This window comes from Cupressus sempervirens, chromosome 9, assembly GCF_028749045.1.
Source record: "Cupressus sempervirens isolate cs-2001-9-10 chromosome 9, ASM2874904v1, whole genome shotgun sequence".
In the NCBI taxonomy this organism is placed as follows: domain Eukaryota; kingdom Viridiplantae; phylum Streptophyta; class Pinopsida; order Cupressales; family Cupressaceae; genus Cupressus; species Cupressus sempervirens.
In genome coordinates, this window is record NC_143126.1 from 562351439 (window position 1) to 562423527 (window position 72089).

Sequence of the window (72089 nt, forward strand, 5' to 3'; positions counted from 1 at the left end):
ACATTCATAATGTTTTGTTGGTACTAATTTTTTTTGAAGGGAGTGTATGATAACAAGTCATAATGGATTCATACCCCCTTTTGTTTATCTAACAATTGGTATTAAAGTTGAGTTCATGGGAAAATAAGTTTAAAGGAACTTGAGCTAAAGATAAAATATATATAAGAGAGAGGTATCAAAGTTAAACAAGGAGATATTTTCATCATGGCAAGACCAAATGAAACTACATCTATCTAGAATTAGAGGTAATATCACACACTGGTTGGAGAATAAATATACTACACCTTTTGGTCCCTTGATTATGGAGAAAATGAACAAGAAGAGGAACCACAATAATTCAATGATTGAGATTGTATCTTTTCTCAATGATTCCAAGTTTAATGATAAAAAAAATAGTGCTAATGCTAAAAAAAAGTGTGATATACTGAAACTAGTACATGGAGGAGATGATAATGTAAGAAGAACCAAAGTTGAAAGCTTGAGAGTTAAGTATGATTATATGAGAATGAAAGAAGGTGAGAAAAATACACAATATGTGAATCAAATCAAGGATGTTGTAAGTGAAATAAGAGCTTCTGGTGAGACTATCATTGATTCTAAAATTATAAGTAAAGTTCTTATTAATCTTTATTCTATTTATGCTATTAAAATTAAATTGTAATTCAAGAAGTAAGAGCTATGTCTAGAAATGATTTGACACTTAATGATCTAGTTGGTCGGTTGACTGTATTTGAGTTGAGAAATTGTGATAACAATATGGTTGCTACGAGAAATGTATTAAAATATTCACTAACCATAAAAAATTCAAAGAAAGAGAAGACAAGTAAAGAAGAAAGTGATTTTGAAATTGAAGATGATTTGGACAAGCTTGAAGCATTGCTTGCACAAAGGTTATGAAGAGGTAAAGGTAAATATAAAGGTAAAGTACCCTTGCTCTATTTCAAATGTAATGAGGTTGATCAATTTGCTTCTAAATATCCTAATAGAAGCAAGTTTGGTAAAAATAGTATAAATTAAAAGAAAAATTTCAAGTATAGGAAGAACAAGGATTAGAAAGACAAAGGAAAGGAGTCAAGCTACATTATAGAGGAAGAGCATATTGAGTCTAGTTTTGATGATGATAAGGAAGTACTTGAAATGGTTTGTGTTGTAATTAAAGAAGATCCAAATGGTGAAATTTAAGAATGTTAAACTACCCTTATCTCACATTTTAGTAAGAATGATTCATGGATTATTGATAGTGGCTACTCATATCACATGACTGGTGATCTAAATAAGTTTGATAAAATTGAAGAAATTGATGATGGTGAAATTGTTAAGATAGGTAATGATGTTACATGCTTAGTGAAAGGTAAAAGATCTCTAATGTTGAATGATAAGATCATATGTGATGATGCATATTGGGTTCAAGGACTTAAATATAATCTTTTGAGTATTGCAAATTTGAATAACTTAGATCACAAGCTAGAATTTGAGAAAATGAAGGTCAAGATTTTTGATAACGAGAGTAATATGATTAGAAAATGAATACAAACCAAAGGTATTTTATTATATCTTGATCCTATACTTGCGACATGATTATTTTCTAGATTGTGGATGTGTGGTTATGACATAAAGGGTTTTTTCATGTAAACTTTGAGAACATGGTCAAAATCACTAGAAAGAAAAGAGTAGAGGCTTACTAAATTTGTAAAAACCTAAAAATGCTACATGCAAAGAATGTCATCTAGGTAAGATGACCAAGTCTAATTTTTCTAGCAAGGAACACACTTAAAATGATATTCTAGAATTGGTGCATAGTGATCTATGTGGACCAATTAGAATTGATAGTTATTATGGTGATAGATATTTCATTCTATTTGTGGATGATTATTCAAGGATGATGATTCTAATGTTCATGAAGGTGAAACAAAAAACTTTTGATATGTTCAAGTGGTACAAAGATAGAGTTGAAAAGCAAACTAGTAAATCTTAGAAATGTCTAAGATCTGATAGAGATGGAGAATTTATGTCTATTGAATTCACTAACTTTTGTGTTGAGAATGATATTAAAAGATAATTATCTGCATTGAGGACACCAAAATAGAATGGTATCATTGAGAGAAATATATCAATCATTGATTGTGCAAGGATAATTACGATTTAGAAGTAAGTTTCACATATGTTCTATAAAGAATTTATTAGTACTACTATTTATACTCTCAATCAAGTTCAATTGAAGAAAGGAACAAAAAAGGTACTCTGTGAACTATGGTACAATCATACACCGAATGTAAGTTATTTGCTTATATTTGGAAGTATATGTTATATTTACAAGGATTCTAAGAATGGTAAAATTTATGTTAAAGGAGATGAAGGTATATTCCTTGGCTATTCTTCTAAGTGTAAATCTTACAAATGTTTGAAAAAAATTGCTAACAAGATGATTGAAAGTGAAAATGTAAGTTTTGATGAGTTTGTCTAGAGAAATAATGTGGAAAGAAAGAAGAAACCTAAAGATTTAAACAAGTTTTCATATGTCTATAGAGAGGCACCTGATACTCTACCCGAGTTACAATATAAAGATATTGAGAACCAAATAGTTACAATTGAGTCACAAACCACTATACTTGAGCACTAGATAGTTCAACCTAAGTAGGATGCTAAACTTGTATTGAGTGAAGGAAATGTCAGAAATCAAAGAACTGAATATGTATTGGCCACACATGTGAGGAAGAATCATCCACCTAAATATATAATTGGAGAAAAAAGTGTTGGAGTACAAATAAGAAGCAAGATAAAAGAAGACACATGCTTGATAGCTGATTGTGAAGCATGAACAATAAAAATTGTATTAGATGATGAGTGTTGGGTTAATGCTATGAATAAAGATATTAACTAGATTGAGAAGAACAATAACTAGACACTAGTACCTAGACCTAGTAACAAAAATGTGATTGAAACAAAATGGATTTTTAGAAATGTGCTGAATGAGAATAGAGAAGTGGTAATAAATAATGCAAGATTAGTTTACAAAGGATATGAACAAGAAGAAGGAATTGATTATGGTGAAAATTTTTCTGCTATGAGAATATTGGAAGGAGTTAGAACAATATTGGGTTATTCTACATACAATAAGTTTAAAGTATATCAAATAGATGTAAAATTAGCATTTATGAATGGAATACTTGAAGAGGAAGTTTATATTGAATAACCTAAAGGATTCATTGAACTTGAAAAGGAGGAAATGGTCTGCAAGTTGAACAAAGCATTGTGTAAACTTTAACAAGCCTGAAGAGCATGGTATCGAATATTACACTCTTATCTTACTAAGATTGGATTTTCTAGAACAATGGAAAATAGTAATCTATATTTGAATAATGAATTTGAAGATATGGGGTTGATTTTTGAAATATATTTTGATGATATAATATTTGGTAGAAGTGAAATTTTAAGTAAGACATTTGCTGAACAATTGAATACTAAATTTGAAATGTCAATATTTGGTGAGATAAAAAATTTCATTGGATTGCAAGTCTATCAAATAAAGAAAGGTATCTATGCTAGAAAGTAAAGCTCACCAAGAAAACTAAGAGGCGGGGGGGGGGGTGTGTGTGAATAAATTCTTCAATTATTAAAATATTTATAAAAATCATTAATCCTTAATCATATGAACAATATAACCAATAACCATAAGAAGAGACACATACACACTAACACTAGATATGTTAACTAGGGAAACCCTTGATCATAGGGAAAACCCTGGTGGGAATGATACTCACAAAATGATGTACCAAGATGAAAATTCTTTGTAAGAGGATGGACTCTATTAGGAGCCAATGAAATGCATTTAGTACATATCAATCCCTATCAGGAGACTGTGAATCCTTATTAGGAGATTCCAACCCTATTAGGAGTTTTGTCAACCTTGTTACAAGTTGTAGAAGGTAGATGGACCCACTGTCCAAACACATTTAGGGGAAAAATCATCAAACTTATAGTCCAACTAATCTTTGTATTATTCCTTGTATAATAATAAAAATTAATTATATCTTGAACTCCTTATCTCTATCCTCTTGATTGGACCAATCCTCTTCCCATGATCTCAATACTAGATCACAAACTTCACATCCAATAATCCCTTGTATCACTTACACACATTTACCAAATAATCATTTCATGCTCTCTTGATCTCAACCTGAATCCACTTCCTTGATACTCTTACAAATAAGGAAAATAAGCTTCTTTTATATCATGTACTCAAAAACATTTCTTGAGTCAGCCTTGTGCCTTTCCCAATTAATTATAATAGGACCTCATTAAGATATTACAATTATTTTACAATCATACAATGCTATCAGCTCACAATATTTACAAATTCTCACACACGTGACCACTAACCTTATGTACTCACATTATGTCATTATCAAGATATCTTCTATCACTTTCTAACTTCACTCATCATTATTCTATCCCTGTTAAGAAATATAATCCAAACAATAGAAACTACTTATCAGGTACTCTATCTGTATACTATCCTTTGTAATTCATGAATAACTCTCATATGTATTTAGATTTATATATGCACACTTGTATAATACATCACGAAATAATGTAAAACATATCCTCAATTGTGCTTGATCTTCTCATCAATACAAAATCTATATGACCCCATTCTTTATCTGCTACTCTACTAGTCTTCACAGAAACAATACTACGTTGACAACAATGACAAACACATTCATGAATACAACATGTCTATCATGATTATACATCTATCAATTCTTAGGATACTCCCCCCAAAAAATACCATCAACAGTCATTCTAACAATCTCCCCCTTTGGCATTGATGATAACATAGATCAAAAATATCTAAATTCCAAAAAATACCAAATCAAACTCTGCTACTATTGCTGCTATTCTTCTTATTTTTCAAATCTTCTTCATGAATCAAATTTTAAACTTATAGAAACACTATACTATGTATGCTTCCTCATTATTTAAATGAATGGAAATTGAATTTTCACAATTTCTTAGATCAACAAATCTCCCCCATTTTTACATATTTTCTCCATAAGTCAACACTTCTCCCCATACATATATCTCTCACATATTATCAAAAGATGTCTTCATGTACTCTCTCTTACCCATTGTGATTGAGGATATTTTTCATGTACACTACTCTCCCCCATTGACATTAATGACAAAGGCTTCATTACATCAATAATATGCTCCAAGTCTTCAACTATCTTAACTGTTCAAAGACACTATTCTATATCAACTACCAAGAGTCCTTGATGACTCTTCTCATCATATATACTCCCCCATACAAGAAGCATCAACATTCAATCTAGATAAATAATAGTACTTTGTACCACTAGATTGATGCATTTTCTACATCATCTACTCAAAAGTAGGTAGCGGTATATCCCCAAGCATACCTCACAAATATTAAAATGTATCTTTAGGAAAAGACTCTGTAAAGATATCTGCAATCTGCTCTTTTGTACTCACACATTCTAATATGATTTCTTTCTCTACAACTTTCTCTCTCAAAACATGATTCTTAATAAATAAATGCTTAGTCTTAGAATGCAACACAAGATTCTTGTACATACTCACTATACTTGTGTTATCAAAATGTATGAAAACAGGTTTTTTACCAATGTCCTTTAGTATTAGCTTCATCCACATGATTTGATTACAATTTTTTTCTACAGCTACATACTATGCTTCTGCTATACTCTGTGAAAAATAGATTTGTTTTTTTCTTATCCAAGAAACCAATATTCTTCCAAGGAAAAATGCTCCACCATTGGTGTTCTTTCTATCATCCATACTTCCTTCCTAATCCACATCAGTATATGCACATAAAGTAAAATCACTTGTTCTTTCATACCATAAATGAAAATTAGGTGTACCCTTCAAATATTTGAATATTCTCGTTACTGCTTCATAATGTGCTTCCCTAGGATCTACTTGAAATATTTCTACTATCCTAACTACATTTTCTATATTTGATCTAGTGTGAGTCAGGTTTTGCAAATCTCCAAACATAGATATAAACTTCTTCTACTCAACTATAGGGGTCTCATGTTTTTTAGATAACCTGTGACCATTTATCATGGGTGTACAAAAAAAATTACAACTTTCCAAGCCAAATATTTTCAAATACTTAGTTTGTGATAGGAAAATACCATCACTATTATGTACAATTTGTAGACCCATGAAAAATTTCATCTCACCAATCATACTCATCTCAAATTCATTCTTCATTTCATCAAATTTTTTTTCACTCACTTCATCATTACCTCCAAAGATTATGTCATCCACAAATATCACAATAATTAACAATCCATTCTCAATTTATTTTAAATACAAATGTCTATTTGTCATACTTTTAAAAAATCCCAATTTTGCCAAATACTTGTCCAACCTTGCATACAAGGTTCTAGATGCTTGCTTTAGACCATACAATGCTTTATTCAATCTGCATACTATGTTTTTTTCTTTTGTCAAAGGAAATCCTTCAAGATGCTCAATATAGACTTCTTCTTCAAGTTCTCCATTTAGAAAATGATGAATTTACATCCATCTGATATACTTTAAACTTCTTACTTTCTACATAAGCCAATAACATTCTTAATGCTTCAATTTTGGCAACATGGGCAATCGTCTCTTCATAATCTATGCTTTAATATCCTTTGCATACAAATCTTTCATTATTCCTTAGAACCTCACCTTGTTCATTCATCTTATTTCTAAATACCCATTTAGTTCTTATAACATTCTTTTCTTTAGGTCTAGGAACCAATTCCCATGTCTCATTTTTCACAATATGATCTAGTTCTTCTTTCATTGCTTTAATCTAATGATCATCTTTGCATGCCTCATCTGTACTCTTTGGTGTAACTTGAGAAATCAAACACAATTATTCATGTATTTTATTTTTGGTTAGATTTCCTTTGTCTTTTCTTCCAATTATTTGATCAACAAGGTGATTCTTTATCAAATTTCTACTCGATGTAGGTGTTGTTACAAGTCTTACTTCTTCTCTTCTCTAGGTTCAAATATCTATTCTTCTCTTTGTTCAAAAATTTGAACATCATTATAAAAATCAATGTTAGTGTCAAAGAGAACTTCAATGTTTTCTTTGATAGGTTTAGGATTATCTTCTTCTTCATCATAATTATAATCCAACATTCTTTCTTTAACTCTAATCTTTTCATCTACTTTTACATTTGCGCATTTAACAATAGTTTTAGTTCTCTGATTAAAACATCTATACACCTTTATTTTTAATAAATAACCAAGGAACATACCTACATCACTTCTTGCATCAAACTTACCAATTTCATCATCGCTCTTTATATAACACTCACTTCCAAATATTTTGAAATACTTTACTATGGGTACATATCCAAACCATAAATCATAGGGAGTCTTATTTGTACCTTTTTTGATCTGCACTCTATTTATGGTGTATACTACTGTATTGACTGATTCTCTCCAATTTTTTTTGGATAAATCATTCTCAAACATCATGACTCTTGCTTCTTTTATTACAAACCTATTCCTTCTTTCAACAATCCCATTTTACTCAGGAGTTTTGGATGCTAATAACTATCTTTTAATGCCATTTACTTCATAAAAGGTGTTAAAATATCTCAAGGTAAACTCTCCACCTCTATCTGATCTCAAACATTTTTTCTTTACTCAAGATTCATTCTTACTTTATTCTTGAACAACTTAAACTTTTCAAATGACTCAATTTTTTTGTTGAGAAAAGATACCCACATCATTCTAGTGATATCATCAACAAAGATCATAAAGTAAGTTTCACCATAGAATCCTCTTGTTCTTGTGGGACCATTCAAATATATATTAAATATCTCCAATTTTACTATGGTAGAAAACTTTTTGTTAGTAAAATAAACTTTTTTTTGTTTACCTATAACACATTCTTTGTACAAAACATTAGTAGGATTCACAATTCTAGGTAGAAATCTGACAACAAATGCACTACCAACTTTCACAATATTTTCAAAGTTTATTTGACAAAATATTCTATGTCATAACCAACTATTATCTACCTTTGCAACCAAACAAGTCATCTCTATAGGATTCAATTGAAACACATTACCTCTAGATCTTGTACCGATGCTAATAAACTTACTATCTTTATCCTTGATAATACATGCATTCTCTATGAATTGCAACTAATAACCTTTATCTACCAACTATCCAACACTCAATAGGTTATGCTTTAATCCATCAAAGAAATAAACATCATCAATGTTAGTCTTTCCATCAAGAGTAATATATCCTATTCACTTGATATGACAAGTTGCATTATTGCCAACTCCGAAAATTACTCCATCATGATTACTAAACTGCACAAATTTATTAATGTCTCTAGTCATATGATGCAAACATCCACTATCTATAATCCAATTAGCTTTATTTCCAAATTGCAAAACTAGGCCTTTTTCTTCTCTAACTTCTTTTTAAGGATTTTCTTCTTTTATAGCTACAAATATGAGTTCATCATCACTTTCAATTTGAACTCTTTCTTTAGACTCATCATCTTTATTTGCATACAAGAAATATCTAGTCCTTCTAGACTTGAAATTATTATTACACATTTTCTCTCTTTTAGGATACTTAGAAGTATAACGACCAAATTAATTACAAGTTCAACATTTAAAAATTCTCTTACCATTTGGTTCTCTTCTTACAAGTAGGGGAATTCCTTCTTCAATTCTTCTATACTCAGAGCTGAATCTTCTACTACTAGCATAGTCTCCACTAGTACTTGGACTTCTTGATAAGGAAGGATGAACACTTAATGCACTAAAAGCTATTTCCACTCTAGAAAATTCTCTAGATTTCTTTAAGCTCACTTCTATCACTTCTAATCTTCCAAGTAGAGTCTCTCTGGTAAACTTCTCAGTACAAGATATCACTTTCTCAATCATCTGTGCTATCTATTTTAATGGCGGTGTCAAAGTTTTCAAGACCTTCCATATAATATCATATTCATCTTTAGATACACTACAATATTTAATTCTCACAAAAATTTATGATATTATACTAATATAGCTTCTTACAGATTCATCTTCCATCATTTCAACATCTTGAAACAAACATATTTAATTCCATAGTTTGATTTTCTTTAGCATGCTTATCACCTTCAAAATTAGGTTATAAGGCTTCCCAAATTGTATGAGATGTCTCTAAGGATTTTACTTGATTGTATTCATTCTCAAGAAGAGTTGATAATAATGCTTCTATGGAAAGAGTATTCCACATGAACAAATCTCTTTCAAGTTTACTGCATTCGTCAAGTTTCCTTTCTTCCACAATACTCTTTCCATTCTTTTTCATCAACCAATACCTTGGACCCATACATAGAAAATGGGTCTTCATCTTCTCCTTCCATCTGTCATAGTTAAATCCATCAAATTTAGTACTTTCTTTTCTAAAGTGACCCACCATTGATCTCCTTAACCAATTAAGCTTTTTCTTCAAGGACCTAATGCTCCGATACCAATTGTTAGAAAGTAAAGTCTACCAAGATAAATGAGGGGGTGGGGGTGATTTAGTTATCCAATTATTAAAATATTTATCAATCATATTAATCCTTAACCATGTGAACATTATAACCAACAACCATAAGAAGATACAAATATATAATAAAACCATATATGTTAACTAGGGAAACCCTTGATCAAAGGGAAAACACCAGTGGGGATGGTACCCATAAAACACCATACTAATATGAAAGTTCCTTTAAGAGGATGGACTCTATTAGGAGCCAATGAAATACATTAAGTGTATATTAGCTCCTATTAGGAGACTTTGAATCCCTGTTGGGAGATTCCAATCATGTTGGAGTTGTACCAACTATTTTAGGATATGTAGAAGGTAGATGGACCCACTATTCAAACAACTTTAGGGAAAAAATCACCAAACTCACTGTCCAATTGATCTCTGTATTATTCCTTACAAAATATTAGAAATGAACTTTATCTTGAACTCCTTATCTTTTTCCTCTTGGCTAGACCAATCCTCTTCTCCTGATCTCAATACTAGATCACAAAATTTGCATCTAATAATCCCTTGGATCACTTTTACCAAATACTCTACTCTTGCTCACTTGATCTCAACCTCAATTCACTTCCTTGATACTCTTCAAAATAATAAAAATAATATTCCTTTATATCACGCCCTCAAAACAATTCCTTGAGTTTGCCTTGAGGATTTCCCAATTAATTATAATAGGACTTCACTAAGATATTGCAATTATTTTATAACTACGCAACAATGTCATCTCATAGTTTTTACAACTTCTTACATGTGTAACTACTAACCTTGCACACTCACTGACCTTGTCTTATCCTTGTTAGAGGAATAGGACTTGTTATAAGCCTCAACCATATTATGAGTTTTTATTAATAATAAATAAAGTATTCAAGATGATCCCACTATGAAAATGTGAAATATACAATGAAATTCAATATACAAAGAGTAGATACAAAAACCTCTACATAATCTACTGATATCTTCAATATCATATATTTTCCTTTACTGCTCTTTAAAAAACTTGACCACAAATTTTCACTTCTTTGGTCTTACATAATAATTTTCATCACATCCATATCACATACATATCACAAAAACTACACCTAACTTCATATTCAACACTTTTATTTTATACCTTATTTCTTTAAGCTGTTGACCTTCATTACTTAACACGCTTTCCACAAAACAAAATTAATTCTTGCTAACTTAAGCTTAACATATATGATGTTGTCCTTAATTAGTTAAGTAATTATTTTGATAAACAAAATAATTCCTTAACCCAAAATATTTATTTCCTTAAGTCTGCCCTGTTCTGTATTTCTTAATGCAGTCACTGTAAAACTAGGATATCTCTGACCGTACTGTCCTGCGCTCATGCACACATCATTGTGATATTTTTTGATTTTCTTTAGGTAATTTTACACATTTCATAAACACCTCTATTAATTGCATAGGCCAAAAAAGTTCTTGTGTTGACATATAAACTCTATGATTCTTAGAGAATTTTCTAAGTCTTTAACTCAAAACTTCATCTCCAAAATCTATTGACTGAATCTTGACTATAATTTTCCATAAATATAAACATAATATCCTATAACCTAGACAAATTTTCAACAAATCTCACTTTAGAAGAGTGAAATTTTTTGGGTTCCTAGTTCCAGGTGGTTTTTCCTTTAACAAGGTTTTCACGTTAAAATACTTATGTCAAATGTCTGAATTTTATTTGTGTCACAAGTTATTTTACAAGTTTTTAAGTTTCTTGTAACTTAGTAATAATTAAGTAATCAATAGATAATATCTGTAAAGTGTACTATTACTCAGTAATACATGGAATATTTAGTTAATAGTTTGCAAAGAAGTGAATGAAAGAGTTAAGTTGAATGATTACATTGAGTGATTGTTGATAACGTTCATAATGTTTTGTTGGTACTAATTTTTTTTGAAGGGACTATATGATAATTGGTCATGATGGATTCACCCCCCCTTAGTTAACTAACAATTGGTATCAAACATGAGTTCTTTGGAAAACAAGTTTAAAGGAACTTGAGCTAAAGATCATATATATATATATATATATATATATATATATATATATATATATATATATATATATATATATATATATATATATATATATATATATATATATATATATATATTTTCATCATGGCAAGACCAAATGAAGATACATCTATCTACCATTAGAAATAATGTCACACACTAGTTGGAGAATGAATATACTACACCCGTTGGTTCCTTGATTATGGAGAAAATAGTCTGATGATTGAGATTGTATCTTCTATCAATGATGCCAAGTTTGATCATATAAAAAATTTTGCTAACTATAAATAAATGTGGGATAGACTGTAACTAGCACATGGAGGAGATGATAAAGTAAGAAGAGCCAAAGATAAATCTTGAGAGTTAAGCGTGATGATATTAGAATGAAAGAAGGTGAGAATGCTGCACAATATGTGAATTGAATCAAGGATGTTGTAAGTGAAATAAGAGCTACTAGAGGAACTAACATTCATTCTAAAATTGTAAGTAAAGTTCTTAAAACTCTTCAATCTATTTATGCTATTAATATTTTTGCAATTCAAGAAGTAAGAGATATGTCCATAAATGATTTGACACTTGATGATCTAGTTGGTCAATTGACTATATTTGAGTTGAGAAATTATGATAAAAATATGGTTACAATGGGAAATACATTTAAGTATTCACTAACCATCAACATTTCAAAGAAAGAGAAGACAAGTAAAGAAGAAAGTAAGTCTAAAATTAAAGATGATTTGGATGAGCTTGAAGCATTGCTTGTGCAAAGGTTATCAAGAGGTAAAGGTAAAATGCCCTTGTTTTGTTTAAAATGTAATGAGGTTGATCACTTTGTTGCTAAATGTCCTAATAGAAGAAAATTTGATAGAACTGATAGAAATTAAAAGAAAGATTTCAAGTACGGGAAGAACAGGGATTACGAAGTCAAAGGAAAGAAGTCATGCTACATTTTACAGGAAGAGAATATTGAGTCTAGTTCTGATGATGATAAGGAAGTACTTGAAATGGTTTATTTTGCAATTAAAGAAGATCAAATGATGAAAAGTAAGAAAGTGAAATTGCCCTTATTTCATATTTTAGTAATAATGATTCATGGATTATTGATAGTGGCTGCTCACATTACATGACTAATGATCTAAGTATGTTTGATAAATTTGAAGAAATTAATGATGGTGAAACTATTAAGATATGTAATGATGTTCATGCATAGTGAAAGGTAAAGGCTCACTATTGTTGAATGATAAGAATAGATGTGATGATGCATATTGGGTTCAAGGAGTTAAATATAATCTTTTGAGTATTGCACATTTGAATAACTCAGGTCACAAGCTAGAATTTGAGAAAAGGAAGGTTAAGATTTTCGATAATGAGAGTAATCTGATTAGAAAAAGAGTGCAAGCAAAAGATATTTTATTCTATTCTAATCCTATACTTGAGACATGCTTATTTGCTAGAGCTGTGGATGAGTGGGTATGGCATAAAAGGTTTTGTCATGTAAACTTTGAGAACATGGTCAGTTTCAGTAGAAAGAAAAGACTAAGAGGATTACTAAATTTGCAAAAATATAAAAATTCTATATGCAAAGAACATAAGCTTTGTAAGATGACTATATCTATTTTTTCTTGCAAGATACACACTTCAAAAGAGATTATAGAATTTGTGTATATTGATCCATGTGGACCATTAGAATTGACAATTATTATGGTGATAGTTATTTCATTTTGTTTATGGATGATTATTCAAGGATGTTGACTGTAATGTTCATGAAGGTGAAATCACATCTTTTGATATGTTCAAGAGGTACAAAGATAGAGTTGAAAAGTAAACTAGAAATTTTTTGAAATGTCTAATATCTAATAGAGGTGGTGATTTTATGTCTTTTAAATTCACTAAATTTTGTGCCAAGAATGGTATTAAAAGAGAATTATCTGCACTAAGGACACCATAATAAAATTGTATAGTTGCAAGAAGAAATATATCAATCATAGATTGTGAAAATATATCAATGATTGAGTAGGAGGTTTCACAAATATTTTAGAGAGAATCTATTAGTATTGCTATTTATACTCTCTACCAAGATTAATTGAAGAAAGGAACAAATAAGACACCCTATGAACTATTGTATGGTCATACACCAAATGTAAGTTATTTCAAAATATTTGGAGGTAGATGTTATATTCACAATGATGCTAAGAATGGTAAACTTGATGTTAAAGGAGATGAAGGTATATTCCTGGCTATTCTTCTAAGTGTAAAGCTTACAATTTTTTTTTTAAAATCTACTAACAAAATGATTGAAATTGAAAATGTAACATTTGATGAGTTTATAGAGAGAAACGATGTGGAAAGTATGAATAAACCTGATGCTTACACAAATTTTTCACATGTCTATGGGGAGCCACATGATACTCTACCAAAGTTACAATATAGAGATATTGAGAACTAGATAGTTACAACCAAGTCACAAAACACTATACTTGAGCACAAACCTGACCAAGAAGTTGAACTTCTACTAAGTGAAGGAAATGTTGAAAATCAAAGAATTGAACATGTATTTTCCAAATATGTGAGGAAGAATCATTCACTTGAATATATAATTGGAGACAAAAGTGTTTTAGTAAGAAGAAATATAAGAGAAGGTACATGCTTGATGGATGATTGTAAAGAAAAACCAATAAAACTTGCATTAGATGATGAATGTTGGGTTAATGCTATGACTGAAGAGATTGATCAAATTGAGAAGAACAATACCTAGACACTAGTACCTAGACTTGTTGAAAAAAATGTGATTGGAACAAAATGGTTTTTTAGAAACATGTTAAATGAGCATGGAGAAGTGGTAAGAAATAATGCAAGCTTAGTTTGCAAAGGATATGCACAATAAGAAGGAATTAATTATGGTAATTTTTTTCATCTACAAGGAGTTAGAACACTATTGGATTACGATACATACAAGGAATTTAAAGTATATCAAATGGATGTAAAATCTACATTTCTAAATGGAATACTTGAAGAGGAAGTCTATATTGAATAACATAAAGGATTTATTGAACCTGAAAAGAAGGACATGGTCTATAAGTTGAACAAAGAATTGTGTGAACTAAAACAAGCCCCAAAAGCATGGTATGAAAGATTACACTCTTATCTTATTAAGATTAGATTTTCTAGAATAAGTGAAAATAGTAATCTATATTTCAAGATATGGTGTTGATTGATGAAATATTTGTTGATGACAATATATTTGGTGGAAGTGACATGTTGAGTAAGACATTTTCTGAACAAATGAGTACTAGATTTAAAATGTCAATGTTTGGTGAGATAAAGAATTTCATTACATTGCAAGTACACTAAATAAAGAAAGGTATCTATGAGATTTAGTCCAAGTATGTGAAATAAATTTTGAAGCCATTTGGGATGGATGAGTTTAAGCTAGTTGATACACCTATGGTGATTGGAGTGAAATTATCAAAAGAAGACACTACTGGTGGGGTAGATATGATTGGGAAATTTCAATAGCACTTGCTTTAAAAATTGTTTCAAGATTTTCATCTAATTCAAAGGAGACAAATATGACCATTGTGAAAAGGATATTAAGATACCTATGGTATAAAATATTAGAAAATTTAGAAAAATTGAGAGTGGGGGGTGAATCAGTTATTCAAGGTCAATTATGTGCCAATTGAACAAACAAACTCTTTGACAGTTTACCATCTTCCTTATCTTGCTACTTGGTCTCTACTATAATCTCAATAGAAATATTAACTAGTAGTTCACTGTCCTAATATAATAGACCTGTATAATATAAACATGAAAATGTAAAACACCTTAATAACACTCAACACAAGTTTGACACTAGGATTTAACATGGAAACCCAATTTGGAAAAAACCACCAGCAACATGTCACCACATTTTCACTCTTCTAAAGTGAGCCTTGTTAGGAGCCAACCTTGTTAAAGATCAAACTACAAACCGTTAAATATGACCTAGTTAAAGGATTTAATCACCCTATTAGGAGTGGCCTTGTTAGAGGACTTTAGAACATTCCATTAGAATGTCACCTAGTTAAAGGATTTACATAGACTCTTAGGTCCTTATGACTATTAGGTCAACCTTGATTAAAGGGTTTCAATATATACTATTTATAATGATTATAAAGAAGCAATGGGGTCTCATCTACATGCATACAACTCACTTTGTAGTTTCAAATTTTTGTTCTGTCCATGTGCTGATTCCTTGATAATCCTTCATTGTCATCTTTATCCTCGATTCACTTGAAATCCCTTTAATCAATCACTCTTCTCCTTCATAAAAAACTTAAGCCTTCTACTTGGATTCACTTATCAACTTCAACAACTTTATTCCATGTCACTGGAATTCTTTCTCAGGTGCATATATTCTTTGCTCTTGAATAACCTCAATCACTCTTTGATTGTCCTTTGCAAATAACTTGACTAATTTGACTATGTCTCATGCACACATCTAATTCCACATTCATGCTCTTACCTCTTTCCTCCTCAAATAGGCAATTCTAGTCATTTTACATTTTTAACAATCAATGTAGATCTTAGGGTTTGCAATTCGATATGTTAGATTAATTGTATCTATTCATCTCCTTCTCTTTTCTAGAAAATTCTCATGAAAATCATACATTAGGTCAATTACCTAATCATATCCTAAAACTAAATAATCCAACATGTTAATCCTTATCTCCAACATGCTTTCCATATCGTAAGAAGTTAACTGAGTAGCTGAAAATCAAGATTTTTCATAGTCATTCAAAATGCTATCACTCGATCAATACTTGATTCTAATACTCGATCATCACTGGATCACTCGATCATCAGTAAACTTCTTTCATGACACATCCATTGTTACTTAGTCAATACTGATGCTTGGTCAACACTAAGTTTTACTCAACTTGTATTGGCATTCAACTTGCTCTGTTCTGGCATTCGATCAACACTAGTATCCCTTGACATGAACTTCAAGTTCTTGAATCTTCTATTGTATTCCTTGGTCAAGTCTATACATTTTGTCAAACTTTTATCGTGTCTTGAAGTCTTAAATATCACTATCTTTTTCATCTATAACATAATGTAAACAATCAAATTATCTTGTCAAAGTCTTACTAATTAAATGTCTTTTGTAGCTTCCTTTTCATAATTCAAGCTTTTGTCTAGGTACTTTTGTTATGAGAAACTTCTCAAATCCTCTTCATCAATCAAATAGATATGACATTTAGATCAGATAGAAAAATGTCTCATCAGTTGATTTGACATCAATGACAACAAAACAATTATTTCAATTATTGTTTCCAACAATCTCCCTCTTTAGAATTGATGACAAAATCTAAACCATTTTATGAATACAATCTCCCTCTTTAGTTACCAGACAATCTAAAATATTTCACTTCTATTAGCAACTGATATTCTTAGTTCCATTCTAATTCTTATCAAATTATTTAAGAAACTCCCTCTAAATTCTAACTCTCTCTATCATAGATATTCTACTAGTCTTCATCTATAAATTCTCCCTCTTACATCTTGTATACTTTCTCTCTTTTATATTTCTCTCCCTCTTTGAAAATAATGCCAAAGACGCTATCTCTTGCTTCACACATACATCTTGATTATGTAGATAATGTTGGAAATTTATTTAGCACACCCCTTAGGATTTGTGACAAGGGCTTAACTACCTCCTATGTACTGTAAGTTGAGTGGTTATATCGGGCATTGACAGATTGGTCTTTTGGTGCAACGACAACCCTACTCTAACAAGTGGTATCAGAGCTTGGTCATAGGTTTGAATCCTCAGACCCTCAGGTAGCATTGAGGGGGAGATTGTTGGAAAATTATTCAGTTCTCCCCTTGGGATTCATGACAAGGGCTTAACCACCTCCTATGTACTATAAGTTGAGTGGTTGTACCAGGCATTGACAAATTAGTCTTTTGGTGCAACAAAAACCCCACTCTAACAAGTGGTATTAGAGCTTGGTCATAGGTTCGAATCATTAGGCCCTTAGGTAATGCTAAGGGGGATATTGTTGGAAATTTATTCAGTGCTCCCCTTATGATTCATGACAAGGGCTTAACCACCTCCTATGTACTATAAGTTGAGTGGTTGTATCGGGCATTGACATATTGATCTTTTGGTGCAACAAAGAATCCACTCTAATAGATAATTACATGTTAGGGAGAAATTCTTCATCTATCATCAATATATGACTGATTTGTTATTCTATTATTCTTCTTCACTACTACCTTAGGCACTTCCTAAACTAGAATAGTCAACATCAATGTGTAATATATTATGATCAACTCATTTGATGCATAGCACCATCTTTCCTTAAGTTACTTTTCTTAGGGGAATCACCCCCACTTTACCTCTAAGATATTCACCAGCATCTTTAGGTAAAGCTTTAATGAACATGTTAGCAATTTGCTCTTTTGTGTGCACATTTTCTAACTCCACTTCTTTTTCTTGAACTAGTTCTCTCAAGTAATGATACTTGATGGAAATGTGCTTAGTTTTTGCATGCATTACAAGATTCTTCGATATGTTGATAGCACTTGTTTTATCACAATAGATAACCACTAGATCTATAATCTCTTCCTTCATTCATTTTAGTAATTGTACACATAATATTTGAACACTTCACTACAATTGCCACATACTTGGCCTCGACTATTGATTTGGAAATAGAATTCTATTTCTTGCTTGTCCATGAAACTAATCTCTTTCCTAGAAAGAATGCACTATCACTAGTGCTTTCTTTGCCATCAATATTTCTTGTCCAATCAAAGTTAGTGAATACCTTCAGTTTAAATCTACCACTCTTCTTGTAATACACTCCATAGTCTTATGTGCCTTTCTAATATCTTAATATAATTTTCACTACCATCAAATGGTTCTCCTTATGATTTTCTAAAAATCTAGAAACTATCCCAATAATTAATGCAGTATCAGGTCTACTATAAAAAACATATTGTAGTTTACCAATCATTGATATGTATAGTGTTGGTACACATCAACATATTCATCATTTTTAGATAACTTATGTCCTATAGACATAAGTGTGCTCACTAGTCTTGATTCTTCCATTCCAAAAACTTTTAGTATCTCCTTGACATATTTGGACCAAGTAATGAAAATACTAGATTTCATTTGATATACTTGTAAACCAATAAAGAATTTGATTTCACAAAACATTGACATTTCAAATTCCTTCTTCATTTCATCAACAAATTATTTGCATAATGCTTATTTTCCTCCAAACATAATATCATCAACAATTTTTTTTGAAAACAATACCTCATTGTTCTTACCAGTCTTTAAGTATAGATTGCTATTGTCATTCATCCTTACAAAACTAATCTTCACTAAGTAATTGTGTAGTCCTTCATACCATGCTATTGGAGCTTGTTTCAATCCATATAGAGCTTTTTCAACTTACATACCATATTCTTCTTGCCTAGATCCAAAAATCCTTCGGGCTATTCTATGTACACTTCTTCCTCAAGTATACCATTCAAAAATGCAAATTTGACATCCATTTGATATACCTTAAAGTTTTTTTAGGTTGAGTATGCAAGAAGAGTTTGAATTCCTTTTAGTCTTGCTACAGGAGCAAATATTTTTTCGTAATCAACTCCTTCTTGAGCACATCCTTTACATACCAATCTTGTCTTATTCCATGTAACTTCACCTTTTTCATTTAGCTTATTCCAATAACAATTTTTTCCTTTGGTCTAGGTATTAGAGTCCATGTGTTGTTCTTTTTCAATTTTTTCAATTTCTTCATTCATTTCCTAAATCTAATCTTCATTATCTAGAGCATCACTCACTAATTTGGGCTCAAATTCACAAAACAAGCATGCATCACTTTTGAATCTCTTCTTTTTCACAACACTAGATTCTGCATCTCCAATAATTTTTTCTAGTTTATGATGCCTTCTTACATAATCAACTAGCACAAGTGGTCTCCTTCTCTATTCTTCAATAGGTTCAAATTGAAAAATAATTTCAACCTCATTATCTCTTTCTTGTCCCGTTTCAGGTTTGAGTTTTGCATACTTGATATTGTATACTTGATGGCCCATATTATCTATCTATGACTTGAAATCATTTTCCTATTTCTTGGCACCCACTGTCTACTATTCATCAACCTATTTTTGTACCTTGGTATCGCCTATCTACTTCTTGAAAACTTGTTGTTGCACCTTGGTATTCCCTATCTTCTAGGATATTGCAGCTTTATTTTCTTGTTTAGTTGAAATGTTGGGAGAAATATCATCCACATTTATGAATGTACTATAATTTTTAGGTTATTTCTTACATTCAACAGCATTTCTTTTTGCAAATTCATCAACTTTTGCATTTGCATTTTCCCAACTTTGTCACTGTTAAAGTTTAAGCACTTGTAAGCTTTATTCTTGGTAAAATATCTTAGGAATATACCTTCATCACTCTTGGCATGAATTTTTCCATTCCTATTATCTTCAAATATGTAACATTTTCTTCCAAATATTTTGAAATACTCCACATTAGATGCATATCCATACCATAGTTCAAAAGGTGTAGTATTTGTTCCTTTCTTAACTTGTACTCTATTTAGGGTATATACAATAGTAGTAACAACTTCTCTCAAATATTTCTATGACACATTATTCTCCATCATCAATGTTCTAGCATAGTCCATTATTGATGTGTTTCTTCTTTCATCTATTCCATTCTAAGCAGGAGTCCTTGGTGCTAACATCTATCTTTTAATTCATTTATCATTGTAGAATGTTTTGAACCTATGAGAAATGAATTTACCACCTCTGTTAGATCTCAAACATTTTAGACTCTTCCCTATTTCTTTTTCAACTCTAGTTAAATACCACTTAAATAATTGAAAAGCATCAGATTTAGCTTTGAGAAACATCAAAATCACCATTCTAGAGTAATCATCAAAAATAAAAATCAAATAATTAACTCCATTATATCTTTGAACATCAATAGGTCCACATAGGTCAGTATGAACCAATTCCAAAATATCACTAGATATGTATGTTTTGCTCTCGAAGCTAGACTTTATCATTTTTCCCAATTGACATTGTTTACACATAGCATTGTTAGGTTTCTTTAGTTTTGAAAACCCTCTTAATTTCTTCATTTTGATAATACTTACCAAATTATTAAAGTTTACATGACATAACCTTTTGTGCCATAACCAAATTTATTCATCATGTTGTTGTAACAAACATGTCTCATCAGATAAATCTAGATAGATCAAGTTACCTCTCGTTTGATCACCACTTCCAATCAGCTTACCATCAACATCATAAATCTTGGCCTTTCTATGATGGAATTCAACTCTATATTCTAATTTTTTTAATTGTGAAATACTCAACATATTGTAGCTAAGTCCTTCAACCTAGAAAACATTGTCACATTTGATTTTGTCAGTCGATTGAATGGTCCCTTTACCTTTCATAGGACATGGAATATCATTTCCAAATTTAACACAACCACCCTTATATGGTCCAATGTCCTCAAATTTACTTCTATCACTAGTCATATGATTAGAGAAATCGCTATCAATTATCCATCTGTCACTTTTGTTCACAAAAGAAATTAAATTAGTTTTCTCATCTTCATCACAATCTTCTTTCATAGCAACATAAACAAATTCATCATCATTACTTTTAGATTTAGTATCAGTTTCTTCCTTAGCAATATGACAAAATTTCTTACCTTTATCATCCTTGTTCTAGTTGTAGTCTTGGTCATCTTTCCTTCCTTTGTACTTGCTTTCCTTTCTCTCATCTTTGTCTTCTCTATTATGACACCTTGCAACAATATGACCAACTTTGTTCCATGAAAAATAATTTATAGGTAGTTTAATTTTGTATTTACCTTTGCCTCTTCTAAATCTCTTTGCAATAAGTGCTTCAAGTCCATCAAGCTTATCATCAGAAGTGTCATTTTCACTCTTTTCATCATTGTATGTTATTTTGCTAATAACCAATTGTGACCTAAAAGCATAATCAATACTAGCAAGTGTGTAGTTATCAAAGTTAGACATCTCAAAAGTAGTAAGTCTACCAATTACACCTTCTAAAGTCAAATAGTTACTCAGAGTGCTTCTTAGCTCTTGTATTGTAGAAACTCTAATGACATCTATAGGGAGTAGAGTTCTCAATATCTTTCTTATTACTATTTCATCCTAAATCATTCCATTTACACCTTGAATAACATTGACAACTTCTTTGATTCTTGTCTAGTATTGTAGTATGTTCTCACCTTCTCTCATTCTCATTTCATCAAATTTTCCTCTTAGGCTCTTTGATTTGGCTCTTTAGAAATTGTCATCTACTCCATATATGGTCTTCAGTTTGTCCCACATCTATTTTGCATGATCACATTATTTTATATCATCAAACTTGAAATTTCTTAGGGATGAAGTAATCTCCAACAATGCTTGGTTATGTTCTTTCTTTTCTTTCATTATTTGAGTTGTCAATGGAACAATTGTTATCTTCACATAGTCATTATCCACAAAGTTTATTACAGCATCACCAATACTAGATATATGTAGCCTCATCAACATATTCCATGTAGAAAAGTCCTCTCTTGTTAAGCTTTGGTACCTCCCTTTTATGAGTCATGATCTTTAGCTTTGAGTACCTTCAAACTTATCTTTATAAGCGCCAATCCTCTGATACCATTTGTTAGAATATTTAGAATAACTAAGAGAGGGCGAGGGGGGCGAATCAATTATTCGAGGTCAATTATGTACCAAGTGAACAAACAAACTCTTTAACAATTTACTATCTTCCTTATCCCACTTCTTAGTCTCTACTGTAATATCAATATCAATATTCACTAATAGTTCACTATCCTAATATAATAGACTTGTAGAATGTAAACTCAAAAATATAAAACACCATAATAACATTCAAACCAAGTTTGACACTAGGATTTAATGTGGAAACCCAATTTGGGGAAAACATCAACAACATGTCACCACATTTTCACTCTTTTGAAGTAAGCCCTGTTAGGAGCCAACCTTTTTAAAGGTTACAATACACACTATTAATTGTGACATGGTTAAAGAATTTAACCACCCTATTAGAAGTGACCTTGTTAGAGGATTTTAGAACATTCCATTAGAATGTCACCCGATTAAAGGATTTACACAGACTCTTAGGTCCTTATGACTGTTAGGTCAACCTTGATTAAAGGACTTCAATATATATTATTTATAATGATTAGAAAGAAATATTAGGGTTTTATTTGTATGAATACAACTCACTTTGTAGTTTTAGATCTATTTTTTGTTCATGTGTTGATTCCCTAATAAGCCTTCATTTTCATCTCTGTCCTTGATTCGCTTGACATCATTTCAACCAATCACTATTCTCCTTGACAAAAAACTTAAGCCTTCTACTTGGACTTGCTTATCAACTTCAACAACTTTACTCCTTCTCACTAGAATTATTTCTCATGTACATAAAATCTTTGAACTTGAATACCCTCGATCACTCTTTGATCATCCTCTGAAAATAACTTGACTGAACTGACTATGTCTCACTCACACATCTACTTCCACATTTATACTCACTCTTTTCATCCTTAAATAGGTAATTCTAGCCATTTTCTATTTTTCACAACCATCATAGATCTTAGGGTTTGCAATTAGATCTATCCGATTCATTGTATCTATTCATCTCCTTCTCTTTTCTAGAAACTTCTCATTAAAATCTTCCATTAGGTCATTTACTTGATCCTCTCCTAAAATTAAATGATCCAATTGTCAATCCTTATCTTCAACATCCTTTCCATATCCCAAGAAATTAACTAAGTCAGCTGGAAATCAAGATTTCTCATAATCATTCAAAATGCTGTCACTTAGTCAATACTTGATTCTGATACTCGATCATTATTGGATCACTCAGGCATCAATAAAATTATTTCTTGGAACTTACACTATTACTTGGTTGATACTGATGCTTGTTCAATACTAAGTTTCACTTGGATTATACTGGTGCTCAACATTCTTTTTTCTGGTGTTCGATCAATACTAGCATCCCTCAACATGAGCTCCAAGTTTCTTAATCTTCTATTATATTCTTCAGTATATTCTGTCAAACTTTCTCATGTGTTCAAGTCTTGAATATCACTTTATTTTCCATTTGTAACATAATGTAAATAATCAAATTATCTTGTCAAAGTCTTGAATATCACTTTCTTTTCCTTTTCATAACTCAACCTTTCCTCTAGGTATTTTTTTAATGAGAAACCACTCAAATCCTCTTCATCAATCAAAAAGATATGACATTTAGGTTAGATAGAAAAATGACTCATTAGTAGATTTGACATCAATGATAACATAAAAATTATTTCAATTGTAGTTTCCAACATAAACAAGATGATGAATATAATCTTAAAGTCTACACATATCCTTATTGGGATTGTAATATTGATGAAATAAAAAGAACAAGTAGTGGAGCTTTATTTTTAGGAAAAAGTTTGATAACATGGATGAGCAAAAACAAATTTGTATTTCACAATTTACTATTGAAGTTAATATGTTGTTGTTTTAATAAATTATTCAAATATTGTATAGATGAAGAAAATTTTGGAAGACATGCAAGAAGAGGTAACCAATAATGTTATTATTTATCATGATAATACTAGTGCCATAAATATTTTAAAAATTGTGGTGATTCATGAAAAAAACAATATATCAATCAAGTCTCATTATTTGAGGGATCAAGTACAAGAGAAACAAGTGAGGCTTAAATATGTGAAGTCTATGGAAAAAATTTATGATATATTTACTAAGCCATTACATAAGGATGATTTTGAGTATTTAAGAGGTAATTTTGGGGTCCTGTCCCTATCCAAATTTCACTTGGTGAAGATGCATGTTTTATCAATTAATGGTTGAATTTTAATTTTTTTTGGAGTTGATGCATACGTGTTCACACTTAAGAAACATTTTTGAATTTGTGAAAATAACTATGATGAAAATGATGTAATAAGTACATGCAAGGTAAAAGGATAACTACAAGGTTTTGTAAGTATTATGTTAAAATTTATAATGACCTTTGACATTGCTATGAAAGGGGGAGAGAGTAACTAAAGGGGAGAGAATAAATAAGAGAAAATATTATCAAAGGGGAGAGAAGTAGTAGAAGGGAGAATAAACATTGAGTATCGAGTTTGTTGTAAAAAAGAATGAAACAATAAAGTAAGAGAGATTAATAAAAGGGGAGAGCACACATTGAAGAGATAAAGTTGCTACAAATATGAAGGTGAGATTGAAGACTGAACTTGCACTAAGAGATCATATCCTAAAGGGGAAAAATGTTTAAAATGTTGAAGAAGTTGTTCTTGCTAAAGATATAAACCAAGTACCATATTGAAGATAGAGAACAACAAAGTTCCATTATTAATAATGCATACATTTGATTATCCTATGTCATGTTTTGTTGCATAAAATATTATATTATGTGTTTCCATCAATGCCAAAGGGGGAGATTATTATCCCCAACTGATAATGTAATTGATAGTGGGAGATTGTTAGCTAAAAATACTTTGAATATATGTAAAAGAGACATATCATTTTTTATATTTTCATTGATGTCAAGTCTTCATTGGATAGACATTATGCTAACTCAGTAGAGTACCATATCATTAGATTAATGAAGATGATTTGAATAAAGTATGTTTAAGAAACACATGATATATAAGGTATTCAATGGTTACTTTAATGAGTTGGACAATAGTAATATAATAATGGTTTTATTGTTTTTAATCATGTATTGCTATAAAGTATTGGAGATCACAAGCCTAACTAAGTGATAAGGTTAATGAAGTGATATTTATTCACCAAGTGGCTGTAGTATTGCTCAAGGGTCCCAAGAAGAAAAAGAGGAACATAATATTTCTCAAGTGAGTCAATATTAATCGACCGATATGCTGCTCGAGTAAATCTTATTTTTGTTGAGTAACAATTGGATGAACAAGATTGAAAAATTATAATATTAGGCTAACTTTTAATGAAACTATGGAAAGTTTGAGATGGTCTAAGGCATAAAGTCAAAGGTTGTTACAAGACCTATGGTTGGGAGAATTGAAGAAGGTTTTGATGATGGGAAAACACTACCCTCAAGATTTGAGACAAGGGCTTAACCACCTTCTGTTTACTGTAAGTTGAGTGATTGTATTGGGCATTGATATATCGATCTTTTGGTGCAACGAAAACCTCACTCTAACAAATGGTATCAGAGCTTGGTCATAGGTTTGAATCCTTAGAACCTGAAGTAACACCGAGGGGGAGATTCTTAGAAATTTGTTCAATGCTCCCCTCAAGATTTGTGACAAGGGCTTAACCACCTTCTCTTTACTATAAGTTGAGTAGTTGTATCGAGCATTGATAGATCAGTCTTTTGGTGCAATGAAAACCCCACTCTAGTAGGATAAGGATGGACACCAGGTTTTATGAAATTTATATTTTATGAGTGTCTAAAATTATTTTATAAATACAATTTTGTTATGAACCTAAGAATGAGGATGGCGATTGACAAACAATGAAAGGATATGGAAGCATTGAGAAAATTATTTAAGGAGGAGAACAAAATAATTTAGGATGCTAATGATGATGATCTTGGTTAAGAAATTATTGAAGGTTATTGGTGATTTAATGAAAAAGAGAGGAGATCAAAGTGTGAAGATGAGTAAGGAGAAAGAAGATAGTTGAGTTAAGTAAACCAAGCAAAGTAGAGGAAAAATAAGAAGTAGATTTGGTAAAAGAGTGAATCAATCAAGTGAATAAAGAGAAGAAGAAAGAGAAAGAAGAAAGATCTAAAAAATCAAAGGTAGTTGCTATTACTAACATATCATTTTTATTGTCACTATTTAACCATTATAGTATAAAATATCAGAATTATTGAGTTGACCTAACAAGTTTGTGAAATCCTATATGGAAACATCGATTAGTGATGTTTGCAAGTCCTTTAACTCATTCCACTCTTTAGTAAAGAATAATGAGTGATAAAGGCTAGATGCTTTTTTGGTGAAATACTCTAACGAAGTCATATTAACAATGTGTATGTAACCTTTAACAAGGTTGGATCCTATTAGAACTCACTTCAGAAGAGTGAAATTTTTTGAGTTGAGAGTCTCGGGTGGTTTTTCCCTTCACAGGGTTTCCATGTTAAAATGTTGGTATCAAATGTGTGAATTTTATTTATGTTGCAAGGCTATTTACATATTTTTATTGTTACTACAACTTGGTAATAACTAAGAAATCACTAGGTAATAACTGATACTCATGAATACAAGGAACAATTAGTTAACAATTTGCAAAGAAGTGAAAGAAAGAGTTAAGTGTTAAGTTGAATGATTACATTGAGTGATTATTGATAATCTTCATAATATTTTGTCGGTACTAAAATTATTTGAAGGGATTGTATGATAAGTGATCATAACTAATTGACTACTCCCCCCTCTTGGTTATCTAACATTACAAGCATATCATCAACATATAAATATAGAATAATATAGATAACATCATTCAACCTTTAAAAATAAAAATGATGGTCTAAATGACACAAAGTGTATCCATACTCATTCATAAAAAAAATTCAAATTGAATATACCATTTTTGAGGTGCTTTCTTCAATACATATAAACCCTTCTTCAATCTGCACACTAATTTCTCCTTACCCTGGACCTCAAATCCATATTGCTATTACATATATATTTCTTCATCCAAATCACCATGAAAAAAAATATTTCAACATCAAGTTGTTCCAAATGAAAATCTCTACCAATCACAATACTTAAAATAATATGAATATAATTCATTTTAACAATTGGAGGAAATATCTCATCAAAATCAATGCCCTTTTTTTGTGCAAATCCTCTTAGAACTAACCTAGCTCTAAATTATTTTTGGATACAATTGTTAATTGTGTATTGTCTTTGATGTTACACAAATGTCATATGAGTCATTAGACAGAGTCTACCGAGCTCCCAAGGTTAACAAAGAAAAGTTAATGTTTATCGAGCTCACTCAGGCATCAAAGAATTTTGTAGCAAAATTTAGTATTAACCAAGCTCCCAATGTTAACAAAGAAAAGTTAATGTTTACCGAGCTCACTCATGCATCACAGGATTTTGTAGCAAAAGTTAGTATTAACTGAGCTCCCAAGGTTAACAAAGAAAAGTTAATGTTTACCAAACTCACTCAGGCATTAAAGGATTTTGTAACAAAAGTTAGTATTTACTGAGCTCGCAAGGTTAACAAAGGAAAGTTAATGTCTACAAAGCTGCCAAGGTTAACAAAGGGAAGTCAATGTCTACTGAGCTCACATGGTCATCAAAAGAAGGTCAGTGCTAACCGAGCTCACTCGGTCTCCAAAGTATTTTTGCAGGGTTTCCAGTATTTACCGAGCTTCACTTAGTTAACACTAGAAAACCATTTTAGAGTAGTGGTTACCGAGCTTGGTCAGTCGGCAAAGGATTTTCCTATTTTGATATTAAGTTTAATTACTTCTTGTGGTCGACTGATGTAATGATTTTTTTTTGGTTATTGGAACCTATATTTAAGCTGACTTGATAATCTGAAAGGTATATATATAGATGTTCAAGTTGTGAATTAGTGTGTGAATGTGAAAATGAGCATATGGATAAGGATGGAATAAGCGAATTGAGAAAACTCTGATGAAGGATTAGATATCCTGGAGGAAATGCAAAGTTGTATTCGATCAGCTAGGATCCAGTAAAAGTAGAATAGAGATCTGTAATCAGCAAAAGATAAGTTGCATATCATTCAGGTTACCTCATTGTTGCTTTCTAATCATTGTAAAAGTGAATCTAGAATCTCTTAACAAAGTTAGTTTAACAACTATTTTATAAATCCTCTAACAAGGTGACAATTCAGTTGAATTGTTCTCAAGACCTCTAACCAGGCCACTCTTAATAGGGTGATTAAATCCTCTAACAAGGTCACACCTAACAGTGTGTTTTGTAACCTTTAACAAGGTTGGCTCCTAATAGGGCTCACTTTAGAAGAGTGAAAATTGGTGACTAGTTACTTGGTGGTTTTTCTCATATTGGGTTTCCATGTTAAATCTGGTGTCTCTTGTGTTCATTTATTTTAATCTTTGCAAGCATATTATTGACTATGAATGCTAGATAAATAGTAATTAAGTAATCTACTGAGTTACAATTTTCCTGCACTGTTTACTGAGTATCAATAGTATGTAAAGACATCTAAGGGATTTATTTTGGAATTGATTTTTATGGTAACTAATTCACCCCTCCCCTCTCAGTTACTTCATCTATATTTCCAAAAATTGGTATCAGAGCTTTTGGTGCTTACATGACAAGATTTCAAGGATCTAAGCCAAAGATCAGGATGTCTTATAAGAGAAAAATTCCAAGACTTAACAGGGACAACTTCTCAGCATGGCAAGGGTTGATGAGACTTCATCTAGCTTCTATTGGAGATACAAGACTAAAATATCTTGATGAAAAATATGCAGAACCATTTGGTACATTATCTGTCAATGATATTGCTGAAAAGAAGACCCACAACATTATGATGATAGATATAGCATCTACTCTGAGTTGTGAAGAATTTGATGACATTAAAGATTGCAAATCTGCCTTTGAAATGTGGGAAAAGCTAAAAGAAATCTATGGAGGAGATGATAATGTAAGAAGAGCCAAAGCAGAAAGTCTAAGAGGACAATTTGATCAAATGAGGATGAGAGAGGATGAAAACATTGCAAAATATGTTGAAAGAGTCAAAGCATGTGTCAGTGCAATCAAAGCATCTGGAGGAGATATCAAGGAGGAGACAGTAATAAGTAAAGTTCTTAGAACTCTACTTCTTATTTATGCAATCAGAGTTTCTGCAATCACAAGATAAATCTAAAATGGACTGCGATAGCTGTGAGAAGTTTTGAATTAGTGAAGAAGAAGGTGATAGAACAACTTGTGTTGGCACTTCAAAATTTTAGAAAGGTGTTCCAGGTGGATTGTGATGCTAGTGGCAGTGCTATTGGGGCTGTATTAAGCCAAGAAGGTAAGCCTATTGCATATTTTAGTGAAAAATTGAATGATGTAAAAAGAAGTATTCTATTTATGATCAAGAGTTCTATGCAATAGTTCAGGCCTTAAAGAAATGGAGGCATTATTTATTGCCAAAGGAATTTGTTTTGTATACTGATCATCAGGCATTATAGTACCTAAATAGCAAAGGTAAATTAAATCAGAGGCATGTGAAGTGGGTAGAGTTCTTGCAGAGCTATACATTTGTGTTGAAGCATAGAAGTGGAAAATCTAACAGGGTTGTAGGTGCACTAAGTAGGAGACAGTTGTTGCTTAAAGTAATGCAGGTTGAAGTAGTTGGGTTTGATGAACTCAAGAATCTGTACCCTGAGGATCCTAATTTTTTTGAAGTGTGGAAATCTTGTAAAGAGCCTATTGTTATAGACAGAACTAAGTGGTTAGACTATCTGATTCAGGATGGTATGCTATTCAAGGGCAGTCAATTATGCATTCCAAGGCGTTCCATGAGGGAAAATTTGATTAAGGAGAAACACAGTGGAGGGATGGTAGGACATTTTAGTCAAGATAAGACCATTGCCATTCTTCGAGAACATTATTTTTGGCCTCAGATTTCACAGGATGTGAAGAAGTTTGTACAGAGTTGTTAGATTTGTCAAGTTTCCAAGGGATTTAGTCACAATACTAGACTATATCAGCCATTTCCTGTTCCATCAAAGCCATGGGAGGACATAAGTATGGATTTTGTTCTTGGATTGCCAAGGAAAAAAAGGGGTAATGACCTTGTATTTGTGGTGGTTGATAGGTTCTCCAAAATGGCACATTTCATTCCATGCCACAAAACTCATGATGCTGTCCATATTGCAGACTTGTTTTTCAAAGAGGTGGTAAGACTACATGGTCTCCCAAGGAGTATAGTTTCTGATAGAGATAATAAATTTGTGGGATATTTCTAGAGAACATTGTGGAAGAAGTTGAGAACAAACTTCAAATTCAGTTCCACACATTACTCACAGACTGACGACCAAACATAAGTGGTAAACAGAAGTTTGGACAATTTGCTGAGATGTTTAGTTGGGGATAAGCCCAAGGGGTGGGATTTGATTCTACCACAAGCAGAGTTTTCTTACAATAACTCTATAAACAGGAGTAATGGTAGATCACCATTCCAAATTGTATATGGAAGTAGCCCAAGGACTGCACCAAAATTGAGGAAGATAGAGCAAGGGGAGAGGACAAGTGCTGAAGCTGAAGAATTTGCTGAACATATCAAGCGTCTACAAGAGGAGGTTCAGGCACACATTACCAAGATGAATCAAGAGTATAAAGCTAGGGCTGATCAAAGGAGAAGACATAAGGAATTCCAAGTAGGGGATCTAGTCATGGTACACTTAAGAAAAGAAAGATTTCCAGTCGGTACTTACAACAAGCTAAAAATGAAGAAATTTGGCCCCTGCAAAATTTTGAAGAAACATGAGTTAGGAAATGCATATGAAGTAGACTTGCCAGCTGGAATTCACATTTCTCCTCTTTTCAACATTGCAGACTTAATAGAGTATCATGATGATGGTGCAGATGAGGAGTCGATGTTAGAGCCATGTCTAATTCCTACTTCTAAGAAGGAGGAGATAGAAGAGATTCTAGATCATTGTGTAAATAGGTAGTATGAAGAATTTTTTGGTCAAGTGGAAAGGATAGCTGATCGAGGACTCAACTTGGATATCAGCAGCTAAGGTTTCCCATTTGGGATTTCCTCTACCATTCATACAGTGACAGGGTCAATTTTCAATTTACCGTGGGTGTTCGATGCAGGAGCATCCAAAGGTATAAGGATAATCTTGTGTCACCCAAAAAAATGTACTTAGATTTAGTTTTTGTTTTAGGTGTTTTCATTTCTAGATACCCATTTGGGTCAAATAAAGGTTCCAACTCTCACAGTTCCACTATCAGTGTTCTATGATAGAGTTTTTAATCACCTTGGGATATGTGTAAATGCCAAAAAAATAGGAGTATGTAATTGAGCCATAATTTTGGTGAACTAGAAGGTTTAAATTGGTCAAAATATTGTCATTGTAATTTAGAGCATTCCAAAAAAAAATTAGGTCAAAAGGCCCCACGGTTTGAAAGTTATTGCAATTTTTTTAGTTTTTGGAGACATCCTAAGAATGCTTCACAGTCAGGTTATGGGCATTAAATGACCTCAAATAGGGGCAAAAAATGGGGGACGAGTGAAGTTGGTCCATAGGGCTATAGAGCACTTCGAGAGCTTTCCAAAAATGTAAACGGTTTGCAATCGGAGCTATAGTTCAAAAGTTATGCCTCCCAGAAGTTTGATTACCATTTTTGGATTCTTCTAATTTTGCGTCAACTTCTAATGTGACTTCTAGAGGCTTCTATTTGGTTGGTGGATGCCTACTAGCACTTTCTAGAATGTATTCCTAATCCTTAACCCTCCAGGGTCTATTTAAGAACATTTCTGGCATTGTAAAAGGCAGTTCGGAGTGGAGTTTGAGAGAAGGTACTGGGATAAGAAATTATCCCCAAATTTATGATATTGTAAGCCCTTAGGGCATGTTTTGAAGTCTATTTTCTCTGTACCAAATGTATTAGCATATTTACACAGTGAATAAAATTTTCCCTTTCTTGTTGTGTCCATTCTTTGCTTGGGTTGTGTCCCCATCAAAAAGTGATTTTTTTAAGTCAAATCCACTTTGAGGTCTGACTAAATTCATCAAATTTTCTAAGTAATGTATGGTGATTGAAGGTATTTGTGAGGCTATTATGATTCCAATTGTTAAATCACTTTAGTATATACATGTTATCATTTTATGTCAAATAATGTCAGATTATACATTGTACTATCGATAGGGGATGGCTTGAAAGCCAAGAGGGTTTCCTTATCACAATTAATTATAGCCTTGATACAAAAAGATAAGTAGATGACCTCATTTTCAAGGTGATTTTAAATATGGAATTGTAGACATAGTGATTGGAAATATCTTGATATTTGGAGAATCTATGATTAAAAAAGCTTCAAGGTGAAAAAAAAATGATGGCCACACTCATACTTCACCAACAGAGTGATGTGTAAATATTATGCCAATTAAGTGGCATTGTATCCATTGATATTAGATGAAAAGTTTTGGTTTCAATGATGATAATTAAAATTTCCAAGATGTTTTCAAAAGCCTTTGTTGAAGTCGACTAATTGTGGCAAATATGTCACAAGGTATGGTGTTTAGTCAGAATATTGAAGTATGTGTTGGAGACTATGTTTTGAAAATGGATGTGAAATTTATAATGATAAATTTTTAATCCTTGCCAGTCTAGTTTTATTTCCCTTGTGTCAAAGTGAGCAGGAAGGACTTTTTCTAATACAAATTGATAGGTCCCATGGTTGATCCAAACTCTAATTGAATGCAATTCTTTCTTGGAAAATAAGTTTTTGATTTCACAATTAGTGTTGCCATTGAATGCATCATTTAACATTAGTGTAGACACTTGTGAATGTCATAATAGAAATGAATGCATTTGTCACCCACATAAGTAATGATCGCTCTTATGGAACTATAGTTTACTAATCATTGGAACCATTTAAGAGCTTGGTGATTGTTATTGCATGAGGAGCCTCTCTCATAAACCTCTTCTTAATTTACTAATGAGATGCAAGGAGTAGTAAGTTGTTTCAATTGTTGATCACTATTTGGGTTGTGGAAATATTTCTCGATCTACCTTATAGATTAACATCAAATGGATAAGAAGATTAACATCAAATGGATAAGAACAAATGCTATGCCAGAGACACCAAATGGAGTTAGTATTATAAAAGTAAAAGATTTTACGATGGGAATGAATGATTTTAGTGTCAATTTGAGACCTTTTGTCACATTGCACGTAAAGGGGATATGAATTTTAAGGGGCTCACAATCTATTATGAATGAGCATGTGTTGAAGGACCAGTATGAGTTTGAGAATGTAAACATTTCTTTATACACAGAAAAGGTTGAGCCTCTACCTTTTACTCATGATAAACACAAAATTTGAACTGCCAATATGATAATCACAAATAAGTAAAGGCTCTACATGGATGGAGGGGAAGTCTTTCTTGCTCCATGTCTTTAATTAAAATGATTGTTTGGAGGCTTTTAACGAGAAACATGTGTGAGGTTTCCAATGACTAATGAAGAAAATAAAGTTTGTGCCTTAACTAATTTCCACATGGGTTATAAATATCACTCCTTTTAGTGAATATGGTAGGGGCATTGGAGGAAGCCAAGACTAGTCAATTTTGATGTGTGAAGAAGGCTTGGATCACTGCTACGAGTGTGCATAGGGAAGATACAAACCAAAGTTTAATATAGCCTTGGATCTATTTTTAGTTTGAAAATGATATGCCATTACTTCCATGTATGGATCTGCTACATTTAATGGGCAAGTATTTAGCATCTATATCATAACCGATGGCATTTTAATCCAATATTGCAAACCAATGCTATATAATGGTGATATATGTTGTCAAATTTGTGTGTTAAAAATTTTTCAACATAAAGAGACGGGGTTTTCATATTGAAGCTTGCAAGTCCAATATTCTAGAGTTTTTTCTAAATTTTAACAGGGATATGTTGAAGTGGAAGATAGAATCATTCACTTATATATGGAAGGAGAAATACAATGTTTAATGGGTGCCAATATTTTTTAGCTTTGCAGTTTGGTTGATATTGCAGGGAGTAAAAGTTTTAACCCCACATTATGGGTGCAAAATGGTACTATGTTGTTTTTATACAACAAGACTCAACCCTTAAATATCTTGAGCATTGTGCTTGAAGACAAATGAAGCTCATATGTGGTGGGCATGAGCTATTTTGGCATGCATAATACATGATTTTGATAAAAGTCATGTATAATTGGACAATGACATAGTGACACCAGCAAATAAGAAGCCTCCACGTGGCCCATGGAATGAGGAGAGATGAGGTGGACTGAAATGACATGTGTTAGGTAGTCCAATGTCATGAATGACATTATGGACAATGATGAAACATGAAACAAAGAGACACACTGACACATGTCAAAGGTGATGATGTGGAAGACAAAACAAATTTGGAATTGGAGCAAGGAGATGTTTCCATGTGTCACAAAATTGATTGTTGTCGCACTTTTGGGAGGGAAATATGCTTGGAAGTTAACCATGGTGACAATGTGACAGGGAATCATATGGCACAGGTGGAACTAGGATGAGATTTTGTAGAATGTCAAACTGATTAGGAAGTGCCATGTGGTGCTTAAGTGGTGGTGGGGCCCAAGTGTATACTAATAGGGCAATTGATGTGGTAGTTAACTATGGTGACGATGTGACAGGGCATCATGAGACATAGGTGGATCTACGATGAGATGTCGCAGAATGTCAAACCAATCAAGAAGTGCCATATGACACCTAGGTGGAAGCAGGGCCTAGGTGTATAATAATAGGGTAGTTAACATGGTGATGATGAGGATAGTACCAGTTAATCAAAAGGTGCCATGTGTTACATAGGAAGAGTTGATTGGGTTTGACCCAAACAAGAAAAGAAGGCCAAGAATGAATTTTTTTTTTTCCCCCTTACACTTGAAAATGAATGCACATGCCTATTTTAATTAAAAAGGGTATTATCATAAAGTTTAAACTTTATGGTAAAGTAAATATTTGACATTTTTAACGGTTTGTTTATCCTTTTAGACTTGGAACTTTAAATAGATGCCCTGGGCCTAGTTTTTAAGCCAACATAGCACTATCATATATCGTTGGAAAGGTCTCAAAGTCTTGTTTCCATTTTTGTTATCAAATCATATATAAATAGTAGTGGATGAAATTTATTCCCAGATTTGTCTAAGGTATTCCATTTCCAACTATATTATGGTTTGGTAGTTCAATTTTAGTTTGTGACAAAATGGTGAAGTTGGTATCCACCATATTTGGAAAGGGTCCTATTAGTGATGCTATTTTGTCTCCTAACCAATTTGATGAAGCTTTTGGCAACATTTTATTAAAAGATCTAGTGTTTTATCAAAATGGGTGTTTCTCATCATTTGGAGAGATATATTTAGAGTTTTTTATGCACAATGATGGGATTTGATCCAATTTTCAGTTGTAAAAAGAGGTGAGAGGTTTTTTTCTAATATTGGATGAAGATTCAAGTGGACAAGTGGCATTTCTAGATTAGATGTGGGATTTTCATTCTTCTATATCTTCTCTTTCTCTATCTCTATACAGGGTCGGTTCCAATCTTTTGGGCAAGTTTCCATACCTCTGATTTTGTAATACACCCTCTTTGAGATTCAATATAATAACAATAAATAGAAATAAACAATAAAATGGTTTTAAACTATATCATTAAATGACTAAAGGAAATAAGAAATTATTAATATAATATAATAATGATCTAATGGATACAATAACATAAAAGTTGTATTCATAATATGACTAAATATTAGTATTAAGTTAATAATCAATAATATATAAATAATAAAAAAGGAGATATGAGAAAAAATTTATATTAATATAATATCAAGTGATTCTAAAATTAAATTATCAAACATATAATTTGACCTAGCTATATCAATATAAAGAAATATAATTATTATTCACACCAAACAAAGAATTTGAATTTGATTATATATTGATCAATAAAATCACCAAACAATAGTTTTCAGTTATGAGGTAATGTGAAATATGAATAGGAGTCCATATAACTATGGAGGCACGGGGAGATTTAGGAAAAGAAAGATGGTCTAACATAGGAATATTAAATTGAATGTGAAGATAACATATTGAAAGAGTGAATAGAAACTTTAGACATGCCATCTAAAAGAACCATACACCTCTCCAATGTGGATAACATTAACAACAAATGAGAAAAACTACTGGAGGCATGGATAGAGTCGAAAGTCATCAATATCATCAACATGGAAAAGACAACCTTGCTCGAAATAGACAGCTAGTCATGAAGTGTAGAGCACTTTTTAAGGAAGGGAAGGATTTGAACACCTACTAGCATCAATTGTAAGAGGAAACCATTTATAGCTAGTATTAAATGTAAATAGTGTGACAAGAAAGGAAAGGAATTCTGTGACAAAGAAAGACAAACCATGAAAGAGCCATGAAGTAAACATAATCTATCACTAAGAGGCTAATGGGGAATAAAGAACTCCATGTAGGCACTTAGGGAAAATAAGGAGAGATATAATAGATATATCTAATCTGCCAACATAATCAACAAAATAGCATCATGAGTAGTTGGAGGAAGCAACACGACAAAATACAATAGTCTCAACATAAATTGGTAAAGCCACAAAAAGTTGTTGGAACTTCATTGATTCTACACCATAGAATCTTGTGAAACTCAAAGAACATCAAACCCACCATCAAAACCATCATCTATAGTTACACAAACTAGTCAAGGCTAATGTGAAGAAAATGACAAGTGAATAAATAACTGTATAAGAAGAAGATAGTTACTAAAGTGGAGGGAAGAATAGCATATCAAATATGGAAGGAAGTAAGTTATTTACATTATAAAATTTTCATAAGACATGTTGAGAGCACATAGCAAAAGATGATAGAGGAAAAGAGGACATTGTTAGGATATCTATAAAAATTTAGTACTGAGATAATAGTGAGACATCAACTAATTAATTTGAAGAAATAGCAAGTTACTGAGCAACATAAGAGGCTTAGATTTATAATTTAGTGTTCCCTAAAGTTATGGTTATGCCTTATATGCAGTGGAATGAATATATATATATATATATATATATATATATATATATATATATATATATATATATATATATATAAGATAAGAATTAAAATAAAGATCAACGAAGGGAATACTAAATTAGTGAAGATTATAACAAAGATATAGTATAGACTTATAAAATTCTTAAGAGGCCATAAATAGAGTGATACTATTAAGGGGAATACCATACTAAAGAGCTAGAAGTATGTTTAATATACTTTCCAATGACAAATATGAATTATACAATATGGACAATTATCAACCATGTTTGATAAGAATATATGAGATAAAAGTTCTTGTAGAGATCAAATAAGATCTTGATAGATGACATTTATTATGAATGTCGAGTTTCTCTTAAGAGAACTTAGAGACTAGAGGGCATTCTTGATCAGATGTCAAGATTCCAAATTGGAACCTAGAGAAATTTTTAGAGAATCTCTTAGAGACAATATATACATTGTAGTGGTCAAACATATGCATAAGTCAAAGATAGAGACTTGGTAGAGGTGGGATCTCTACCAAATAGTGCTACTAGAGATACCAAAGAGGCCTAAGGGAGAAGCTCTTTCTATGAAAATTATCTAATTGATACGTAGTTCTCACCAAAGGGTTAGGTGATTGGAGAAAGGATCTCTCTCAAAGGATTGGGATGGATAGCTTGGGTAGTATTTAGATACTTAAATCTAATGTTGCTAATATGTTTTAAATACAATTTTTGGTATTGTAGTGACAAATGGTTGCAAGTTACAACTTCTAGACCTAATTGGAAATCGAAGACATTATAGATTCCACCTATTCTCAACATTTTCTATCTTGTATGAACAAAAATAATGGATTTATGAGTGATAGTTCTGGAATTTTGTGTGTTTTATGGGTTATTTTCATACATCTTGAATGCGTGTTAAAGGAAATGAATACAAAGCAGTAAATGAAATTAGTTTCACTCTAATTCTTGCCTCATGTCTCTCTTATTTTGTGAATTATGGACAGAGACTATAGGTCTTAGTTGCATCTCCTTTTGGGTTGTCTGTCTTGATGTGATTTTTTATTGATTCAAAGAATCAATTAAATGCTTGATATACTTTGATAGGGTTGCAGATCTCATGGAATGATTCTAATTAGTATGAGATTTATTATGAACATTGATCTCTAATTTATAAAGTAAATGGTAGATCGGTTGCCCAAGTTTTAGTCTATATCTTTGCATTAGGGTTTTTGAGTCAAGTCAAAAGTTAAAGTCTTGAGTCTGAGTCTAGATTTCCCTTAGAATAGTCTTTCTACTCATCTCACTTTGAGTTAACCTAATGTGGGAAATCATATGAGCAATACATTTTTTCTTGGCTAGGGGTTAGGTATTGGGAGGATTTTGTTATGCATTTTCCTAATGAGAATAAGGTCTAAATATCTCCAATGATTTGTATTCTTTGTTCCTAATCATGTTGAATACAAGATTCATGTTGAGAAGCAATTCTTTATGAAAGCATTTCTTCATCTCTGAAAGTTTCTAATTCCATGGTCAAAGATCTATATCTAGAGAAGGATACATTTTCACAAATATATACAAAGAAAATGCAAAAGAGAACACTAAAGACTAAAGTTGAAGATTGATATACAGATCATGATAATAGTTTAGAATCAAGTTCAATTGAATTCAATATAAAATGAATGCTTAAAAATGTAGAAATGGAAAATGAAACTAGTAAAAAGGTGATACGACTTCTTTTGAAAATAAAATTGATGACTTAGATGAAAATCATAATAAAATATGTGGTGGAGAAAAGTCAAATTAATGAAAAACTACATGTCATTGGCTAGTTGACAAGTCAAATAGTTTAATGAAAGATTGTACGTCATGTATGTTCTCAGCCTCCCAATTAAAATAGATCTATGATTCTCGCTATGTTTCTATAGAAAGTTGATCGATCTTTAAGTAAAGTGACATAGAAAGGGAATGGCATGTGTCCAATGAGCCATCAATTTTCATGAAATATAGTCAAAGTATAGTCATGAGGTGCCAATGAGGGAAAATAATTTGGCATTAGAAAATACAATTCTGTCATCTGTTTGCCATGAGTTACCTAGCTAGAAAGAGGGATCCATGTTGCAAAGTAAAGAAATTTAACATTTTTCTATTATCATCATTAGATTGGAAAGAGACCCATGGTTGTCACTATCTTGCTATACGAAGTTGCTTGACTATTATTCTTAGTGACAAGAAGATGCGTGTACTTGGTGGACCCACAATGGAAACCATAAAGGAAAGTTTCAAAGTTTAAATCATGACCGTTGAATTAACATCAGTGGTTAGAATTTGAAAATGCATTGACCATTGGAATATGAAATAAGAAGTTTGGCATGAAACAACAGAAAATAAAAGAAATAGTGATTTTCTTCAAAATTTTCTAAAGATTGTAGGAATCTAAATGGTCATCGTGTGTTTTAGAAACATAATGGATTCAAAATCAGAAATAGAGAAGATGACATGTATTCATATGACTGAACAATTTCATATTTGATTTTAATTTTTTTTTTGTGACTATTGCTAGCCAAAATTAAGAAATGATAGAGAATTATAAATGTAACTTCATTTAACTTAGCAAGGGTTGAAAAAATTGAGAGGGAATGGTTTTGTAATTCCATTTACAGTATTTTATTTTCATGTTTTGTAGTCCATGCATTAGATAACTTTTCACTTAGAGTTGAATGACAATTGTGTATGATCCTATAAATAATTAGATAGATTCCATTTCATTTTGATTTTTCCAGTATAGTAATTCTATTTGTTGCTTTATACATGGTTTTGTTTCTTCTCTTGATAGTTTCATACATGTTAAATATTTCACTGGGAATTATAGGCTAGTGCATGCAAATCTATTGGATACTTGTTGAATTCTGTTTTAGTCAAGGCTAAAAATCAAAGAAATTCCACTTGCCCTCATATGTATAATCCTTTCTTTCCTTCTTCTACACTTAGATGAGTAATTTGCATTTATAACAGAATTAGAAGTCATAAAATATCATGATAATCTACTGCAATCATTCCATTAAGTGTGATAGGTTATTCGTATACATCTTGCTTGAGTTGTTTGTGCCTACAAACAACTTGGTTATCATTTACTACTTTTAGGTTAAGGGCTTATAATATTAAGAATTTTTGATCACATAAAGACATATTCATTGCATATTATTGCAAGAATCAGAGGGAGCTATACCTAATCAATTCAGGGGGTAGTGATAGGATACATACATTGACCCATTTCTTGGTAAATAACCTTTATTTTCTCCAAACATTGGGTATGAAAGAGTCAAGATTATAAAATCTAATAGGAGAACAAACTATTAACCAACAATTTTTGGTGACTCTATTGGGGAAATTCAAATGAAAGTTCTAAAGAATTTCCTTTTATAATTAGTTACACACACACACACACACACTCTCTCTCTCTCTCTCTCTCTCTCTATATATATATATATATATATATATATATATATATATATATATATATATATATATATATATATATATATATATATATATATATATATATATATATATATGAGTTGGAAGAAAGGACTTGTGACATTTAGGTGTTTTCCATAAGAAGTTGATACCAATTTACAACCTCAACTTGCCGAAGAAGTGGAGCAAATTCAAAGTTGAATATTGGTAAGATAAATTTGAAAAACTCTAGATTCCAAATATTTTAGGAGTTTCGAGGAGAAAGGAAAGATTGACCCAATATACAAAGAACTCAACAAGACTAACTTTCCTATCTTAGAAGATCTTTGTAGAAGAAGAAGAACATGTGTAAGGGAATCTGTAACCAAACAACTTCAAGATACTCTATTGTCCACAATTTTTCCTCCAAATAGAACATAGAGAAGTAAATCCTGTACTCCTATTGTCAAAAATTATATTCCTTCTATTTTTATGCTTTGTTGTTCACTAGTACTACTCTTCCTATTTTTGTTACTTTTCAAAAAAATCAAATCAATGTACCAACAGTTATGGCATAACTATGGGCAAATGCTATTGATCCTATTGCTCTTAGGGATAATAATGATCTACCAAGAGAATCAAGTAAGAACTTTCCAAGATTCAATGGAGATGGCTCTACTTCTATAGAACAACACTTGAGTGCTTTCCATAAGACTTGTGGTGTAGTAAATCCTCATAACAAGGATGTGACAATCATAATGTTTGTAGATACATTGGTGGATAGTGCTACTGATTGGTTTAAAGACCTACCTATAGGATGCATCACAAATTGGAACACCATAAAACAAAGGTTTGAGGAAAGATACAAAAGCACAGAAGATGCTCAAACCTTGTTATTACAATTGGCACAAATAAAGAAACAAACCTCAGTTTCTATGAGAGATTTCAATGTGAAATTAAATAAACTTTTCAAAATAATTCCTACTACAAGTGCATCTACTAATGATAATAAGAAAACTTTCTACATTAGCTCTATGTCACCTGATCTAGGATACTAGATTAGAAGACTAAATGTAGCCAACTTGCAAGCTGCTCAAACACTAGCTGTAGAGATGGAGGATGACATGATAGTCTTTGGTAAGTGGAAAAGGGACTTTCAATTTGGAACTATGAGCAATACAACTAGTACTTCCAATACTATAGAAGCCATGCTCCAAAAATTGTCTAATGAGCTCATTTCATTGAAAAAACAAATTAGTAGACCTTCTTATCAACCTCATCAGGAAGGTTATAGAAATCCAATGGAGGTAAAGCTTTGAAAATACCACCTATTCAACAGAGATTAGCAATAGAACCTACTCCAAAAAGAAAAAATATGTGTGTTTTTTTCTTAAGAGTAGGTCATGATGGAGATACATGTACTGATATGATCAGACATAGATATATGGTGGATAACAAAGAACACAAAATTGAATATCCTGAAAGTGAGGATGATCATGCTCCTTGTGGTGACTCTAAAAATTATTTCTTGGAGTATGAATTAGATTAGGAGGTGATTTTTTTGCTACTCTAGAAGGACCTCAATTAATGGTAATGACCAGAGATCAAAGAAATAGAAATTAGAACAACAACTTAGTTCCTATCAAGAATAATGCACCACTAAATAAAGGTGATAAAAATAGTGGCACAATAACTTCATCTTCACAAAAGGAGTACAAAGGTAAGTCTACTATTTCCTTTGACATAGTACACTATTGTGAAGAAACAAGAATTTATATATCTCCATTGGATTATTTGAAATCTAATCTTGATCAATTGAAAACATTAGTTAAGCATTGCAATAGTAAAGAGATAGACCATGCTAATATTAATGCAAATGTTGAACATTTTAATAAGGCTAGCACTAGTGGAGCTTCTTTTGATAATGAAGATTTTACAATTCCTAGACTATTTCAAGAAGAAGAATCTACTATTTTAGCTACCTGCCCAAATCAAAAGCTAGACCCTTTTTATATTTCTTTGTTCATCAATAAAAATAGATTGAGTAATTGCATCATAGATTCAAGAGCCTCTAGTAATGTGATGCCTATTTCTATTGAAAAAGCTTTAGGATTCCCATTGACTAAAACTTTTGGTAGATGCTACTCAATGGATGCCAAACAAGTGCCATTGCTAGGATAGATTAAAGATGCTCAAGTTGCAGTTGCTACTCACCCATCTAAGAGATTGAAACTTACTATTCTAGTAGAAAATATCTTGGTAAGCTATGGAATGCTCTTGAGTAGATTTTTTTGCAAAGATATGGGGGGAGAAATAAAATTAGATTGGTCTAGTGCCACTATACAAGTTGGAGACAAAAATGTGAAGCTAGAACTAGATGAGAAAGCAACATTCATTATTTTGAAATTAGATGATCCTAGATCTCAAATATTGTATAATGAAATGTAGTTTGAAAAATATATGTTATTCTCTAGTACCCTTGAGTTATTAGAAGAATCAAAACCAAATAAAGGTGATCAATTATGGACCTAGAATTTGATGGCAGTTGTGCAAACACTAGTTCAGGTGCAGGTGTGGTGTTAATATCACCTGATGGAGAAATGATTTGTTTTGGTTATAAGTTGGATTTCAAAAACAACAATAATACTACAAAATATGAAGCTCTCCTTCTTGTTATAATAGCTGAAAAACAAAAGGGAGTCAAGATGCTTAAAGCAGAAGGAGATGCAAAGTTGATAGTAAGACAAGTTAGAAATCAATATGTAGTGAATAATTCAAGATTGAGATACTATCGTAGTAAGGTGTGGGATGATATTAAGGGTTTTTATGCCTTCTCAATTGCATTAGTACTTAGAGAATTCAATTCAAGAGCTAATTATTTGGTAGTCTCTACATCATTGCTCTTACCACACCTTGTTAAAAAAATTAAACCTATAAAGTAGAAGTTCTATTTAGGCCTAATGTCCCTGATAATGAGGAGTCATGGCAAGTATTTGAAGATGATAAAAAAATTCTCAAATTCATTGAAGGGGAAGGTACTTTTGAAAGTTTGTATATTGAAAGAAGCACTAATGCAAAAGGTAATGATTTGGTGGCAGGAGCTGAAAAGAAGACATGATGTAATGTGTTTCATTTGAAAGGTAATAAGATTCCACCTCATTTAATCTCTTTAGAGAAACTCTTTGATAGGCATGATGCATATATAAAGAGAGAAAGAGATAAGAAGGGAAAGACATGTGGTGAATATGATGGAATCAATATAAGGACAAAAATTAACCCCAAGATGATAAACATAGGAAAATGTTGCACACCAGAAGAAACGGTAGAGATCAAGAAATTACTTATTGAATTTTAAAATTTTTTTGCTTGGAGTTATGAAGACCTAAAGAATTTCATGGGTGGGAAGTTAAAACATGAAATCCCTCTTAAACTAGATGCAACACCATTTAGGTATAAGTAGAGAAATTATAATCCTATAATTGAAGGGGCAATCTTCAAGGAAATTGACAAAATGCTGTAGGCCAGGATTATATACCATATTCATCATTCCACTTAGGTGGCTAATATTGTACTAGTGAGGAAAAATAATGGAGAAATAAGAATTTGTGTAGATTTTAGAAACTTAAATCAAGCCTCATTGAAGGATAATTTTTCTCTCCCTAATATGGATCATCTTTTACAGACTGTTGCAAGATTAGAGATGATGTCCATGTTGGATGGATTTTTAGGATACAATCAAATTTAGATAAATGAAGTAGATCAATTGAAGACTACATTTACCACACCAGAGGGTAAATTTGCATAAAATAGAATGCCTTTTGGCTTAATCAATGTAGGAGAAACTTTTCAATGTGGAATGACTTTGGATTTTGAAGGTTTGAAAGATAAGATTATTATCATATATCTTGATGATTTGATAGTCTTTTCCAAGAAGAGAAAAGATCATATCAAGGATCTAGAAAAGGTGTTACAAAGATGTAAAGAACATGGTATCTCCCTAAAACCAAAGAAATTAGTATTTTATGTTATAGAATGTAAGTTTCTTGGACATATTGTATCTCAAGAAGGAGTGAAGATTGATCCAAATAGGGTTAAAGCTATTTGACAATTAAGTCTACCATTGAGTAAAACTAGAGTGAAGTCCTTCTTTGGCCAGGTAAATATCTTGAGAAGATTTCTTCCTAATTTCTCTAAAATACTTAAATGTATGATTGATATGACAAAAGGAAATAAAACTCTCAAATGGAGTGATGTTGGGAAAAAGGCATTTAAAGATATCAAGGATGTCATTGCCAAAGCCCTTGTGCTTGTTCATCCTGATTACACCAAAGAGTTTATCATCTACTATTATGATTTAGAGCATACTATGCTAGCTATATTGATGTAAGAAAATAAAGAGAGAATGTAAGCCCCAATAGATTTCATGAGTATACTATTGAAAAATCAAGAACTGAGATACTCTCAAATGGAAAAAAATGCATATGCAGTGGCGAGAGCCCTCAAGAATTTTAGATTTTATGTGTTGCATTCTCATTCAATAATATATGTGACAGATCCTATAGTGAAAAGTATTTTGACACAACAAGATGTTGGTTGCAATAATAGAGGAGTGCAGATAGATAAAGTTCAAGAATATGATATAGAGATTAAGCCAACCAAACTTGTAAGAGGGAATGTACTTTGTAAAGCCTTGGTAGGGAACCAAAAATTCAAAGAAGAAGATATGCCAAAAGTTCTTATGGTAAGTCTTCATTATCCTTGGTTCTCAAACATTGCTTATTTTCTGACAAACGGTGAATGCCCTGATGGTTTGACTACTAAGAAAAGGAGAGATCTAAAAACTAAAGCCTTGAGATATTTAATTCATGATGATGTTTTGTATAAGAGAGCTATTGATGGAACATTTATGAGATGTATGGATAAGGAACATCAAGTGAATTTGTTAAGAACTTTTCATGATGAAGCATGTGGAGGATATTTTTATAGCACTGTCATTACAGTCAAAATTTTGAGACAATGTAATTATTGTCCTGGTATGTTTAAAGATGCATATAAGTGGGTGGCTAATTGTGAAAAATGGAAGATGTTTATTGGTAAACATCATCTAGTTGCCTTACCTCATAGGCTAGTAGTAATTGAAGCTCCTTTCCATCAATGGGGTTTAGATTTTATGGGCCTAATTAACCTCCCTTCTAGTTAAGGACATTCATATATACTGACTGCCATAGATTATTTTAGTAAATAGGTTGAAGCTAAGCTAATGAAGAAGAATTCCTTAGAAGTGGTATATGAGTTCCTCAAAGAACATATTCTAGTTAGGTTTGGAGTTCCTATGAAGTTAGTAATGGATAATGCATCTTATTTTTCCTCTTTAGAGATCATTGCATTTTTCTATGATAATGGTATTAAAGTTGTACATTCCTTTGATTATTTACCTCAAGGAAATGGGTAGGCTAAGTTGAGTAATAAAAATTTGATTAATATTTTGAAGAAATTGGTCTTAGATAATAAGAAAGGTTGGTATAAGAAATTCATGATGCTTTATGGGTTGATAGGACCACACCTAAAAGGGCTATTGGGATCTCACCTTTTGAATTGGTGTATGGAGTAGAAGTTAGTTTTCCACTACTATTAGAATTAGCTACTTGTAAATTGAAAACTGCAATTGAAGATGATGTCTTCCAAGATGGGTTAGAGAAGAGGATCTTGTATCTTACTAAATTGCAAGAAGAGAGAGAAGAGATGGTTGACAAGATTACTGAACATCAACAAATGATAAAGAAAATATTTGATAGAAGAGCAAGGCCTAGAAAATTTATGGAAGATGACTTGGTGTTGTTATGGGATAAGAGACATGAGCCAAGAGGCATGCATTCTAGGTTTCAGTTTTGTGGAAAGGACCTTTTCAGATCACACAAGAAAGTCAAAATAATTCTTCCAAATTGGCATATCCAACTAGAGAAACCCTAACATGTTCTTATAATGGGCAAGACTTGAAGTTGTATCAAATGCAAAATTGAAAACAAGTAACCCCTATGTAGTCGATAGCTAGGTAGGTTATTTTTTTCATGCATTTTTCTTAGTTTAGTTGCTTGTTTTCCTTAGATAGTTCCTTGTTACTTTCTTAGTTTATCCTATTCTTTTGTTTCCATGTTGTCAGCCTAGTCTATAGAACAAGAGATTTCTTGGATTCTTTCAAGCATTATCATGCTTAAATCCCTAGGCAAAGCCAAAATTTTCACAAGTTTTAGTCTATATCTTTTCTTTAGGGTTTTTGAGTCAAGTCAAAAGTTAAAGTCTTGAGTTTGAGTCTAGATTTCCCTTAGAATGGTCTTTCTTCTCATCTCCCTTTGAGTTAACCTAGTGCAGGAAATCATATGAGCAATACATTATTTCTTGGCTAGGTGATTAGGTTTTGGGAGGGTTTTGTTATGCATTTTCCTAATGAGAAGAAGTTCTGAATATCTCTAATGATTCATATTCTTTGTTCCTAATCATGTTGAATACAAGATTCATGTTGAGAAGTAGTTATTTATTAAAGCATTTCTTCATCTCTAAAAGTTTCTAACTCCATGGTCAAAGATCTATATCTAGAGAAGGATACATTTTCACAAATATATACAGAGAAAATGCAAAAGAGAACACTGAAGAGTGAAGTTGAAGATTGATATATATATTATGAGAATAGTTTAGAATCAAGTTTAGTTGAATTCAATACATATTGAATGCTTCAAAATGCAAAAATGGAAAAAGAAACTAGTCAAAAGGTGATACAACTTCTTTTGAAAATAAAATCAATGGCTTAGATGCAAATCATAATAAACTACATGGTGGAAAAAATTCAAATTAATGAAAAATTGCACGTCATTGGCTAGTTGACAAGTCAAATAGTTAAAACAAAGACTGTAGGTCGTGTATGTTCTTAGCCACTCAATTAAAAAAAATCTATGATTTTCATTGTGTCACTATAGAAAGTTGATCAATCTTTGAGTAAATTAACATAGTGAGGGAATGACACATGTTCGATGGACCATCATTTTTCATGAAACACAGTTAGAGTCTAGTCACAAGGTGCCAATGAGACAAAAAAGTCTAACATTAGATAATAAAATTTTGTCATCTATCTGTCATGGTGTACCTGGCTAGAAAGAGGGACTTGTGCCACAAAGTAAAGAAATTTAACATTTTTCTGTTATCATCGTCAGATTGGAAAGAGATCCATGGTTGTCACTATCTCACTATATGAAGTTGCTTGACTATTATTCTTCGTGACAAAGTGACAAGAAGACACATGTACTCAGTGGACCCATGGTGGAAACCATAAAGGAAATTCTCAATGTTTAAATGACAATCATTAATTTAACATCGATGGTCAAAATTTGAAAATCTAGTGACCATTGGAATATGAAATAAGCAGTTTGGTGCAAAACAATAGAAAATAAAAGAAAGAGTGATTTTGCATAGGATTTTCTGAAGATTGCAGGAAGCCGAATGGTCATCATGTGTTTTAGAAATATAATGGATTTAGAATCAATAGTGGAGAAGATGCCACATGTTCATATGACTAGACCATATCATATTTGATTTAAATTTTTTTTTTTGTGACTATTAAGATATGATAGAGAACTATAAATGTAATTTCATTTAACATAATAGGGGTTGGAAAACTTGAGAGGGAATGGTTCTATAATTTCCATTTACAGTATTTTCTTTTCAATTTTGTAGTCCATGTAGTAGATAACTTTTCACTTAGAGTTGAAAGAAAATTGTGTATGATCTTGTAAATAATTAGATGGATTCCACTTCATTTAGATATTTGTAGTACATTAATTCCATTTGCTGCTTCATATATGGTTTTGTTTCTTCTCTTGATAGTTTCATAAATGTTAGATATTTCATTTGGAATTAAAGGATAATGTATGTGAATCTATTGGATACTTATTGAATTCCATTTCAGTCAAGACTAATAGTCAAAGAAATTCCACTTGCCCTCATATGTATAATCCTTTCTTTCCTACTTCTATATTTAGATGAGTAATTTGCATTTATAATAGAATTAGAGGTCAGAAAATATCATGATAATTTATTGCAATCATTCCATTGAGTGTGATAAGTTATTCATATACATCTTTCTTAAACTGTTGGTGCCTACAAACAACTTGGTTATCCTTTACCACTCTTAGGTTAAGAGCTTATAGTATCAAGAATTTCTGATCACATAAAGACATATTCATTGCATATTATTGCAAGAATCATAGGGAGTTGTACCTAATCAATTTAGAGGGAAGTGATAGGATACATACACTAACCCATTTTTTGGTAAACATCCTTTTATTTCTCCAAACATTGGGTATGAAAGAGTCAAGATTATAAAATCTAATAGGGGGCAAACTATTAACCAACAAGTATCCTGATGCATGTTGTAATTTGTGGAATACCCAATGGATAGGGCACTGATAAACTATAGGATCTACATGTTTCTTGTTTTTTTATATGTAGGTTATGTTGAAATTAATTCATAATCAAAATTTTCTTCCCTTACATGTGTAGAGATGAGAAGGATATCCACACTTATCTTTTCAATCTCATAGGTCATGCTAGTATGTATTTCATGCCCTTATCATTGCATAAGCATAGAATATTTGGGGTTTTATTTGCTTAATATCAGTTCAGATTTATAGTTTTTACACTAGTGACATAATGGAATCTAAGGTATATTTTCCTAAGTTTTGTAGACCCTAAAGTGTAGAAGGAATTTAGCTTTATAGTTGGCCTAGGTTCTAAAAAAGGCATACCCATCATAAGAATTAGCTACCCTTAGATGCATTTTGTTTCAGCTTCCTGGTAGTTAAATCACTATTGAATCAGGAGCCAACAAAATAAAAACTTTTCTAGGGAAGTATTGAGTCTTTCTAGGAGACAAACCTTGAGAATATAAAAGGAGATTCAATACAATAGGAAAAAAGGCACAAATAATTTACTACAATAGTAAGGTTGTGATGTGTTTCCCATTTCCTTGCTAAAAAGTCATTTTTCTCAATATTTCTTTATTCATTTACAATAGTAGCTTTGAGAGTTGGATGTAATTTACATGTAAAACTATATTCACCATTAATCAGTTCAACTGTGTGCAAAGTGCCATTGTAAAGCTCAGAGTCAAGAATAATCAAATTTGTTTTCTCTTTTTCGAGTGTGTAAATCTTCAAAGGTGGTTTGATGATCTGCAAGTTTCCATAGGTTGAAAGTTTGGTTTGGATTTGTCAAGCAGTGAATAATGTTTTAATTTATTTCTCACAAGTGTGAGTGGTGACTCAAAAATCTCTATACCAGTTGCAAATTATTCTATGTAAAGGATTTTCAATATTTTGTCGAGCAAATCTGAAGATTTTGTAAGGAGTTCTTAGAAAGAAAAGAGAAGTTATAAATTATTGATTAATCAGTTCGAGTGTTGTATGCATATGTTATTTAATGAAATTGAAGCATTAAAAAGTAAATTACAATAGTGATTTCATTTTCCTCATTGAAGGAAGTGATTGTACATAATTTTTAGGTGTGGTGTGAAGGAGTTCATATCTATAATAGTTTCCAATTAGCATATCAAATTTTAGCATCAACACTCAATGTACTTCAAATTTCATGTGTTTTCTTTCCATGAGAATTAAGTGGTGTACATAAGTGCCTCTATTTAGTTACTTTTAACTCTAGGAGAAAGAGGTATAAGTTTTAAAATGGAGTCAAATTCAAGATCTAAGAATAGTTTACCAAGTTATGAGAGTGTGTGCAAAGACATTACAATGTTAAGAAAGAAACTTTGTAATAAGCTCATTACTTTCATAAGAAGTTAAGTAGGAAGTGTTTAGGATCAAAGTAAACTTCAAGTTTACATGAGATTTAAATAAACACTCACAAATCTTCATGCCTCTTTAAGACCTAAAGAGTCTTCATGGCATATTGACTTCCTAGATCTTTTCATGCTTGATTTAGTTAATTGGTCAGCACATTTGAGATTAGACAAGGTTATGAATGTTGAAGAATCTATGAAAAGGATTGACAATTATTTTCTTGAAAATTAATACTATATTAAATCCCTTGATAGTGAAAGTGAAAATTCTGAAAGTTATAGTGAATGTGAGGAATCTACTCATGATGATGTGTCTTGTTATTATGAAGAAGAGGATTCCTATCTTAATGAATTGGATAAATGTAACCAACATGTTGAAGATGGGCATGCGACTGATTTTTCCTTTTGTGAAATATATATGTAAAGGAGGAAAAGTATGACAATAGTGAGGACCACTCTTCTTATGATAAAAATGAATATGATAATGTATCTAGTGTTCATGTATCATGTAAAGAAGAGGAAATGTGTTGTGATGATGCTTTTGATAATTCAGATTATGCTACTAATGATCTTTCTATTATAAGTTCTTCACATCATCTGGATCATGTTCACAACCAAGGAGAGAAGACTTGTTGTGAATTCCTCCTAAATATTGATGAAGTTTAAACGATATTGGGTCATTATTTTGAAAGGTATTTATCTAATCATTATTCAAAGTTTTTATTACCAACACATGTGATTTCCAATGTGGATGAAAGTGACACTAGAGTTGTAAGGTATGATGCATATCATAAATTTTCTTCCTTTCATGATCAATATGCATATTCTAAAGGAACTAAACATGAATATGAAGTATTGCATAGTAATAGTGCACATAGTGAAAGTGGATTTACTGTTCACTCATGTGATAATGAGAGAATTAATAAAGATGTATCTAGTTTTAATTTTGATGTCCCTCATATTGACCATACTTTAGTAATTTGCAATAATCAAAATGATGGAGAAGTTGTTTCTTTATACAATTTGGGGTAAGTAGTTAACAATAGTGGTTATCCACATGTGATTGACTTTGATAGTTCATGTGAAGAAGAGGATGTTATTACAAGTTGTGATTCAAAATGTGAATTTTCCTGTTGTGCTAATAAATCCCATGACAATGAGTTTTATGCATTCAAGCTTTTCAATAATGTGTATTACGATTGCAACAATGACACTAATGAGCCCTTTACCTGTGAGCACTTTCATAGAAATTCTTTTAAATTGGTGACTAATCCATGGTTTGAGGAATGTGGAGAAGTTTCAACATTTTCTAAATCCAATCTGGAGATTCATGATTCTCATAATGAAATTAAACCAGATTTTATATGTTCCTCACAACTAGTTACACAAGATGAGTCATGAGGTCAAGGTATGGGTGATGCCCTTCATCAAGTAGAGTATGAATACATCTCTTTCTAGCTTGATAGTATGCATGAATAAGTTTGTGAAATTTATTCTCAATCTAGTTTTAATGTTCATGATCATGATAATATGCACTTTCATACTGAGCAAGTTGTAGCTAATGTTTCTAATTTTTCCATGCACTATGAAAGTGAAGAGAGTGACTATGTTTTTCCCAATGAGATAATTGAAGGAGTTGATATGGTTGGTGAAACTAATGAGAATGATATCTCCAACTTACCTCGAGAAGTTGGAAATGAAAATTAGGTCTATGAAAAAGGTAAGAAGCCTTGTTGAAGTTTTGGTGGCTCGAGGCCATCATTTGTACAATTAGAGTAGTGGTTCCCTATTTTCAATAAAGCTATTTGAGAGAAAATTCTTGAAGTGGTCTGCTTCTTCCAACGATCTAAATCCTTTCCATGTCTACAAGGGACATGCATCCCCATACAAAACCACTATTGGGACTCAAAATTGCATCATATTTTGATTACCTTATTTTATGAACTTTGGTGAAATATGTTATGAATAAGGTGCCTCAACCTTGGATAATTCCTATTCTTATTATTTGTTTTGTAAATGTGTTTTTTGCAAATAATGTAATTAAGTGTGAGTGGATATGTCTAGTTGGCATGTTGATGTGTTACTCCACTTGTATCTGTTAGCATATTGAATCATGTGTAACGAAATCATGACTAAAATAGTTATGATGGATTCCTATGATGCATAAGAGCTATCTTTGGAATATTTAATTGTGTGTAAGGAGATCATGACTAAAATGGTTATGACGGATTTCTATGATGTGTAAGAGCTATCTTTGGAAGATTTAATTGTGTAAGGAAATCATGACTGAAATGGTTATGAGAAAATCCTATGATGCATAAGAGCTATCTTTGGAAGATGCCCTAAAAATGGAAAGTGCATTATAGAAGCACTTTGAGGGCTATAGATAGTGAGAGTGTGTGTACTGTATTGTTGGTTGCTACTAGATAAGTCTTCTGTATCCTAAAAGATCTTGCACTATAAGTGTATTGTAACCTTTGAGTTGAAGGTAATACATTGTGTAGGTTTTGGAGGGGTAGGGTTGTTTTACTGAAAGGTTTTACCCCATTGGCATATCTTTGTGTTTATGTGTTATTATTTCTCTATCTATTTTTTGTATTCATTGTTGAATATAATATTGTTGTTTACATAACATTGAACTTGAAATTGTAAGAATTTAAATAGAATTTGAACAATACTTTCCTTAAGACATTAGTGTAGGAAGCTATTTCTACATCTAAGTTTCCTTACAAGTGGTATCAGAGCTTGATCAACTTTTGATCCTAGTTGTTGGGTAGGGTTTTTTGAGCTGATCTCAAGTTGATTGAGAATTTGTGTAGAGCATTTTGAATCTTATTTGTAGATTGAGATGGCTAGTTGATCATACAGAAAGATGGAGGTGGAGAAATTTAATGGCAGTAATTTTGAGTTGTGGAAACTCAAGATGGAAGACTTGCTTGAAGATCATGATCAATGGGAGGTGACTTCACTTGATGTGAGACCCATAACAATATATCAAGAAAATTTGGATCTCAAGGATTAGAAAGCTAAGGGTCTTATTAAACTCTATCTAGCTGATTCAGTCCTCTTAAATGTTCTTGATGGGAAGACTGCAAACAGTTTGTGGACACGGCTTGGATTTGTGTATTAGGCCAAATCTTTGGTGAACAAGTTGTTCCTAAGGAAGAAGCTATATTCTCTAAGAATAGAGGAAGGATGGTTTTTTATAGATCATCTAAATGCTTTTAATTTATTGATTGCATAGTTGACATCATCTGGTGTCAAGATAGAGGAGGAGGATCGATGTATGACCCTATTATATTCCTTTCCAGATTCATGGGACCATCTTGTGATGGCTCTTGGAAGTACTTTAGTCACTTTCAAAATGGATGATGTGGTGTCTTCACTATTATCTGAGGGGACAAGGAGAAAGTCATCAGATATAGCTAAGGAAGCTCTTGCTATTCGTAGTAGATCCAACAATAGAGGCAACCAAAATGACAAGTCTAGAAAGGGTAGATCCAAATCCTATGGAAAATCAAAGACTCATAGAAAGTCCAAGGCAAAATGCTAGAACTATGATAAGACGGGCCACTTCTTTAAAGATTTTAAAGAGCCAAAGAAAAAGAAGAAGGCTTCAAATTCAAGTTTAGAAAAATCTCAAGAAGATGGTGATTCTTTCATTGCAGCCTTGGCAGCACATGTATCTGATGATGTGTGGTTGATAGACTTGGGTGCTTCTTTCCACATGACCTCTCATCCAAGATAGTTCTCAAAGTATGAAGTTTTTGATGGTGGAAAGGTGTAATTGGGTGATGATTATCACCTAAGGATAGTTGGATGAGAATGAGTCACTATCAGATTCCCTGATGGACAAGTAAAGGGGATCAACGGGGTAATGCACATCCCTGGTTTGGCATGAAACCTATTATCTATAAGTATACTGAATGATGTAGGTGTGCAAGCTATTTTTTCTAAAGATGGATGCAAGATGATGAGAGGAGCTATGGTGCTTAATAAGGGTACTAGAAGAGGTACTATGTTTTAACTTGATGCATGCATTTCTCAGTTCAATATTTATTCTATTTCAAAGAAGAAAGTAGCTATCATTTTATCCCCACCATCTAAATGAGTAGTAAAGAAGACTGTGGATTTTGGTTTCAATGGCAGTGCAACATGTGTACCTAAGGGTGTAAATACATTGGAAGGAGAGCTTCCTATAGAAAAGACAATGTTGTGGCATATGAAATTTGGCCACATTGGTGAGAAGGGTCTTAGAACCCTTAAAAAAAAGAACCTCATTGACGGGTTAAATGATTGTAATCTTGAGTTTGAATTTTGCAAATATTGTGTCTATGGTAAACAAAATTGTGTTCAATTTTACTCTAGTTCTCACAAATCTTCTAATGTTTTGGATCATATTCATTTCAATGTATTTGGTCCTATAAAAGTTCCTTCAATCTCCAAGTATGTATTTTTTGTATCTTTCATAGATGATTATAGTAGAAGGACATGTATTTATTTCTTAAAAAGTAAGACATAAGTCTTTAGTTGGTTCAAGGAATTTAAAGCCCTTCTAGAGAATCAAACTAGTAAGAAGATTAAGTGTGTGAGAATTGACAATGGTGGTGAGTTTTACTGAGTAGAATTTGAATAGTTTTGTAAAGAATGAGGTATCAAGAGGCATAAGATAACTCCTTATACCCCACAACAAAATGGAGTTGCAAAAAGAATGAATAGGACACTAATGGAGAAGGCTAGCAGTATGCTTAGTGGAGCTAGTTGTGAATAAAAGTTTTGGGCTGAAGCTATAGCCATTGCTTGCTATTTGGTTAATAGATCTCCTACATCAACTCTTGTTGGTAAGACACCCATGGAGGTGTGGTTTGGTAAGAAGCCTTCAATTAAACATATTCATGTTTTTGGTTATGAAGCTTATGCACATGTTCCAAAGGAGAAAATATCTAAGTTGGAAAACAAAGCTTTCAAGTGTATTTTAATTGGATATGGTGTTGAATGAAAGGATACAAGCTTTGGGATTCTATGACTAGTAAGGTGTTGTATAGTAGAAATGTTATTTTTAGAGAGCTAACATCTTCTCCTATTGTACTACAACTAGATGAAAAAGAGAAGAAATAAGGTATTGTTTAGTTGCCTCCTACCCTTGAGAAGACTGAACAAAAAGACAATATTGGGTCTAATGATGAGGAGAGTTCTAGTAGCTCTGATAGCTTAGAAGAAGAGGAAGAACAACCTAAACCTCAACACTTGAGGGGATCCATGAGAGTAAGGAAGTAGCTAGAAAGGTTTGGTTATTCTATGTTAGATTCTAGTTGTGCCTTTGCTTTGATTACTAACATTGATGAGCCTAGATCTATGAAAGAGGCTTTGGATATGAAAGATGCAGGTTCCTAGATTGAGGCCATGGATGATGAGATGGCTTCATTAGATAAAAACAAAACTTGGGACCTTGTACCTTTTCTTAAAGGATGAAAAATTGTTGGTAGCAAATGGATTTCCAAGAAGAAATTCTATGCAGATGGTAGTGTTGAAAGTTACAAAGCTAGATTGGTTGTGAAGGGGAATTCACAGGTAGAGGGAATAGATTATGGTGAAATATTCTCTCTTGCTACAAAGTTGACATCCATTAGATCTCTGTTATGCCTTGCTGCATCATATGATTTAGAGATAGAATAGATGGATGTGAAGACAACTTTCCTTCATGGTGATTTTGAGGAAGAGATTTATATGTCACAACCTGAGCACTACATTGTTGAAGGTAAAGAATCTTTGGTTTGTAGATCAAAGAAGTCTCTATATGGTTTGAAACAATATCCTAGGATGTGGTACCCTAATTTTGATTCCTTTGTGTTGTCAATTGGATTTGTAACATCGAAATCAGATCATTGTGTTTATTTTAGAGTTGAAAATGATTGTCTTCTTATTGTTGCATTATATGTTGATGATATGTTGCTATTTGGGAAGGGTAAGGGTATGATTTCTAATTTTAGATCCTAATTGTCAACATAGTTTGAGATGAAAGATCTTAGGGCAGCAAGGTACATATTGGGTATGAAAATCAGCAGAGATAGGTCTAACAAAAAACTTTGGTTGAGTAGAGTAAGTATGTGAAGGCTGTGTGGGAAAGGTTTAGCTTGGCAGATTTAGACCATTGTGTGTTCCTATTTCTGTGGGAACAAAGTTATCTGTACATGATTGTCCAAAATCTCCTCCTGAGGTAGATGACATGAGCAAAGTACCTTATGCTAGTGTAATTGGGAGTCTTATGTATGCTATGGTCTGTACTGGACCAGACATTACCCAAGTAGTGGGAGTTTTGAGCCAGTTTATGGCTAATCCTAGATGGGTACATTGGGATGTAGTTAAGCGAGTATTTAGATATTTGAGGGGTACATCAAATTACTCCATTTGTTATCATGATAACTCTTTTGGAGCTCCACATTTAGTTTATATTCATGAGTTTGTGGATTCAAATTGGATAGGTAATATTGATAGTAGGAGATCCATTGTGCTTATGTGTTCACTATGTTTGGTGGTGCCATTAGTTGGATGAGTAAGCAACAACCTATGGTTTCTTTGTCCACTATAGAAGTTGAGTACATGGCTGCTACTCAGGCTTCTAAGGAATCCATTTGGATTAGGAGATTGTGTTTTGATATTGGTGTTGATGTAGGAAAGATTACTATTTGTTGCAATAGTTAGAGTGCTATTTTCCTTGCAAAGAATCCAACTTTCCATGCCAAAACAAAGCACATTGATGTGCAGTTTCACTTTGTGAGAGATATTGTGGAAAATGGAAAGGTAAATTTAGAGAAGGTAGATACTATAAAGAATGTTGTAGATGCATTGATGAAACCAGTAGGCATAGCGAAGTTTAGATGGTGTTTGGAGTCTATGGGCCTTTCGACCTATAGCAGTTAGTTCCTGTTGCTCTTACAAGGTGTTCAACAAGTGGGATAATGTTAGGGATAAGGTGTCTCAACCTTGGATAATTCCTATTCTTATTATATTTTTTGCAAATGTATTTTTTGCAAATAATGTAATTAAGTGTGAGTGGACATGTCTAGTTGGCATGTTGATGTGTCACTCCACTTGAATGTTTTGATATCTTGAATTGTGTGTAAGGAAATCATTATTAAAATAGTTATGATAGATTCCTATGATGCGTAAGAGCTATCTTTGGAATATTTAATTGTGTGTAAGGAGATCATGACTAAAATGGTTATGATGAATCCCTATGATGTGTAAGAGCTATCTTTGGAATATTTAACTATGTGTAAGAAAATCATGACTAAAATAGTTATGACCAATTCCTATGATGTGTAAGAGCTATCTTTAGAAGATGTCCTAAAAATGAAAAGCACATTATATAAGCACTTTAAGGGTTGTAGATAGTGAGTGTGTGTGTAGTGTATAATTGGTTTCTACTAGATAAGTCTTTCATGTTTAGAAAGAGCTTTCCTGTAAGTGTGTTGTAACCTTTGATTTGAAGATAATACATTGTGTAGGTTTTGGAGGGGTGGGGTTGTTTTACAGAAAGGTTTTTCCCCACCAACATATCTTTCTATTCATGTGTTATTATTTCTCTATCTATTTTTTGTATTCATTGTTGACTGTAATATTGCTGTTTACATAATATAAAATCTAAAATTGTAAGGATTTAAAAAGAATTTGCACAATATTTTCCTTAAGAGATTATTGTAGGAAGCTATTTCCGTACCTGAGTTTCCTTACAAAATAACCCCCCCTATAAGAGCTTTTCATGCATATGTACACAACTACCAATTTGAGAACTATGAGGTGTTTTAGTTGTCCTACATATTTCATTGAATACATGCATTTGTTTCATAATGATAAATTTCCATTTCAAGTCATTTTGTGAAATGTCATTTTGAGCATTTGTCATGATTTGCATATTTGCCCAAGTGTCAAATAGTAGTCGAAAGTCTAATTTTTATGCAAATATCTTTGTCCCAATTAAATGACATGAATCACAGATTGGGAGTGTCTAGTATGCATATTAGAGAACATATTTTTCAAATTTCAAGTCATTTCAATATGTTTGATAAGGTTTTGAATTCCCCAAAGTTGGTTGCTTATTGTTATCATGCTGATGCACATGGTTCAAATTTTGGGAAGCCGTGTTTAATAGTGGATATTTTATGACCCATTGAGTATTTTGGAAAAATGGTCAACGATTACATTATAGTCATAAAAAACATCTTATGTTTTCAATTTCAAGATATGATGAATCCATTTGATAAATTTCCCAAGATGATTCTATTTGCAAAAACTTAAAACTACCCAGTTGCCCTTTGGATAGTTTTCAACTAGCCCTATTTTACTAATTATAACTTTGACCCAATTGAACCTATTGAGAAAATTATTTGTCCATTGCATTCTAGGGGTCAAAGACATATGTATTTTAGATTTGAGCTTATCATAAATCCATTTGACTAGTTTTCAATCATGATTTCAAATGTAGTTTCTAAAGTTTTATTGGTAACCATTTTTGCAGATTGATCATGAGGCCTATTTATGGTGTTATAAATTTTAATCTATGATAGATGGAACCAAAAAAATTTCATCACTATATTCAATATTGAAAATACTTCACTTGTGCTAGTTTGTAGGTTTTGACAAATCCATCTGCACACTTTCCCAGGTTCATTTTGTTTGCAAAAAACTCCATTGTGTCAACATTCCTAATTCTGTAATTCTTAGCACTCAAATTTGTATGCTTTCCAAATATGCCTAGTTATTTTTCACGAGCCCAAATTGCACATTCATACTCTCCATATGAAAGTCTATCATTGTCCTAGGTTTCATAATCCCAAGTGGTTGTTTGACCTATTTTCAAAGTCAAAATCGAATGCATTTTGTTGTTATCTAACATGTTTGAATGCATGGTAGTTTAAAGTACACAATTTTGGTGGTTAATAACTTTTGACCCTGATGTTGTCATTAGATAAGATTTTTCATGATAAAGTATGTGGACTAGAGAATGTGAATGCCAAATGTCAGGGCCTAGTTGTTTGATATGGTTAGCTTTTAAAACTAGCTTAGAGGCCTCCTGACATGAAAGTAACAGTTTGCATAAAGGGATAAAGTTGAGTTTAAAATGATCAAGTAGTGATAAAAATTGTTTCTAGTTGAAAAGTGGATATTGTCATAGGGTAATTTGGAAATTGGTTGTTTGAAAGTGATTTTTTTTTAGTCGAGCCCTCTTTGGGGCCCGACTAACTTCACCAAATTTGCTAAGTAATGCATGGGGATTGAAGGTGTTTGTGAGGCTATTATTATTCCAATTTTTAAATCACTTTAGTATATGTGTGTAGCGCCTCTCATGTTTGTAGTCTATACCTTGTTATATTTTGATCCGAGATATACTTGTTACTCATGCTATTTTTACATTGAGATGACCTGATGGTCAGATGCCATACTTTTATTTCTAGTATCATAGATGTTAGATTACTATGAAGTTCAGTTGATCATATCTACATGATGATGCCATTATGTTTTATGCTAATGTCTAGTTATCCAATATTTAAATAGGTCCCCTGATTATGTTTATATGTTGGATCTAATGCTATGGTTATTTACTTCATTCTTGCTTTGTGATGCTTTATGAAAATGTGAGTGATGTAAATGGATTATTTTAGTATAATTAATAAATGGTTAAATTAGGATATTTAATGCATTTATTACTTTAGCTATATTATTATATAAATTGTACTTGATCATGTGTTTTAGTGTGCATGATTTATATCCCTGGCAATGGCACATGGAGTTAGTGATTCAACTGTTCATAATTTACCAATGTTGTCCCTGTATGGTTAACGTATTTGATTTAATTGGTAAAATTAAATGTTCTAGTGGTTTGATTAAGTCTGGACTCATTTTCATTATTTGATTAGACCCATGAGCATGCCTATGCATTTAGAGGTTTGCATTTGTCACAAAAATGATTAAGAATTCCATGATTTTGGTTTAAGAGTTTTTGAACTTATTTTTAATTAATTTTAATTCCTGATAGCTTTGCCGTAGATGAATCCCAATTAGTTGGAATAACCTATTTTCATTTGGGTTGATTCAAGGCTTAACTAGGTTACCTAGTTAATTACCCTAATCCATTATTCACTTGAAAAGTGAATAAGTATCTAAAGATGAATTTTATTCCTCACTTCTCACTTTTGGAAATTAGAAAATTGAGAGCTTTTTCCAAATCCTCTTCTAGAGGATTGAATTTCTATTTTTTGTAGGAGCTATGGGTATGGGATCTTTCCAAGATCATTCTCATTGGATCGAGCTTAGGGAGAGCTTGGATTGTTCTCACTTTTAACAACTTCTATAGGTTATGTATTTTATTGTATTGATTCCTGTTTCTTCCTTTTTGGCTGTTAGGTAGGGCTCTCCTATTTTTATTTTTAGCTCCATTTCTACTTTTTTTTAGGTAGCTATATCCTAAGAGGTTGATAACTAGTGTTCCCCTCCATTTTTGATTGTTAGTTCTTCCTGTCTGGATGGGTATGATCACTTCCTTGATTTTTGGGATGAGGGTTTTGGGTTTTGCACTGTTATGCTAGCCATTTTTGCACACAGTGTTCAAATCTAAATTTCATTTGATTTTCATGGCACTTGTTCCCTAAGACCAAATGGGTTTTAATTTTGAAGTTTTTGAGTTTTGAGGTTTTCACCTCAATTTGCATGTCACCCAGTTTCCTAAGGCTTTCTTGGAATGATGTTGGTCATGGACATGGATTATGTGTAGGATGTTAATCAAACCACTGTTGTACTTTTATGTTGCATTAGGATATGTGCCACATTCAAACTTTTGAGTTTATATTCGGTTGAGTGTCATTTTTCTTGTTCTCATCCAACCCTTTTGTTGTGATCTTTGTGATGGTGGTATGCCCACACAGGAGCGCGTGCAAATATATTTATCAGGTGACTTGCGAGGCCTAAGATCTTAGTTGTATTTTAGTGGAGTTATGTTCATTTGGGGTTGGGTTGGGAATATGCATTCCTATAGGAAATCATTGTTGGATGAGCATGGGTAGGGAAGGGTAGCAATATGGAAGGGCTTTTACTGCAATCTTGGTGACTATTTCCTAGGTTGGCATGAAGAAGGCTTGATTAAGTGATAACTAAATAACTTATTGGGTAATAATTTAAGATAATAAAAGGATATGTGAGCACCTAGTTTAGTCCAAGGATATAGGGTGTCCACCTTCAGTTGGGGAGTTGATGCTGCCAATAATAGCTTGGGCTACCTGATGCCAATTGATTTATCCACCATGAGTCCCTACATAGTTGACCCATTGAGTGTTTAACTAGGACTTGTTGTACTTGTATTGTCTCATGATCTTGGTTTTAGTCATTTTTACTATCTAGCACGAATGTTAGACATGGACATTTTCTTTATGTCTATTTGTGGTTGGATCATTATCTCGATTAACATTGTGGGAGTGGACCTACATGTTACACATGGTTGGAAGGCATAGCTAACTATACCACTACTAGGGACCGGTGTAAATAGATGGTCTATTATTCCATTATGATAGGTGCTTGATGTTTAAATTCATACTTTAGGCTTTGAAGTATGTTATCTTGTGATTTATGTTTTTATTAGGATGCTTGCTTATCATGTTTAGATGATACTAGTTTACTTGACACACTCCTTTATTATGATGTTAGCATATGGTTAGATGATGTGATTTACTTAGTGGTACGTACCATTGTACCAAAACCCCAAGGTGCTAGTGAAGGCCACCCACCAGGATCGTAACATCCCACCATGCTCCATAGTCTAGACTCTAGGCTGGATGCGCACCCATATGATGGACCCTCCCTTGGCCATATGAGCCTTGGACGAACACTACAATGCTAGTGTTGCCACCCACTCTAAGAATCAAACCTAGGTGGAGGCTCTGATACCACATGGTATGAACCATTGCACCAAAAACTTGAGGTTCTAGTGAAGGACACCCACCAAGATCATAACACTTAGTTGGAATATCTATTTCTTTATTTGTTTAGCATGTAAAATTTTGTGTTCTTTGATGTTATTACATTGTAGTAGTGATGTCCTCATAAGAAAACTTTGAATATCTAGTTGATAGTCTGTGATGTTATGCATGAGGGATGGCTAGGGCCTTCAAGACCTCATGATGCTAATACGGTTGGGAGGAACCGTGTAAGATTTTAGTTGTTTTGTTCATTGCAATGTTTCTTTTAGCACATTTTCTTACATTTCTATAAATTAGATGTTTATTTGTGTTTCCATCTTGCTACTCTTGTGTTTGAGTGTTCAAGCCTCAATTTTTGGATTTGATACTCCCTAGTGTGAAGGCTCTAACTATGTCTCTCCCTTATATTTGTTCATTGATATGTTTCTTGCATTTCTAGGTGACAGTGGTACAACACTGAGTGATACTAGAAAGTATCACATGCTCAAAGGAAAAATATCGTGTGATACTAGAAAGTATCACATGCTCAAAGGGAAAATATCATGCGATACTAGAAAGTATCACATGCCCTATGGAGAAATGTCATACACTACTAGAATAGTATTGAATGACCTTAGAAACTCAATTGCCTGATCCCTAAAAGTATCACATGACCTTTTGAGAAACATTGTACAATACTGGTAAAGTATCACTTGGCTATTTGGAAATGTCACATGACCTTGTGAGAAAACCTGCCTAGGTTACTAATGGGCACTTTTTCACTTGACTAAAAGGTTTTTAGAGGTTATTTGGATGCTCATTATGGAGATCTTGAACCCTAGTGTTTGAACTTTAATTTTTGAGATGTTTTAGGTTCAAGCATTTTTTTTTTGCCCTTCGTAGTTTTGTCATTTTTGATTAGTAGTGGCGCTTGGAGATTCATTGGTGTTTGGATGTTTGTTTAGTCTTCCATTGTGATCCTTATATGTGTTAGCAAGAATGATGATGATACAACATTGGGGGAGTATCCTAAGTATTGGAGAGTATTGATATGTTTCTTTCATGATTGTGTTTGTCATTGATGTCAACATAACAGTGTTTCTGTAGAAACTAGAAGAACAATAATCAGATATCTTATGTTGCATAGTAATTGAGTAAGGGTCAAGTAATGTGTAGTTAAGGACATTTTCTTGAGAGTTTCCTAATGATGTGGTCAAGAGGAAGAAGTCAAAGGAAAAGATGTATAGTAGTTGTGTTTGATTTATAGTGATCAATGTAGAAAAAGGGCATCTGTTTGACATTTTTTGATGTTTACATTTTATATTTTAGCCAAGATATAATGAGGTTATGTGTAGTCAGCCAGTGATAGAAAATAGTTAGCTGATGACATCAGCAAGTGCACAAGACCTATAGTAATTGTAATTAATCATATATCTTATTTTAATTAATTAGGAAAGCCTTAAGGTTGACTCAAGGAATTATTATTAAGATATGGTATAAAGGAAAGATTTTTTTCTTAAGTGTAAGAGCATTTTCAAGTATTGAGATCATCATTGAAGTGAGAATTATGAAAAGGAGTAGAGTGTTGATTGAATGCATGTAAGCGATCCAAGGGATTATTGGATGTGCAACTCATGATCTAGTTACAAGATCAAAAGGAGTAGAAGTTTGGTTGATAGGATAGAGAAAAAGAAAGGAAGTACAATTCAGTTTAATTATTTTGCAAGGAATAATACAAAGATTATTTGGACAGTGGGTTCATTGGTTTTGCCCTCAAAGCTATTTGGAAAATGGGTCTAGCTATCTTCCACAACTCCTAATCGGGTGGACACAACTCCTAATAGGGTTGGAATCTCCTAATAGGGATTTCAATTCTCCTAATAGGGACTCATATATACTGAATGTTGTACCAAACTCCTAATAGGGTCAATCCTGTAATAAGGAATATTTATATTAGTACATCATCTTGTGGGTACCATACTGAGGTTTTCCCTCTAATCAAGGGTTTCCCTAGTTAACATATCTGGTGTTATTATGTATGAGTATCTTGTTGTGGTTTTAGTTTAAATTACTCATGGTTAAGATTTTTTAAGTTGTTATTGGTGATATTATTCATATAATTGATTCACCCCCCTCAGTTATATTAGTGGACTATATATTCTAATAATTGGTATCAAAGCATCATGTCCTTGAAGGATGCAATTAATAGCTTTGGGAGATGGATGGTGAATCTTTTTAGAATGGATAATCCTAGATTTGATGAGACCAACTATGAAGTTAAGGAGAAGATGAAGAGTCATCTATTGTGCATGGGTTTGAGATATTGGATCTTGACAAAGGGAAAGAAGAAAAGCATTAAAGAATCAAAGCTAGAAGATTGTAGTGAGGAAGAAAGAGATATGTTCATGTATAACATTAGAGAAAGAGGAGCTCTATTGTCATAATTTCTAGAGAATGAATAAAATTAGGTAAAGTCACTTGAAACATCTCATGATATTTGGAAAGCATTAGAATCTACTTTTGGATGATCATGCTAAAAGAATCAGGTTACAAACTTGGATATGTTCATGTCAAGATGCTAAGATGATGGAATATGAATATGTAAGAAGTTATATTGGAAAAATATCAAAAATGGTTACAAGAATTTGATCTCATGGTGGAAATAACGATGATGATAAATTCATATGGAAGATGTTGGAAAATTTGTCACCACCTTTCAAACCAATTGCATAGATGATACAACTAGTGATGTTCTACACTAAGGATTTCACCAAGGAAACTTTTCTTGGTAGATTGGAATCAATAGAAGTAGATCTGAGATAGTCTGGTAAGCTTGTAAGATTCCAAATAGCCTTTAGTGACCTAAACATTTGATCTAATTTGACAAGGAGTGCAAGCACCCATGGAGATTTTTCTAGCAATAATATAGCTAATGAGGAAAAGAATATAGAGGAAGGAATAGCCCTTCTAGTGAGAAGAGAAAAATATGGTAAGAAAATCTTTAAGTGTTGGAATTGTCATGAATTTGGCCATTATGCATCTAAATGTCCTAAGAGAGAGAAAAACTATAAAGGAAAGTTTAATCCTATAAGAGACAGAGATAGAAATTATTTATATCCAAATGAGGATGAATAATCTAATGAAAAAGGTAAAGTGAAAGTGATGATGAATTAGGGTTTTTAGCTATCAAGGAAGATGATCTTGACAGAGAAATTAGAGAAGAAAGAGCTCTAGTTACCCAAGCGGAAAAGAAATCTTATTGGATAATTGATACTGGTTTTTCACATCACATGACTAGTGATATGAACAAGATTGTTACATTCAAGAATCATGATGGAGGAATTGTTAGAGTTGGTAAAAATGCAACCTATCATATTACATGAATTGGATCCAATGCTCTTGATGGTAAAACTAACATTGATGATGCCTATTTTGTTGATGGATTGAAGCATAACTTGTTAAGTGTTGGGTAGTTGGTGGATAAAGGTTATCAATTGCAGTTTATTGAAAAGACCTACACTATCAAAGATAGAGATGGTAGGATGATTGGAACTAGCACTAGACCCAGAGGTAATGTATTTCAGTTAGATTATATTGAGATGACATGTTTGGTAGAAAAAGTTGATAACAGTTGGTTAAAGAATAAAAGATTTTTTCATATAAACTTTGATAATATTGTGAAGGTTAGTATTACATTTGCAGTGAGAGATCTACCTAGGATTGTTAAGCCTACTAACATTGTATGCAAGGAATGTATTTTGGCTAGGTAGAAGAAAGTGTCCTTTCCTAGCAAGAAGTTCACTACCATAGAGAAGTTGGAGATTGTTCACACAGATTTGAGTGGTCTTGGAAGAACTAGAGGATTATATGGTGAAAACTATTTTATAATTTTTGTTGATGATTTTAGTAGAATGATGTGGTAGCATTTCTTAAAGAGAAATCAAAATCTTTTGAGAAGTTTAAGATATTTAAGAATAGAGTTGAGAACGAATCTAGTGTTAAGATTAAATGTTTGAGATCTAACAGAGGAGGAGAATTTACCTCTAGAGAATTTAACATATTCTATGAAGAAAATGGAATCAAAAGATGACTATCTACAACTAAAATACTTGAGAAAAATGGGATTGCTGAGAGAAGAAACAAATCTATAACAAAGGCCGTTAGAGTGATGCTATTTGAGAATGATGTTTCTAAGATATTCTAGAGAGAAGTAGTGAATACAACAATGTATACTCTTAATAGAGTATAGATTTAAAAAGGTATGGATAAGATACCTTATGAACTATGGTTTGGACATTCATCATTAGTCAAATATTTCAAAATATTTGGGAGAAAATTTAATATTAAGGGAGATGATGACATTGGAAAGTTTAATCAATAAAGGTATGTTTCTTGGCTACTCTTTGAAAAGTAAGGCTTATAGATTCTTTAACTATAGAACTAAGACAATAGTTGAGTGTGAAAATTAATGATTGATGAGAAGTTTGGAACCAAAGAAAAGATGATAGATTATAATTCAAATGAAGAATTAGATAACTCTAGAATTGTTAGGTAGAATGTTAAATTTTTTCTTAAGACTAACAATGACTTGCAAAATGATGTGCAAATTATTGAACAAAGAGAAGAGCAAAGATCTGAACCTAGAGAAGTAATAAAAGTTGAATGCCAACTTCTACCCCTAACATAAATATAACAAAGAATCATCATCCTGAGTAGATAATCAAAAGTAAGGACAAACAAGTAATGATAAGGAACAAAGTAAATGAGGAGATATGTTTGATATCTCAAGTTGAACCAAAGTTTGTAGATGAAGTAGTCAAGGATAATCACTAGATCCAAGAAATGAAGGAAGAATTGGATCATATAGTTAAGAATGACACATGGGAATTAGTTCCTAGATCAAAGGACATGAATGTGATAGGAACTAAATGGGTTTTTAGGAATAAGATGAATGAACAAGGAGAAGTTGTGAGAAATAAGGCTAAACTTGTTTGTAAAGGTTATTAACAACAAGAAGGCATTGATTTTGAGGAAACATATGAACCTATAGAAAGAATGGAAGTAGTAAGAATGTTCCTAGCTCATGCACCAAACAAGAAATTCAAGGTATATTAGATGGATGTCAATCAACATTTTTGAATGGAGAACTAGAAAAAATCTATCTTTATCAGCCTGGAGGTTTTCCTTTATCAGAAGACAAATACATGGTATGTAGATTGAAGAAAGCTCTTTATTGTTTGAAGCAAGCACCAAGAACCTAGTATGAAAGGTTGGATTGTTACTTGGGAAAGCTTGGATTTGCTAAAGGTATGATAGACAATAACTTGTATCTGAAAGAAATTGAAGATGGTTTATTGATCATTGTAATATTTGTTGATGACATCATTCTTGGAGGCAATGATGAAGCTAGTGACAAATTTCTTGAAGATATGAAGAATGAATTTTAAATGAGCATGATAGGAGAAATGAAGTTTTTCCTATAATTATAGATTGCACAAAATAATAATGGTATATTAATCTATCAAACTAAGTACCTAAAAGACTTATTGAAAAGGTTTGGTTTGGAAAGTTGTACACCTGTTGGTACACCCATGATAATTGGTCATAAGTTATCTAGCAAAGATGAGACATGTACAGTAGAACATGAGAAGTATAGATCAATGATTGGAGGTTTGCAATATATGAATCACACAAGACTAGATATAGAAAATATAGTTGTAATAGTAGCTAGATTTCAAGATGATCCTAAAGAATATAATTTTGCAGTACTAAAGAGAATATTTAGATATCTGAAAGGGACATCTAACTATGGAGTTTGGTATGATAGATCAAATGATTTCACACTTTGTGCATAAATTGATACTGATTAGGTAGGCAATATGGATGACAAAAAGAGCACTAGTGGTGGAGCATTCTTTCTTTGAGGAAGATTGTTTTCTTGGTTAAGCAAGAAGCAAGATTGTGTTTCAAAGAGTACAACTAAGGTAGAGTATGTTGTAGTAGCAAATAATTGTAATCAAGTTATGTAGATGAAGCAAATGTTGAAGGATATCAGAATTGAGATTGAAGAACCTGTTATCATTTACTATGATAATACAAACACAATGAGTATGTCTAAGATACTTGTATTGCATACTAAGACTAAACATATATCAATTAATTATTATGTGCTGAGAGAGAAAGCAATAGAAAAAGGAAATGAGATTAGAGTATCTAAGTACCAAAATTTGAGTACTTAAGAGGTATGCTTGGGGTTATGCCCTTGCTTACTTTTGAGTAGGAGATGCAAAGAGTACATCAGTCCAGTGGCGTAGGGCACTAGTATTTGAATGGATTGAATATTGATGCTTCTTGAATGGGGGAGTATCTAGTATGTACTGAGTCATGGAGTACTCTTGGTATTTGTTATATGCTATTGAATAGTGTCTTTGGAAACTTGAGCTGGTTTATGATTTGAGCAATTGATTAATAATTGGTATTTAACAACTGGTATTGTGATTGACACCTTTGACATTGTTGTCAATGGGAGAGAGATAGGCATGAAAAACATCTCCTAAGTCATAGAGGAGAGTGTGCATGGGATTTACTCCAAAGAAATGGGGGAGAGATATCTTTTTAGAGGATTTGAGAGGATGAGAACAACATGTAGCAACATAAGTTTATTTGGTATTCCTGAAACTTAGATAGTTTTTCATCTATGTTTCCATCAATTCCAATGGGGGAGATTCTTAACAGGAATTATGATGATACTACATTAGGAGAGTATCCTAAGCATTGGAGAGCATTGATATGTTTTATTCATAATTGTGTTTGTCATTGATGTCAACATAGAAGTATTTTTGTAGAGACTAGAAGAATAGTAATAAGAGATCTTATATTGAGCAGTACGTAAGTAAGGGTTAAGTGATGCATAGTTAAGGAAATGTTCTTGAGAGTTTCCTAATGATGTGGTCAAGAGGATGAAGTTAGAGTTGAAGATGTATGACAACTATATTTGATTTACTATGAGCAATGTAGAAACAAAGCATCTGTTTAGCAGTTTCTGATGTTTGGATTGTATATTTTAGCCAAGATATAATGAGGTGATGTGTAGTCAACCAATGATAGAGAATAGTTAGATGATGATGTCAACAAATGAGGCATACCTTGAGTCATACATTTTAAAGTTTGTATTGATTGTGAGTTTACAATGCTATTGTAATTGTAATTAATTATATATCTTATTTTAATTAATTGGGAAAGACATAAGGCTAACTCAAGGAATTATTATGAAGATATGGTATAAAGGAAAGGTGTTTTCCTTAAGTGTAAATGTGTGTTCAAGTATTGAGATAATTGTTGAAGTGTGAATTATGAAAATGAGTAGAGTGTTGATTGAATGTGTGTAAATAATTCAAAGGATTATTGGATGCATAATTCATGATCTGGTTACAAGACTAGAAGGAGCAGAAGTCCAGTTGACAAGACAAAGATAGAGAAAGGAAGTACAATTCAGTTCTATTATTCTACAAAGAATAATACAAAGATCATTTGGATAGTGGGTTCATTGGTATTTCCCTCAAAGCTATTTGGGCAGCGGGTCTAGCTATCTTCTGCAACTCCTAACAAGGTTGGAACAACTCCTAACAGGGCTGGAATCTCCTAACATGGATTTAAAGTTTCCTAACATGGACTCATATGTATTGAATGTTGTAACAAACTCCTAATAGGGTATATCCTCTAACAAGGAATATTTATATTAGTACATCATCTTGTGGGTACCATACCCATTGGGGTTTTCCCTCTGATTAAGGGTTTCCCTAGTTAACATATATGGTGTTATTGTGTATGAGAATCTTGTTGTGGTTTTAGTTTACATTCCTCATATGGTTAAGAGTGTTTAAATATTTTAAGAGTGATATTACTCATATAACTGATTCATTGCCCCTCTCAGTTATATCAATGGACTATATGTTCTAGTAATATGTTGATTGTTATGTGCATCCACACTTGTTTAAAAAAAATCTTGACTTTTATTTATCCTTGTTCCAAGGATCTCTGGGTGAGGCATTACAATGTGTGTTATCATTTAATGTCAAATGGTGTCAAATTATAGAAACTACTATGGATAGGGGATGAATTGAAAGCCAAGAGGGTTTCCTTATCATAATTAATTGTAGCCTTGATATACAAAGATAAGTAGATGACCTCATTTTCAAGGTGATTCTAAATATAGAGTTTTAGACATAGTGATTTGAAATACCTTGATATTTGGAGAATCTATGATTAAAAAGTTTCAAGGTGAAAAAATGATGGTCACACTCATGCTTCACCAATAGAGTGATGTGTAAATATTAGGCAAATTAAGTGGCATGAGATCCATTGATATTAGATTGAAAGTTTTGGTTTCAATGATGATAATTAAAATTACCAAGATGTTTTCAAAGGCCTTTGTGGAAGTTGGCTGATAATGAAAAAGATGTCACAAGGTAGGGTGTTTTACTCAAAACACTGAAGTATGTGTTGGAAACTATGGTTTGAAACTGGATGTAAATATGTACAATTTATTATTAACAGTTTGCAATCCTTTCTAGCCCAGTTTGATTTCCCTTGTTTCAAAGTCAGTGGGAAGGAATTTGTCCAATACAATTGACAAGTTCCATGGTTGATCCAACTCTAATTGAATGCAATGCTTCCTTGTAAAACAAGTTTTTGATTTCAAAATTAGTGTTGCTATTACATGCATCATTTAATATTGGTGCAAACACTTGTGAATGTCATAACAGAAATGAATGCATTTATGACCCATAGAAGTAATGGTAGTTCTTGTGGAACTACTAGTTACCACTAATTGGAACCATTTTAGAGCTTGGTGATTGTGATTGCATGAAGAGCCTTGCTCATAAATCTCTTCTCAATTTACTCATGAGATGCAAGGAGTAGTAAGTAGTTTCAATTGTTGATCACTATTTGGGCTATGGAAATCTTGATTTATCTACCTTATAGATGGACATCAAATGGATAAGAACATATGCTATGCCGGAGATGCCAAATGGAGTTAGTATTATAAACATAAAATATTTTATGATGGGAATGAATGATTTTAGTGCTGATCTTAGACCTTTTGTCACATGGATTGTATAGGGGATAGGAAATTTAAAGGGCTCACTATTATTAATAAGTGTGTGTTGAAGGACTAGTATGAGCTTGAGAATAGAAACACTATTTAATAAGTAGAAAAGGCTGAGCCTCTACCTTTTACTCAAGCTACACACAAAATTTAAACCCCCAATCTGATCATCATATACAAGTAGAGGCTCTATGTGGATGGAGGGGAAGAATTTCTTGCTCCTTATCTTTAGTTAAAATGATTGTTTGGAGTCTTTTACTGAGAAACATGTGTGATATTTCC